Consider the following 72,089-nt stretch of genomic DNA (forward strand, 5'->3'; position numbering starts at 1 on the left):
CCACAAATGTACATGTGTTCCCCATCCTGAACCCGCCTCCCACCTGCCTCCCCATCCCATCCCTCTGGGTTGTCCCAGTGCACTGGCTTTGAGTGCCCTGTTTCATGGATCGAACTTTCACTGGTCATCTATTTCACATGTGGTAATATACATGTTCAGTTTCTTGTTCCTTGAAAATTCAGGGAACTCCGGTCTGTGTGCCTTTGTTCTGAACCTTAGAAAATTTTTGATAACCTGTTTGCTCTTGAAGAAGTGAGAGTCAGAAGTCTTGAGAGACATTTCTGCTACGTTGTGTAGAAGCTACTGAAGAATTGTCTGGCGTCTTACTTGGTTCTTGTTTATAAGCCTAAATGAGTGAATGCATGGAGCGGATTTTTCCATTTGTTTTAAGAATTGATTTATAAAGTACCGCTAACCAGTTCATTTTTTCCCCTTGCACTTGTCTGCATGGAAAGCCCTGATCTAAGTCTGCTCTTCTTATTTTCCTGAACCCATAAAACATGTCAAATAAAATGAATAAATGGCTATGATTTCATTTCCATGATGTATTACTATTGAGTTAGAGTTGAGATTTGGGGGCTTGTTTTAGAGTCCAATGTACATCATTTATCACTCTCATCTACCCTTCTTACAGACATCTCAATAGACCCTGTCTATTATACAACAGTGGACTGTGTACTTCTTGACTCAGAGAAAGTCATATATATAGATGTCACTGTGGATTGTTTGATAAAGATGTCTAAATGGCAAATACCCAGGCAGAAAAGCAAAAGAGAACCAGATAAAAAGAAAAAAAACCTCAGCAACCTAGAGAATAATAAATGATTGATGTACAGTGTTCTTAGGCAAAAGACTATATTCTAGATTTAGATTTATTTTGACCTCTTTTTTGGTCTAATTTCTGCTTATTTCGGTTTAAAAAACCTATTTTCAGACTTTCTTTTTTTTAATTTATTTTATTTTATTATTGGAGTGTAATTGCTTTACAATATTGTGTCACTTTCTTCTGTACAATGAAGTGAATCAGCTGTATGTATACATATATCCCCTCCCTCTTTTAAAATAATTTATTATTATTATTTTTTATTTTACTTCATTTAATTTACAATACTGTATTGGTTTTGCCATACATCAACATGAATCTGCCACGGGTATACACGTGTTCCCAATCCTGAACCCCCCTTCCACCTCCCTCCCCATAGCATCTCTCTGGGTCATCCCAGTGCACCAGCCCCAAGCATCCTGTATCCTGCATCGAGCCTAGACTGGCGATTCATTTCTTATATGATATTATACATGTTTCAATGCCATTCTCTCAAATCATCCCACCCTCTCCCTCTCCCACAGAGTCCAAAAGACTGTTCTATACATCTGTGTCTCTTTAAAACACCAATACAGTATACTAACACATATATTTTTAGACTTTCAAGTAAACTGGTCATTGGATTTCGCAGACCATCCTTGAATATGTGCTCCCAGAAACACCTTTATAGAGGATGGGTGTTATTAGTTGACTCTCCTTCAGTAGACTGTCAGGCAGCCAGTTCAAGATGGCCCCACAGCCAACTGCTCCCATCAGCACAGTGACCCTAAAGTTGGGTGCTTGAATCCAGGATCAGGTGACCCCCAGTAAGCTCTAGACATCAGAGAGATACCAGCATTATTCAACAGGTAGTGTCCGGGAGTTGATGATGAGCAGGTAGGAGTGGCGTGCGGCAGTCCATGGGGTCGCAGAGTCAGACACGACTGAGTGACTGAACTGAACTGAATGTAAGTTCATTTTTCATACATGAAATATATGGATATGTATTTTTATAAGTACATTCAGTCAGTTCAGTTCAGTTGCTCAGTCATGTCAGACTCTTTGTGACCCCATGAATCACAGCACGCCAGTACATTACATATACATACATATATATATATACATATATATATATATTTATTTATTTACAGGGCTTCCCTGGTGGCTCAGCTGGTACAAAATCTGCCTGCAATGCTGGAGACCTGGGTTCAATCCCTGGGTCAGGAAGATCCCCTGGAGAAAGGAATGGCTACCTATTCTAGTATTCTTGCCTGAAGAAGTCCATGGACAGAAGAGTCTGGCGGACTACAGTCATGAAGATATTTACAAGTTCTCCTCCAGACAGTAAATGTCACTCCTAGTATATCAGTATGATTTATAGCCAATGTTTTCCAGCCATGTTTCATTGAGTTTAGGGACTCTACAGAGGTGCCCCAGGTGAGCTACTTTATACCCTGAGAAGGTGGATTTTCAGGCTCTTCTACCACAGCTGATCCAGACCTTTTTTTTTTTCCTGTTTATACTGAAGCTGTGATAAGATTTGATTGGAAGAGTTAGATAGGTCAAATTTTAAAAACTACAGATTTAAAATGTAATTTTGGTGTGAGCTACTCATCTCTTCTAGCTAGGACATTGGTGAAGCCTTTCTTGTTGGAAGGGTTGGCCCTAGTGGTGATGCTGGTTCTGACTCTTTTCTGCTAATCCTCTCTGTTGTATTTCCACTTGTGATTGCACACATCCTTTATACCGCAGAAACATCTTTCACACCCGAAACAGCCCTTTGAGGAGACTGAATGTTTTGTAAAGCCACAGTTGTCCTTAGAAAGGTTTCTAATAGAAATGGATGGTCATCAAACCACCAGCCTTGGGGCCGTGACTTAATTTGGATTCTTAGTTGTGGCTTTCTGTAGCTTCTGGCACTGTAGTCTTTTGTTCGAACTGTATTTATGTTTACACATACACACATACACATATATTTCTGATTATAAAACTACTAAATGTCACTTCTGGAAAAGGTGGAAAATACATAAAAGCATAATAGGTTATCTACAGTGTTTATATTGATTTATCTCTTTGGTCCTCTTGGTTTTATCTTTGAAGAACTTTGCTCTTCACTGTGAATTTACCTCTCAAATTCTCTTTCTTGACTTTTGCCTGAACCACATTATTTTTCCTACCTAATTAGAATAACAGAGCTTCCTTATCCCTTGAAGTTTTAGATCAGACATGAGTTTCTTCTATCCTCAAGTTGATCCTTTGTTCTTTATTTTTTTTAATGTAAGTTTCAGGTACAGTGCATTATAATTCAACATCCATATACTCAGTAGAGTGATCACCACCACCAGTCTAGTTACCACCCATCACCAAATAGTTGAATCCCTTCACCCATCTTGTCCACCCTCTTTCCTCTCTGGTAACCACTAATCTGTTCTTTGTGAGTTTGTCTTAATTTTATTTTGCTTGTTCATTGGTTTTGATTTTTCAAGTTGATCTTTTATTCAGCTCTGGTTTACATTCTTTCTTTCATCCTGTATGACCAACTTCTTTAGCTCTAGTTAAGGGAATGATTTTTCTTTTTCTTCTTCACTCATACCTCATACTTCTGGGCCTCTCTAGTGTGCACTCTCTTCTAAATGTTTTGATTTGTCTCACATTCCTCACTTGATAAATTACTTCACTCACCTTCAAATCTCTTTTGAGAGGTTTTTTTTTTTTTCATTAGTTGTACTGAAAAGTTTTTTTCTTTTCTAATTTAATTTGTGGTTTTCATGTCATATACCTCACTCCCCAAATGTTCTGAGGCCCATTAAGACAAATAAACAAAACAACTACTTGTGTAAAGTTACAAAAATATTTACAAACAGAGTGAGGACTGGACCCTCACAGCCCCAGATTTCAACTTTCTGATCTCTCCTCAAATGATGGTGTCTTTCATTACTCCCCAGTGGAAAACATAGTATCTGAGGATGAAATTTTGATTGATTCAAAATAGCATACAATATTGACTCATAAGCATTCAGATAACTCATTATAACTTCAATTCAGGAGAGGATTGGAACAGGGGGCTCAAAATGAATAGAGAACTGCCTTGTTCCTGAAAGGTACTCTTCACTTGTCCAGGTATTTTCTATCTTTTGGGAAGATACAAGCAGTGAGATGTTTTCAACTTTTTTGACATTTTAGCAGTGTGGACTTCCCTGATCCCTCCATTTGAAACAGGAAGCCACTATAACCATGGCAATCCCCATCTCCCTTCACACAAAATTGTTTGCACGGCATTTTAACATTTTGATGTAATATCCATTTTGCTTGTTTCTGTGTTTACTGTTAGTTCCCTCTCCCACAGCTGGTATAAGCTCCACAGCGCAGGATATTTGTCTGTTTATTCATTGCTGAATCTCGTTTGCCCTCCACCCACCATACTGCCAAATAGTGGCCAGCATATTAGCGGGTACCCCATAAGGATTTAAGGAAGGGAAAAAACCAACAAATGAATTGGTTAAACTCAAAACAAAATCAATCAGGGTAAAGTAATATGTTATCACCATTTAACATATGGAGGAATCAAGTTACCTCAACTATTTGGCAAAGGTCTCAGGACTCAGAGTCCCCTTTTCATCTTATAAACAACTAAGCTTTGCAACTGATGAAAAGATGCAATGATATACATAATTTGTGGAAATACCATGGAGTTCATTTCACAACTCTATCAACCCAGATATTTGATGAGAGCACTGTTTAAGACTCCAGCATATGCAAATTGGTTAGATTCTTTAGCCAAATGACAACCGTGAGCAAACAGGACACATACCCTGTTCATTAGAGCAATCTGATGGCCACCCCAGACCTAATGAGTCTGCCAGCACTTACTCTGGTCTGTGCTGCAGTGATCCCAGGCAGCATTTGTCATGTAGGAATTGGCAAAAAGAGTCTCTCCGTGGGAGTAAACTGGGAGGTTAATTTGGTTTCACTCCAGCTGGTTGAAGCTCCATTACCTGCTAAGTCTGTTTAATGTGGTTGTTATTGTTTCTCTGCTCCATAGCTACAGTCTGGCTGTACTTTGTGTGTAGACTGTTACTATTAATAACCATAGTGAGTTTCTGATTTTGAGCCAAAATTGTTTTTATTTTATCACAGTAGGGATTTACTTTTCTTCTGAAACGTTAGTTTGATCTCTGTGCCAACCATCTCAGGGCTGACTTGTCTATTTAATACCAGTGAGGATGCCTGATGACCTTCTTTTTTATTCTTCTCACTTTTTTATTGGTACTGGGTGTACTCTAGTTAAATTTTATAGTTCTAGTTTAAAAGTAATACTCGGTAGATAAGAAGTATGGTAGAAGAGAAAACAGTCAACAAGTGGACTTTTTTATTACTAGTGACAAAATCTTTTTGTTTTAGATGTGTGCTGTCTATTCCATGGAAGAAAAGAAGGCTGTGACATCACTGTATATGGTAGTGTTTGTGATTACTTCCTATTGGTGGGCAAGTCTGGTAGGAGTCCCTGTATTAAACTGAGACCAGTCAACAGAAAGAGGTTATGAGGACAATCACTATTGTGCAAATTTCCAAAAGACAGGGGAATGGACAAGCTTAGTTCTGGAATAATTTGCAAAAAGTAATAAGGCCTACTAAAATTGTGCTAGGTCAAATAATGATGCATATTCCTTTTATGCTCTGGTCCTTTGCCAGCTTATGTGTACACACAGACATGTACTGGCATACTCTTCTTATGTCCGAATTGTCGCAAAATCCCCCCTGACATGTTTTCTGAATACAGTTTCAGTTGTGCTTTTTATTAAAAAAATTTTTTTTCCAGTTGTCCCTTTTAGAAGCAAATGAACACTGAAAGACTACAGCAGTTCCTGGGGGGAAATGTCCTGACAAAGTGTAGGTCTCAGCTTCTGGTCCTAGCCCTTCTGAAAACTCACTCTGTGAGCCAACAGTTCTTAGCTGTAGTGTTGCTACTACAGACAGAGTTGATAATCTTTGTTGTACCAGATGCAAAGGGGTGTATGGAATTCAAGTGAGACAGTGTGTTGTAATTGAGAATTGCACATTATTGTTCACCTAGAGACATTATGGTTGTTTTGAGTCTGCTTCACAACCGGGTCAATACAGGGTGAGAAGAAGGGGAAGCTCCACGTTTCCTCTCAGAGGTTCGGGGCAGCATTTGGGAATTCCAATCATCACCCTTCTTTTTTAGGGGGGAGATCCCTGTGGAGGGAGCACACAGTAGCGAACAATAGCCAAACAGGAAACTAAATACCACTTGTGATGGTTAATTTTATGTGTTAACTGTACTGGGCTAAGGAGATGAACATTCAGTTAGTTGGTAAAACATTATTTCTGGGTGTGTCTGTGAGGGTATCTCTGGAAGAGATTAGCATTTGGTTCAGTAGACTTAGTTAGGTTGCCCTCACCAATGCAGGCGGGCATCAGCCAATCCCTTGAAGTTCTGAGTAAAGTAAAAAGGCAGAAGAAGGATAAGTTTGCTTTCTCTGCTTGAGCTAAGACATCATCTTCTCCTGACCTTGGACACCGGCACTCCTGGTTCTAGGGCCTTCAGTCTCAGACTGGGAGCTGTACTATTAGCCTCTTGATTCTCAGGAATTTGAACTTGGACTGAGCTACACCCCTGGCTTTCCTGTTTCCAGCTTGCAGATGGCAGGTCATGGGACCTCTTGGCTTCCTTAGCCACATGAGCCAATTCCTATGAGAAATTTCCTCTTTATATGTCTATATATGTCCTATTAGATCTGCTTCTCTGGAGAACCCTGGCTACTACACCATCTTATTAATATTTGAGAAGAACACAATAATCTCATTTTATAAAAGTTGTATTGAAATAGGTGAGGCTCCAGGCCCAGGTGAGGCCTCCTGTGTGGTTGCTTTTGAATCTGACAGCCCCATAATCTTGAGTAGAGGAGGTGGAAGGGAAGGAGTGATGGGGTGGAGTGAGATGGAGAGTGAGCGAGAGTGAGCAGGAGAGCTGACTAGGTGTAGCTGTAGGGGAAGAGGTGAGCCCTGCAGCCCAGCCTCACTTGTCACCCACGCGGAGGCAGGAAAACAGTCAAGGGCTTCTGTTTTCCAGGCACTCCCTGTATCCTGGCCCAGTCTAACTCCTGGACTCAGGCGGGTTAGATGAACAATTTCCCTCCCTTGGAGTTGGAGGTGAGGGGTAACTTATGAAGAGTAGGCAGAGGGGTGCATGTGTGTGGCCAAGAAGCAGAATTCCCTCTTTAACTGTGTCTGCACACAGAAGATATATTCCACCCCAAGGAAATATGGAAGGAAGGGATACGGGGCGACACTCATGATAAGGGTCCTTCTATGGAACTCCAGAGGAGCTGTCAACGTAGGACTCCAAAGAGTTTCTTCACCAGTAATTTGGTACCTTGTCAGGATCTTAATGCTAGCCAATCTCAGAAGAAAATCTTCTAAGTAGGTGGTCGAGGGGTGTGTGTGTGTGTGTGTGTGTGTGTGTGTGAGAGAGAGAGAGAGAGAGAGAGAGAGAGAGAGAGAGTTTATTTTCCACCTGTCTCCTAAAGATGATACATGTGTGATACCTTGCTAGTAGTTACTCAGAAATTACATCTTATGTTTCCATCTTATAAGCAGAAGGACTGCATTGAAGGAAACTACTCCTGAGGCATGGCTATAACATCTCTAAGAAAGCAAAAGCTTTCTTAACACCTATGATTTAACACGGTGTAGTTTTATTTCTTGGAGAAGGAAATGGCACCCCACTCCCATACTCTTGCCTGGAAAATCCCATGGAGAGAGGAGCCTGGTAGGCTACAGTCCATGGGGTCGCAAAGAGTCAGACACGACTGAGCAACTTCACTTTCACTTTTCACTTTCATGCATTGGAGAAGGAAATGGCAACCCACTCCAGTGTTCTTCCCTGGAGAATCCCAGGGACAGAGGAGCCTGGTAGGCTGCCGTCTATGGGCTCGCACAGAGTCGGGCATGACTGAAGCGACTTAGCAGCAGCAGCAGCAGCTTTATTTCTTGTTAAGTTCTCAGAGATAAAATGAAGAAATGAGACTAAAGAAAACAAAATATGTTAAGAATTGACAGGCTGTGTATTTCAGTTTTGGTGTTCCTTCATTTATATGACACGCTTGGGGCTGACGCGCGGGGATGACCCAGAGAGATGTTGTGGGGAGGGGGGTGGGAGGGGGGTTCATGTTTGGGAACGCATGTACACCTGTGGTGGATTCATGTCAATCTATGCCAAAACCAATACAGAATTGTAAAGTAAAAATTAAAAATAAATAAATAAATTAAAAAAAAATAAAGTTGGCTAATAAAGGGTAATTGTAGTTATGTCATTCACATAGGAGGGAGAAATACAAATGACTGTCTTATATCAGTGAATTTTAAGTCTTGCTTATTTTGGACTTTAAAAAGTTAAACATTTAAAATATCTCCTGGTTAAAATTTGAATTTTTTGAAGTCAAATTTTATGGGACTCAAATAGGAAATGTTCTTTTTATAGTGAATTCTGTTAAATGAAAAAATTTGTGAAAGAGTTTCTGATGAAACAATATCTAATGATTTTACACGGTTGATTCCAAATTTCCTGTGGGGTTTCATGACTTTTCAACTAATTCTATCCCTTTACTCATTTAGTAGGTTATATATAGAAATTTAAAACCCTGGAAATGAGAGTGGGTACCACAAAGAGATTTAGACCAGCATGTTCTAAGCAAAATACATGTCTCCTAGTCCTGAAATTTCACTTCACCACTTTTAAAAAGTAACAAAAGTAACAAAGTTAACAGACAGCTGCTGCTATAAACTGAGCATAGGATTTAATTATCTTCATTTGTTTAGAATTTTGGATGAGACCCTGCACATAGCAGACACTCAGTGAAGAAAAGGAGCCTTCATCAATTTATGATACTAACTTTTACCCCCATTTCTTCATCTGATTGTATTTTATTTGAGGTATAAAATTATGTTAAAACTATTGCTACGACCTAGCCATTTTGAAAAATGGCTATCATCTTTATCAAAAAAATGGTTTATCATTTTTATTTTTTCCAACATCCCAAAGTATAAGTGAATTTAGATTATAGTAAATTAGTGGGAAGAATGATATACTGATACGTTTATGCAGTATCAATAAAGTGAATTAAAAGTTGCTTTTAATTAGCATGTGTTTGTGTGTGTGTATAGTGTTTTGATAATCTAATCACATTCGTCTCTTGAACTGCTTGATTATTTTGGTGTCATACGGACTTTGTGTGAATTTCTCAATATTATCATTAGCCACTTTAAGAATTCATAATATTCTTAATGTGTTCCTAATTATGTACCGTTATTTCTTTAAAGAATTTATCTCTCTCTTTTTTTTTTAAGCAAGAGACTGTGAAATGACTCCAGTATTTGCTTAAGTGTTGAATATTACTGGGACATAGAAAGAACTAGTCATACTTTCTGGCTGGCTCTGTATTGGCCACCTCTGCAGAGTTCAATTAGGTGAGGTGCTGTGGGCAATAGAGCAAAGCATGGGGTTTGTCTGTAATTGATGAGCCTGTATGTCCTGAATGGTTTGGGGCTTAAAGACTCATTTTCCTCTAGGCCTGCCTTATGAAGAATTTATAGTCTATTTGGAATAGATAAGGCTAATACACAGGAAAATATTTGATAAAAATTCTTAATTCATGTAATTTTATTAGTTGGGGCTCAAGTTAAGCTGTTTTATCTAATGTCTCAAAAGTGCAGTGACTCAAACAAGAGAGAAGCTTATTTCTCTCCAGGAATCAATTGTCTAGCCCTCAAGGTGAGTTGGACTTCTAGAGTCCAGGTTTCTTTTCCTTGTTGTTCTGCAGTGGGTGAAGCTGGCTTATCCCTGCCCACTCCACACTCAGCTCACAGCAAGGCCAGCGGGACAGAGCAGAGCATGAGCAATGCCTTTTTTTTTTTTTTTTTAAAGTCATTATTATCGAGGTATAATTAACAAAAAGTAAAATGTGCCTATTTTAAGCATACAGTCTAATGGATTTTGACACGTGTTTACAGCCATTTAACCATCACCCCAGTCAAGACACAGAACATTTCCATCACTCCCATAAGTTCCCCTGAGCCTTTTGTAGTAAATTCCATCTACTCTTGGCCTGAGGCAGCCAGAGATCTGCTTTCTGTCACTATGGATTAGTTTAGCCTGTCCTAGAATTTCACATAAATGGAACTATACAGTGAGTACTTTCAGGCTGGGACAAGGGGGATGCAAATGAGGTGCCTAAGATGCAAAGTTAAGCAGACACTCATTCTCAATTTCCTGCTAGTGACAACCCAGCAATGTACCTTGTACCATACTCATTTGTATCTGTTTCTTTTGCTGAGGTTCGTTAATTTTGTTGTATCAGTAGTTTGTTCATTTTTATTGCTGTGTAGTATTCTATGTTTGGAGAAGGCAATGGCACCCCACTCCAGTGCTCTTGCCTGGAAAATCCCATGGGTGGAGGAGCCTGGTGGGCTCCAGTCCATGAGGTCGCTAAGAGTCAGACACGACTGAGCAACTTCACTTTCACTTTTCTTTCATGCATTGGAGAAGGAAATGGAAACCCACTCCAGTGTTCTTGCCTGGAGAATCCCAGGGATGGCAGAGCCTGGTGGGCTGCCATCTATGGGGTCACACAGAGTCGGACACGGCTGAAGTGACTTAGCATCAGCAGTATTCTATGTTATAAATATATTATATTTATCCATCCTTCTATCAATGGACATTTGGGTTATTTCCAGGTTTGGACTTCTAAGAATATAGCTGCTATGAACAGTTGGGTACAAGTAGTTCTTTTGAGAAAATACTTTGTAGTAGAATTGCTCAATGATATGGGAAGTACATATTGAACTTCACAGGACTGCTGAACTAATTTCAGAAGTGGTTATAGTACTTGGCACTCTCACCAGCAATGTAATAATTCCAAGTACTTCACAGCCTCGTCAATACTTCTTATTATCACTCTTTATTTGACTAGCTATTCTAGTAGCTGTGTAGTGATATTCATTGCAGTTTTAATTTGCATTCCCCAATGATTAATAATACTGAATGTCATTTATGTGACAATTGACTGTTTATGTGTTTTTGTGTGTGAAATACGTGTTAAAATCTTTTGCCCATTAAAAAACTTGGGTTCTCTTCTTAATACTGAAAAACAAGAGTTCTTTTTATATTATGGATACAAGGTCCACGTCAGATATATGAACTAGGAATAGTTTCTGCAAGGTAGCTTGTCTTTTCATTTACTTAATGGGGTCTTTCAGGGAACTGAAGTTTTTAATGTTGAAGAAGTCCAATTCATTAATTTTTTTTCATGGTTCTTGCTTTATGTGGCTTAAGAAATCTTTATATAACCCAGTATCAAAAGGTTCTTTCTTATGTTTTCTTCTAAAAATACAACAATTTAGCCTTTACATTTCAGTTGATGATTCAATTTGAATTAATTTTTGTGTTTGTTGAGAGCCAAGGGTTAAAGGTAATCCCCACTGTCCCCCCACCGCCCAACAACACACGCATAGATAACCAGTTGTTCTAGCACTGTTTGTTGAAAAGACCATTCTTTCCTCATTGAATTACCCTGGCACTTTTTGAAAAGTAAACTCTCTATATTTGTGTGGTCTATTTCAATGACCTATATACCTAATCTTATACAAATACTACACTGTTTTGAATAAGAAGCTTTATACAATAATTTTTGAAATCAAACAGTGTTTTCATCCAACTTAGTGCTTCCTTTTCAAAATTGCTTTGGCTATCCTAAGTCTACTATATTCCATGTGAGTTCTGGGATTGGCTTTCAGTTTTTACAAAAGAGACGGCTAGGGTTTTCATTATGATTGTTTTAAATGTATAGGTCAGTGGTGGAGAGACCTGATATCTTAAGATCTTTAATTTCCCTCAGCAATGTTTTGTGGTTTTCAGATACACATCTTCAGCATATTTATGTCTATGTATTTCATGGTTTTGTTTTTCTAAATGTATTGTTATACAGTTTTCCAAAAAATTGCTTTCTCATATATAGTGTAGGGGAGGAAAACCTTTCATTTGCCCTCTATATTTGTGACTGGGGCCTATGAAGTAAATGGATGAATGGCAGATTAATGGGAGAAAAGGAATACACATTTATTAATATTTTTATGTTGTCAGGAGCTTATAGATTAGAAGTGAAACTCAAAGTAGCAGTTATTTTGGGGGGGCTTATGGTTCATTTCAGCAAAGGGTGATAAATTGTGGAGAGCGACTAGACAAAGGGAAAAGGGTTTGGGTTTCTAGAGGTGGTAAATGTGGGAAGTATGTTAATTATAAGGAAACTAATGAAAGATAAGGGTTAGTTAGTAATGTTTGTTTATGTAGACTCACATTGGTGTCACCTTCCTGGTACGGAAGAGGAGAAGGGGACGTTTTCTCAAAGGGATATTTATGCCCTGCTTTTAAGCAAGTAGCATGACAGCAGAAAGCTTTTCCTATGTTTGCTTTTTCTCAATTGCCTTCATCTCAAAATATCCTTGTGCCAAACTGGCGTGTTTGGGGTGGCTTATTCTCATCCCCTCCAATATGAGCCCCTGGTGGCTCAGACTGTAAATAATCTGCCTGCAATTCAGGAGACCCGGGTTTGATCCCTGGGACTGGAAGGTTCCCTGGAGAAGGGAATGGCTATCCACTCTAGTATTCTTGCCTGGAGAATAACATGGACAGAGGAGGCTGGTGGGCTACAATCTATGGGGTTACGGAAAGTTGGACATGACTAACGCTTTCACTTTCAGTATGAAGACAATACCTGTGAATTGACTTTGTGTAATGCAGACTTGCTAATTTTACTTATTAATTCTAATAGCTATTAACATAAAACTTGTAGACTTTTCCATTTAAATGGTTGTGTCTTATGTAAATAAAGATGTTTACTTCTTTTACAGTCTGTACAGATACACCTCATTTTATTGTGCTTCACTCTACTGTGCTTTGCAGATACTGTATTTTTATAAATTGAAAGTTTGTGACAATACTGCATTGTCAGATGGTGATTAACATTTTTTAGCAATCAAATATGTTTAATTAAGGTATATACATTTTAAAGACATAAAGCTATTGTACACTTAATAGACTACAGTGTAGTGTGAGTATAACTTTCATATATATATATATATATATATATATATACACACACACACACACACACTGTGTAGAAGAAAATGGCAACCCACTTCATTGCTTCATTGTGGTGGTCAGGAATTGAACCCTCAGTATCTCCAAGGTATGCAGGTATGCCTTTGCTGAATAGAAACTGGTGAAAGCAACATCCTGCTCATTCCTAATCTTAGGGAGAAAGCATTCAGTTCTTCATCCTTACGTATGATAGTAGTTGTACATCTTTTATAGATTTACTTTATAAAGTTGAGGAAGATGCCTTCAATTCTTAGTTTACTGAGAGTGTTTATCACAAACGGTTGTTCAATTTTTCAAATGCCTTTTCTGCAACTATTAAGATGATCATATGGAGTTTTTTCATTATTTTGTTAATGTATTGTATTACACTGATTGATATTCACATGTTAAACTGCCTTGTAATCCTGGAATACTCCCTGCCCCACCACCTTCCCCAGCTTAGTTAAGATATTGTACGGTGGTCCCTGACGTACTGTGGTTTGATTTGCAAAAGGAAAATGCATTCATTAGAAACTATATTTTGAATTTTGACCTTTTCCTGAGCTAGTGATGTGCAGTGCCATACTCTCTCATGATGGTAGGCAGTGCCTATAAGTCTCCACTTCCAATAAGCCACAGGATCAGGATGGTAAACAGCCATCATACTCACACACATTCTGTACCGGTACAACCATTCTGATGTTCACTTTCAGTATCGTATTTAATACATTATGTGAGATGTTCAACACCTTATTATAAAGTAGGCTTGGTTAGGTGATTTTGCTGGTTAGGTTAATGTACGTGTTCTGAACATATTTAAGGTAGGCTGTGCTTATCACTGGGCTTCCCTGATGGCTCAGACAGTAAAGAATTTGCATGCAATGCAGGTTTGAAGTTTGGTAGGTTAGATGTAATAGATGCATTTCAAGTTATGATGAGTTTATTGGGATGCAACCCCATTGTAAGTAAGGAAGATCTGTAGCAATTTTATATATTATGAGATTCAATTCACTAATATTTTGTAAAGACTTTTTGTGTCTATAATCATAAGGGGTTTTGGTCTTTTTTTTTTTTCTTCTTATGATGTCTTTTTGATATCATGATTATGCTGGTCTCATAAAGTGAATTTTGATATGTTTCTTCCTTAAATTTTTTGAGGTACTTTTGAAAGATGGCATTATTTCTTCCTTAAACATTTTATAGAATTTACTGGTGAAGATATAAGGAACTAGAGTTTTCTTTATGGAAAGTTTTTATTGTAGATTTATTTTTTAGTATAAAATAGGATTATTCAGATTTTTTTTCACTTCTTGTGTCTGTTTTAGTAATGTGTTTCTTTTGAGAAATTTGTCCATTTTATTCAAGTTGTCGGATTTCTCGTCATAAAGTTGTTAATAATATTTTCTTATGTGTCCCTTATAGTATTTTATACTCTATAGTCATATCTTTTGTGCTATTCCTAGTGTTTTAATTTATTGATATTTTCAAAGAACCAACATTTTGTTTTATTGATTTTCCCTATTGCTTGTTGTATGATACAGTTATTTCTATTCTTTATTATCTACTTCTTTTTATATAGTTTAGACTTAATCTGATATTCCTTTTCTAGTTTCTTAGGGTTATTGTTAGCTTATAGGTTTTAATCTTTTCTTCTCTAATATATGCATTTAAAACTATATATTTTCCTATAAGCACTATATCAGCTTCATCTCACAAAATATGGTACATTATGTTTTATTTTTATTCAGTTAAACATACTTTCTAATCTCTTTCTTGATTTATTCTTTGACATATGGTTATTTAGAAATGTGTCGATGCAGTTCAGTTCAATTTAGTCACTCAGTCATGTCCAACTCTTTGTGACCCCATGGACTGCGGCATGCCAGGCCTCCCTGTCCATCACCAACTCCTGAAGCTTGCTCATCTTCATGTCCATCAAGTTGGTGATGCCATCCAACCACCTCTTCCTCTGTCATCCCTTTCTTCCTCTGCCTTCAATCTTTCCCCTCATCAGGGTCTCTTCAAATGAGTGAGCTCTTCGCATTCAAAAGCATCAATTCATTAGCACTCATCTTTCTTTATAGTTCAGCTCTCACATCTATACATGACTACTGCAAAAACCATAGCTTTGACTAGATGGACATTTGTTGGCAAAGCAACGTCTCTGCTTTTTAATATGCTGTTTAAGTTGGTCATAACTTTTCTTCCAAGGAGCAAAATCTTTTAATTTCATGGCTGCAGTTACCATCTGCAGTGATTTTGGAGCCCAAGATACTAAAGTCTCTCACTGTTTCCATTGTTTCCCCATCTATCTGCCATGAAGTGATGGGACTGGATGCCATGATGTTACTTTTCTGAACGTTGAGTTTCAAGCCAACTTTTTCACTCTTCTTTTTAACTTTCATCAAGAGGTTCTTTAGTTCTTCTTCACTTTCTGCCATAACAGTGGTGTCATCTGCATACCTGAGGTTATTGATATTTCTCCCGGCAATCTTGATTCCAGCTTGTGCTTCATCCAGCCCAGCGTTTCTCATGATGTACTCTGTGTATAAGTTAAATAAGCAGGGTGACAACATACAGCCTTGACCTACTCCTTTTCCTATTTGGTACCAGTCTGTTGTTCCATGTCCAGTTCTAACTATTACTTCCTGACCTGGATACAGATTTCTTAGGAGGCAGGTCAGGTGGTCTGGTATTCCCATTTCTTTCAGAATTTTCCACAGTTTGTTGTGATCCACACAGTCAAAGGCTTTGGCATAGTCAATAAAGAAGAAATAGATGTTTTTCTGGAACTCTCTTGCTTTTTTGATGATCCAATGGATGTTGGCTATTTGATTTCTGGTTCCTCTGCCTTTTCTAATTCCAGCTTGAACATCTGGAATTTCATGGTTCACATACTGTTGAAGCCTGACTTGGATAATTTTGAGCATTAATTTGCTAGTTTGTGAGATGAGTGCAATTGTACAGTAATTTGAACTTTCTTTGGCATTGCCTTTCTTTGGGATTGGCATGAAAACTGACCTTTCCCAGTCCTGTGGCCACTGCTGAGTTTTCCAGATTGCTGGGATATTAAGTGCAGCACTTCAACAGCATCATCTTTTAGGATTTGCCATAGCTCAACTGGAATTCCATCACACCTAGCTTTGTTCACAGTGATGCTTCATAAGGCCCACCTGACCTCACATTCCAGGATGTCTGGCTCTAGGTGAGTGATCACACCATCATGGTTATCTGGGTCATGAAGATCTTTTTTGGACAGTTCTTCTGTGCATTCTTGCCACCTCTTCTTAATATCTTCCGCTTCTGTTAGGTTCATACCATTTCTGTCCTTTATCGAGCCCATCTTTGCATGAAATGTTCCCTTGGTATCTCCAATTTTCTTGAAGAGATCTCTAGTCTTTCCCATTCTGTTGTTTTCCTCTGTTTCTTTGCATTGATCCCTGATTTCTCCTTGCTATTCTTTGGAACTCTGCATTCAAATGGGTATATCTTTCCTTTTCTCCTTTGCCTGTAGCTTCTCTTCTTTTCTCAGCTATTTGTAAGGCCTCCTCAGACCTTACAAATGTGTTTATTAATTTGCAAATATTTGGAAATTTTCTGTATTAAATCTTTTTTTAAAATTTTCTTGTGGTCTGAGAACATATTACATATAATATCAATCCTTTTAACTTACTAAAACTTCTTTTTATAGCCAAGCTAATTGGTCTATCTTTGTGAATGTTTCACAAGCATTTGAACTAAATGTGTATTTGTTTGTTATTTGGTTTAGAACTTCAATAAATATCAGTTGGGTCAAACTGGTTTACAGTGTTTTAAAAGATGTTCTATATCCTTATTGATTTTCTCTGTGATAGTCCTACTAATTGCTTAACAAGAATTGAAAATTTCAAAACATTTAAGATAATATCTTTTTTTATAAGATGTACAAAAGTAGTATAATTGATTTCAGCTCACATTAAGTTGTATTTTTAGACAGAAATTAAGAAATGTAGTCCCCAGAAGGGCCTCCTATGCTTAAATAAAAAAGGATGCTATTACTTAAAAGAAAGAAGAGAATGATGAGAAACCTGGGGAAAAATTACTCTCTGCCACAGTAATTAATTGCACTCTACCTGGGACAGACTGTATATTCTGTGGGAGTTCAGAGGAAGGAGTCTTCAGTGTGAGAGGAGGTTGTTGGGTGATGGGGCTTCAGTGCTGGAGTAGGGTTAACACAGCCAGTGGATTTAAGGCAGTATTAGAAGGAGAGTGGCAGAAGTAGAAATGAGCACGTGTGTAGCCTACAACAGAGAAGTGTTTAGGAGTGAACTGGACTTCGCAGGAGGCTGTGATAAAGAATCTGCCTGCCAGTGCAGGAGATACAAGAGACATGGGTTAGATCCTTGGGTCAGGAAGATATCCTAGAGTAGGAAATGGCAACCTGCTCCAGTATTCTTGTCTGGAGAATCCCACGGACAGAGGAGCCTGGCAGGCCCTTGTCTGTGGGGTCCCAAAGTTGGACTTGACTATGCACACATATACTCACTTAGGAGTGAACCTTGCAAATTACTGGGAAATAAGATTGGGAAGGCATATTGGAGTATCAAATTAGGGGCAGCCTTAAGTACCCAGCTAATGGACTTTAGACTTGCTTCAGCAAGCAGGAACTTAGGTTTTTGAGTAGGGGGAGACTATCTGATTAAAGAAGTGGTTAGGCTTATTTATTGGGCTGCTGTATTCTAATGTAAGAGAGCCCAGCAGATGTAGTATTCCAGAGGTGAGATGTTGAGGCTTTGGGGGAATGGAGAGAATGAAACAATTATTGCTTTTATTCTTTGCTGGGTATATGGATATGTGCATCAACTCCTATGCCCACTGTGGCTACGAGGGACAAATTACATGGATGAAGGAAGCCTGTGGCACAAGCGTTGGTGGGACATTTAAGAGCCCATTATCTCATCTTCCTAACTTCTGGAAGGGACTAAGTCTCCTTTCATGGGAAACAAAGCTCTTTTGGAATCACAGTTGAACAAACACATCAGGAAGATTTTTGTGACTCAAAGTCCGGTTCATTCCCTACCATCAGACTTTTTTGGCTCCTAGAAATGCAGTAAGTCACCTCAGAACAGTGAGTAAACCATCAAGAACAAAAGCCGAGTTGTCGGCCCTGCCTTTGTGTAGTAATCAGCATCTGCTCCCGGGCGCTCGTTTTCCCAGGGAGTGTCATATTTCCTTCCATATGTGGCTGCCGCTCTGTGGGCTTACCAACCTTCTCTCCGCTGGGTTTTTCCATGTGGTAGCTGAAGATCTCCAACTCTATGCTTATTATTCTGTACTGGAGTTGCCGTGGAAAATAAGGGAAACGTGAGGCAGCTAATGACTACATCATGGATGAGCTGCAGCTATTTGTGTTCACATTTCGTTCTTTATAGAGTCTCTGAAGGTGGGTATGGTCTCAATTAGGTTAGGAATGAGGTAGGAGGGATGGAAGAAAGACATAGCCTTTCCTTGATCTATGGCTTCTGGGTGGGATTCAAACCCGCATCTCTCTATAGACCTGCACACTAAAGTCAAAACTCTCTACATGAGTCATCTGTTGGCTGCTTACTTTGTTTTCCAGAGCTTAATTCCAAGGTTGCATTCCCCCCTCACCCTTCTTTCTTCCTTCCCTTAGCTTATCAACAGATAGAAACTGCCCAGGCACATATGGGAGGAAAGAAGGGAAAAAGGGAAGGAAGGACAGAAAGAAGAAAGATAGGATATTCTATCATCAAGGAAACTGCAGAAGAGAAACATTGTGGGCAAAAGAAGAGAAGAGTAGATACAGGCACACTGTGTTCCACGTGTTTCCTCCCCTTGCCCCAAAGATTGTCCTAACCCTAAAAGGAAAGCAGACAATGTGCTCTGCTTTTCCCTGTCTCAACTCCTAGCCTGGCAAAAATTGGAGCATGAATTTTTGGGTGCAGCTCCTGCGGTTAGGGAAGGTGCCCTGAAAATCAAGAAGACTCCAGCACTCCACTTCTGACTCTGGTCTTGACGAAGAGCCACTTCTTTCATATGGATGCTATTTGGGCATCATGAGGTTTGCTAGGATATGAATTTCCCCCTAAATGACCACTAGTCTGACCAAAATTATCTTTTATGAACGAACATCAAGGGTAATGAGCTAATGAGAGCAGCACGCTTGGTTCAGCAGATTTCATTTGGTCTCAGAAATCTATTTTATAGATGGATGTAAAGGAGTTCACTAAATACCCTGTGGTTCTGATTAGCTGGCTTTTGGTTAACCCAAACATGCAGTTAAGCAAATGTGATGCAGCTTGCCCTCTAGCCCTGAGGCCAGCTTCCCCAAACTCTGGTATAAGCAGTAAATCAGCATACTCACAAGGCTTCCATAAGGTGGAGTGAATTTGTTTAAAGAGGGATTACTGCAGTGGACCTTCTCTCCCAGTAATGTGGAGCTAAAAGAGAATCCAAGTGTTGGCCAAGAATTAAACACATTAACATTTTCTCAAATCTGAGGTTTATGCATGTGAACAAAGCCATATGATTTTATTAAGCTGATGGGACAAAACATGTCTTAAAGTGATTAAGGAAAAGTGCTATATACTTGCTTTTTTTCCTGGTGATGTAGATAAAAGCGCCTGGAAAACCATACAATTGACTTTGCGATAGTTATGCTTAGGGTGGAAAGTTTGTCCTCTTTGGGGATGTTAACACCCTTCTTAAATTCTATGTTATTGTTTTCTGGTGAATGTTAGCCCTTATCACATTCAGCTGTGATGAAGGAAACTGGGCAATCCCCAACTTCTGCCTACCAATACCTTAATTTGATTTGTATGGGATTTGTACGGTGGCCACAGAGACACAACTGTATTAGTGTGAAAGTGGAATGAGCTGAGAGAGAGTTGTAGTTTGCTCTGGTGAAGTTTGGAAGCGTGAGATCTCAGAAGGGTTGGAGATAACCAATGAGGATCAACTATTAAAGTACATATGTGGACTCCATTCACCACCTCCCCCCACCCCTTTTTAACCTGGGACTTCAGTTAACTGTTCAGAAATAGGTTAATGCCTTTGTCATTTGGGAGAGCATGGTGGTGCAAGCCCTGGAAATAGGTCAGCATGGGTTCACTTCTTGCTTTTGAACTTAGTGGCTTTGGGCAAGTGCTTTAGCTCCTGAATTTTAGTTTTTTCATCTGTAAAATGGATGGAATAATAAAACTATGCTGGCAGGCTAGTGTAAAGCTGTACTGTATACAAAGGGCCCAGTGCACAGTAGGTACGTAATAAACAGTAGCTGTTATCTGAGGGACAAGCTGGAATTGCCTCTCTTTTACAGAACTAGTAACCTATTAACTAGGAAAGAAAAGTTAGGTGGTCTGTGGTGAATCTGCAGGATTGCTGAGAATGCCTTAAACATCCTCGGGAGCAGAGGGCTGTGATAAAGAGAATAAAAGAGAATGTTTGTATTAAAGAGAATAAAAGCTTTAACACAAAGTACTATTTCAGGACTACTTAATTCCTTTCAGCTGTGACAGAAATACTGTACACAGCAGAGTGCGTAGGACCTGAGAGGCGGCTGTGCCGGCTATTTCGAGGCAAAAATATCTAAGTGCACGTGAATTACAACGTTTTTTTAAAAAATATTTTATGTATATTTGGGTCTTGTGGAGGCAGCTTTAATACTGCTGATTTCGAATTTAAGAGAGAAACCATTATTCCTTTGTTTGTCCCCCACGTGCCTTGCGTGCGCAGTTGTGTCTGACTCTTTGTGACCTTGTGGACTGTAGCCCACCACGCTCCTCTTTCCGTGGGATTTTCCAAGTAAGAAAATGTGTGTGTTGCCATTTCCTCCTTCAGGGGATCTTCCCAACCCAGGGATTGAACCCACATCTCCTGGTCTCCTGCATTGGCAGGTGGATTCTTTACCACCAGAGAAGCCCATCAAGGGCCTTACTCAAAAGTTTTGTTTCTCCCTGCCCACTCCCTTTGTAATTCTTCTAGATTCTTGTATATAAAACAAGGGTTTTCTTTTGTTATCATTTTGAGCAAACTTGCAGGACACACACAAATCTTAATCAAGTCATCTTATGCAGGCCAGTCAGGCTCCTCTCAAAAAGCTCTTGAATTTCATTTGCCATTTTAAAAAATATAAATTTATTTATTTTAATTGGAGGTTAATTACTTTACACTACTGTATTGGTTTTGCTATACATCAACATGAATCCACCACGGGTATACACGTGTTCCCCATCCTGAACCCCCCTCCCACCTCCCTCCCCATCCCATCCCTCTGGGTCATCCCAGTGCACCAGCCCCAAGCATCCAGTATCCTGCATCAAACCTGGACTGGTGATTCGCTTCATATATGATATTATACATGTTTCAATGCCATTCTCCCACATCATCCCACCCTCTCCCTCTCCCACAGAGTCCAAAAGCCTGTTCTATACATCTGTGTCTCTTTTGCTGTCTTGCATACAGAGTTATCATTACCATCTTTCTAAATTCCATATATATGTGTTAGTATACTGTATTGGTGTTTTTCTTTCTGGCTTACTTCACTCTGTATAATAGGCTCCAGTTTCATCCACCTCATTAGAACGTATTCAAATGAATTCTTTTTAATGGCTGAGTAATACTCCATTGTGTATATGTACCACAGCTTTCTTATCCGTTCATCTGCTGATGGACATCTAGGTTGCTTCCATGTCCTGGCTATTATAAACAGTGCTGCGATGAACACCGGGGTACACGTGTATCTTTCAATTCTGGTTTCCTCAGTGTGTATGCCCAGCAGTGGGATTGCTGGGTCATAAGGCAGTTCTATTCCCAGTTTTTTTAAGGAATCTCCACACTGTTCTCCATAGTGGCTGTACTAGTTTGCGTTCCCACCAACAGTGGAAGAGGGTTCCCTTTTCTCCACACCCTCTCCAGCATTTATTTCTTGTAGACTTTTGGATTGCAGCCATTCTGACTGGCATGAAATGGTACCTCATTGTGGTTTTGATTTGCATTTCTCTGATGATGAGTGATGTTGAGTATCTTTTCATGTGTTTGTTAGCCATCTGTATGTCTTCTTTGGAGAAATGTCTATTTAGTTCTTTGGCTCATTTTTTGATTGGGTCATTTATTTTTCTAGAATTGAGCTGCAAGAGTTGCTTGTATATTTTTGAAATTAGTTGTTTGTCAGTTGCTTCATTTGCTATTATTTTCTCCCATTCTGAATGCTGTCTTTTCACCTTTCTTATAGTTTCCTTTGTTGTGCAGAAGCGTTTAAGTTTAATTAGGTCACATTTGTCTATTTTTGCTTTTATTTCCAATATTCTGGGAGGTGGGTCATAGAGGATCCTGCTGTGATTTATGTCGGAGAGTGTTTTGCCTATGTTCTCCTCGAGGAGTTTTATAGTTTCTGGTCTTACGTTTAGATCTTTAATCCATTTTGAGTTTATTTTTGTGTATGGTGTTAGAAAGTGTTCTAGTTTCATTTCATTTGCCATTTAAAGAGAAAAGGCTTAAAGCTGTGTGAGGTGGTATGACTTAAGTGCTTAAGAAGTCTGCCTTGGCTGACTATCTGATACTATGAACTAAGGGGAATAAAAAACTCCCTGTAACTGGAACAATACTGACCTAGAGACTTGTTGGATGAAACACGACCACTTATGCAGCGAATGTGTCGGGGATGGCAGACCCCAAAGTGCTGGGGGGGCAGTTCGCTAATGAGGGCCTTGGAGGCCCCAGTGACCCTTGAAAGTGAAAGTGTTGGTCACTCAGTTGTATTTGACTCTTTGTAACCCCATGAGCCTGCCAGGCTGCTCTGTCCATGGGATTCTCCAGTCAAGAATACTGGAGTGGGTTTCCATTTCCTTCTCTAGGGGATTTTCCGAACCCTTAGATGGAAGTAATTCTGGACAGAGGGAGCTGGTGCAGCCAGAATTCTGAGAGGGCCACTTGTGTGGTGTGGAGGAGAACTTAAAGGATAGAGTTTGAAGACATTTGAAGGTAGAATTTAGCACGCTAGTTGGTGTGGGGTGATGCCTAAGGATATTTTCTCTATTCATCCATCCTCTATTTCTCTATTCATCTGAATCCTCTCTTTGGAGAAAGGTAAGACACTTTGCCACATTATCTTAAATAAAAGGGGGAATGTTTTATGAGTGTACTTGTACTTGAGAGACTGTGGCTCTCCTGAGACATGCTTGTTTTGTCACTGACTATTCTGGAGTTCATGCACTGGACCTCAGAAAATGCTGTTTTAGGACAAGAGGGAACTTCTTAGAGAAGTTAGGTTTGGGGTGAGCTCTGAGGATACCACCTAAGCTTCTTGAGATTTGTGTGGATGATAAAAACTAATCTTACTTGTGATTGAAAAGAACTCTCCCTTCATCCCATCGCTGTGGGACTCTACAGAGGCATTAGCTGAGGAGTCTCTCCAGAATGAGGACAAACAAACCTTGGAAAATCACATATCACGTGGACACCTAGATGCTTAAATGGGCATTTTGCCCTTCATGAAGCTGAGACAAAAACTCACCCAGGCCTGTCACATTAAGCCCTTGAACTTCCCAGTCACAGGCTCTGCTTCTGAATCTACAAGGATTCTTCTACATCCAGTCTTGGCCCAGCGTCAGTCATGAACAGCTATGGTGCTAAAAGCCTAGTTTGGATCATGTTGCTGCTCAGGAATAGTCACTGTCATTCTGGTTTTTCAAAGTAAGTTTCTAATGTCTTTAATTGGTATTCGAGAGCTTCTCCTTCATGAGCCCTGTCCTCCAAGTTAATAGAACGACTCACATTGGCCCCCTATGTACCACAGTATTCTAGTTCTGTTTTCACTCATTCTCGTCTTGCTCTGGAATGCTTGCCTCCACATCCTGCTAGAGTCAAATCTCACTCATCTTTCAAGGCCTATTTTACAGGTTCCCTTCACTGGGAAGCATTTTTTGAGCTCTCTATTAGAGATAATCTCTTCCTATTCTTAATTCACATAGAATTTTGTTTCTACCTCTATTGTTTACAATAGTGATTATCATACTTTTCTGACAATGAGACTCACCTTCAGATATTTGTTAAAAATAAGCAACCTGGGCCCCATCACAGACCTATTGAATGAAAGCCTCCAAGGGAGGAACCTGGGAAGGAGTATTTTTAACAAAACACCCCAGGTGACTCCTCTCATCAGAGAAGGGAAATATCTTAGAATACTTGTCACTCAAACTGGCCCTGGGCTAGCAGTGTCTGTCTCATCTGGGTGCTTATTAGAAATGCAGAATCTTAGGGCCCAACTCAAGTCTCTGAATCAGGATCTGCCTTGTAATAAGATCCAGGTGATTCCTAAGTTTGAGAAGCACTGTCTTACCATACTGTTTATTTGCCTCTTTTGTAGCCCAGGTGGCTCTGGGCTAAAGAATCCACCTGCCAATGCAGGAGGCACACGACACGAGTTCGATCCCTGGGTCGGGAAGAAAATGGCACTCCACTTCAGGATTCTTGCCTGAAAACTTCCATGGACAGAGGAGCCTGGCAGGCTGCAGTCCATGGGGTCAAGTCAGACACGACTGAGCATACACACACACGTGCAACCAAAACCCTCTTATTATCTCATTGATTACTCAAAGCAACTATTATTTCTAATTTTTTGGATGGATTTTAGAGATCCTATTAAACTGAATTATGTGGAGTGGTGATGATTCATTTTTTTCCCCCTGCCTACAAAGGGGGCAATTTCATGTTTCAATTTAAGAGTAAGTAGTGCTAGCACTAGGATTAGAACTTGGGTAGTTTGACTCTGGAGCCCTCTAGTAAACTTTATACTATTATTATAAGTATCATACTTGCCAGTAAATGTTGGTTTTCAAAAAGAAAACCCCCTAGATTAAAATACATTATTAAATTCCAAGTTTAGTACATGGTAGGGTTCTGGAAATGGAAAAGTGCTTATATAAACAGTATGAATATGAGATGAATATGGAGGCAGGGATGAAAGAGAAAAGGAGGCAACTGAAATTACATACTTTTACCTCCAGCTCGTCCATATGGACCTGGAGACTACAGGTATTATTGCTAATTTTCTTCCAGACATAAGGGACTGAACTATCCTTTGCTCTGACTTAGAGTGTTCAGCTTGATTCCAAATTTTAAGAACTGCAATTCCAGACTGTGACTGGAATACAAAGTTGTTCTGTCTATTAATTTTCAGGCAGAGTAAGTTTACAGTAATAGGCTTGTATGGTTTTGTGTGTTCAAGAGCCAAAGTTTGTAAAATCTGTGGGAAATTGGAACAGGAAGGAAAGATTTCTTGCCAAACTCTTTGCTACATCTGATCCTTTTGAGCGACTAAATACACAGTGAAGACACAACAGAGAAGAGATTTCCATCAGGTTGCCTCCCTCCCTCCCAAACACGATATAAAAATGTTTCCTATTTGAGAGTTATAATCAACTAATTTCTAGTGTGTGTGGTTCACAGAAAGACTGAAATTTCTTACAAGGAGTGTTTGTTTCCTTGTGATTTTTGCTGACGACCCTTGGCATGCCACAGTTCTCAGTCTTAATAAAAGGGCTTTATGTGAAAAATCCTTGCTATATTTTAACACAAGAAATGAATCAAGGTGGTGATGACTGAAGCATAAGTGGAAAAACAAGGAATGCTCTAAAGATGCTTAGATTACTGGCCTGGGACTTGGCAGGAGCAACTGGAGATAAAACTTCATGGCTTGTAGTTGGAAAGGAGTCTGTGAGAATCCCACTGTGGAAGTGGGTCGAGTTGCTTTGTTAATACCGTGGGCTTATGGAGTGTGTGTGCCTGAGCCACAGAGCTGGCCCTTGGTATCGAGTGGCTAGCTTAAAATGGACCTGTGGAGAAATAATATTACGGGCTTCCATGCATTTTCTTTTCCAGCATGTTCTTTCCTCAGTAAAGTTTCTCATAAAACACCTTGCAGTTACAGAAAACTGGTGTGAAGGTTCACTCAGAAATCATTTATCCCAGTATCATACCTTCTCCTCAATATTTGCTTTGTATACACTACTCATCCACTTTCAGAAGATGATGAATCACAAAGGAAATGTCAAAGAAAATGACAATTTATTTAGTGACTGAAGCTAGTGGTTACTGGTTGCTTTTTCTTTTTATATGATTGGTTTCTTTGTTTCTCAGCATGAGACAAGTGGCTTTAAATTCAGGTTGCTTTAGGGATGTGTTCTTTAGGAACTGTGACTAAAGCAACTTTGATCAGGTTACAAATGTTTCTGCATTTCTGTTTTATTTTTCTGTAACTGAGAGCAGGAATGTGTTCTGTATGTTCTGTGAGCATGCCTTTGTATACCAATACCTATCACCTATAATCTTATTAACACAGACATTTCTCTGGGCTTCAAATTGTCTAGTCCTATATATAGCCTCTTGATGAAAGTGAAAGAGGAGAGTGAAAAAGTTGGCTTAAAGCTCAACATTCAGAAAACGAAGATCATGGCATCTGGTCCCATCACTTCGTGGCAAATAGATGGGGAAACAGTGGAAACAGTGTCAGACTTTATTTTTTGGGGCTCCAAAATCACTGCAGATGGTGACTGCAGCCATGAAGTTAAAAGACGCTTACTCCTTGGAAGAAAAGTTATGACCAACATAGATAGCATATTCAAAAGCAGAGACATTACTTTGCCAATTAAGGTCTGTCTAGTCAAGGCTATGGTTTTTCCAGTGGTTATGTATGGATGTGAGAGTTGGACTATAAAGAAAGCTGAGTGCCAAAGAATTGATGCTTTTGCACTGTGGTGTTGGAGAAGACTCTTGAGAGTCCCTTGGACTGCAAGGAGATCCAACTAGTCCATTCTAAAGGAGATCAGCCCTGGGTGTTCTTTGGAAGGACTGATGCTAAAGCTGAAGCTCCAGTACTTTGGCTACCTCATGCGAAGAGTTGACTCATTGGAAAAGACTCTGATGCTGGGAGGGATTGTGGGCAGGAGGAGAAGGGGATGACAGAGGATGAGGTGGCTGGATGGCATCACCGACTCGATGGATGTGAGTTTGAGTGAACTCTGGGAGATGGTGATGGACAGGGAGCCCTGGCGTGCTGCATTCATGGGGTCACAGAGTCAGACATGGCTGAGAGACTGAACTGAACTGAATTGATACTTATATAGAATTTAAAGAATATTGTTCTTGAAAACTATTTCTAAAAAATATTCTAAATAAATTGTCCCTCAACTAAAGAATGAATAAAAAGTAGGAACATACATTATTTAAGGACTTGATTTCTTGTTCAAATATAGTCTTAGGATGAAAAAGGATCACACAGCAGAGTGGTTCTAGTTCTGCCTTAATAATGTGATACTGGATGTTTTCCTCCATATACAGTCTGTTATCACTTCTTACTTCTGGTATATAGCCTTGGAAATGTCTTCCCTTTGTTCTGACATCACTTGATTAATAGGAATATACAACCAGATGTCATTAGTTCATCAGGATCCTTAATTTGCAAGTAATCTAAAAAGAATGCAGAGCGGAATCCTCTAGATGTCTTAGTGTCCTTTGAATTAATAAGAAAATTTCTCAAAGTCAATCTGGCTACTCCCATTGGAAAGAACATTAAAATGAGCAAAAATAGTTCATTGGGTTAAATGTGTTTTATTTGTGACATTGAAAAAAGAGAAACCCGTGAATACTCTAAAAGTGAAAGGTTGAGGCATGTGGACTGTGAACCCAGCCCACCAGAAATAAAACCATGAGGACCAGAAGGCGTTCCTTGGAGAACGGGTGCTATGGGTTAAATCCTGCTCCCTCCCCCGCCAATTCATATGTTGAAGTCCTATCCCCCCAGTTCTCTAGAAAGTGACCTTATTTGGAGACAAGGTCTTTTTAGAGGTGATATGTTAAAATGAGGTCAGGGTGGGCTCTAATCCAATACCTATTCTTTTAGAAAGGGGAAATTTGGAGACAGATATACACACACACACAGAGCATCATGTGAAGATCAAAGCAGATGGGAGCAATGCTCCAAAAGCCAAGGGACACCAAGGATTGCCAGACTGTCCCTGCCAGCTCTCAGAAGGAACCAACCTTGGCAACACCATGATTTTGAACTTCTAGCTTCAGAACTGTGAGACAGTAAGTTTCTGTTGTTTAAGATGCCCAGTTAGTGGTATTGCTGTAGCAAATTAATGCCATAGGGTAGTAGTTAGATCTTGAGATTCTATTCAGAGGGACCAGTGCTATGTCTCTGAAGACCCCATTTCCCAGACCTTGGCAAATAAAGCTCAAGAACTAATAACGTATTGAATTGTTCCAATTGATGGCCTTGTTGGGCAATGTCTTAAATAAAACCTTGCCTGATTGCTTCAGCTGCAGCAATAAAGCTAAACAAAATTGACAGGGATGATCTTTCAGTTCACATACCAAAAAATGTGCCTTCTAATGTACTAATGAAATCTAGGCTGATTGAACAAGAATTCCTTATAGAACATAGTTGCTCTCATTTTTCTAGGTCACTGGATCATAGAAAGAGGCTGACTGAGTCACACCTGAATTATGCCAATTTGCATAAACTAATGAAACTGCAACTCAACCGAGGTTGTGTGGAATTATCCAATTCATTATGCTGACAGAGGCAGGGCATGAGGGGAGGGGAAAGAATGTCAATCCCCTGGAAGGCCATCAACATTACTCTGCCGTGATCTAAAAAATATGGAGAGAATTTAAAGGTAGGAGTCATCTCAGCCACTGGTGTACCATTGGCACTAGTATAGGGAAACAGTATAAGCAGACATTAGGAACAGGGCTGGTTCTTGAAAGGATCAGCCAACAAAACATAACCCATATTAGATACTTTAATACAGGGAATTTAATGTGCTAAATTCACTATAAAGGTGTTAAAAGGGCTATATAAGCAAACAGAGGAAGGTGAGGCTACCCAGAGGTAGGGCTAAAGGGACAAAGTGAGGTGCTGGTTTTTCTACAGTCTGGACCCCTGGGGTTAATGACAGGAAATAGGAGACCGAGAAAGGGAACCAGCGATTGCTAGAGACCTTGTCCAGAGCAGGAAGAGGGGAAGATAAATACCCTGGCTTCTAGCATCTTCTCAACCTCATCTTGTTCTTCTCATTGCTGAATGGAACTAGAAGCATCACGATGGCCAGGAGGTATAGTTGGCTGGAATTAGGTCCTTGAATGAATGAAAATTGGAACAGGTGGAAGGGGGGGCGGATATCAGTTTCCCTTTGTTGCTATAGCCAAGCACCACAAACTTGGTACCTTAAAACAATGCAGATTCATTCTTTAATATTTCTGGAGTTCAGAAATCCAAAATCAAGGTGTCTGAAAAGCCGTGTTTCTTCTGAGGGAAAATCTATTTTGTTTCCTTTTCTGGCTTCTAGAGGTTACCTGCTCTTCTTGGCACGTGGTCCTTTCCTCCATCTTCAGAGCACATCACCCTAACCTCTGCTGCCTTTGTCACGTCTTTTGTTTTTTGTTTGACTTTGATCCTTTTGGTTTCCTCTTGTGGATTAAGGAGATTCTCCTGGATTATATGAATGGGCCCATCTCCAGTTTCTCAACCACATCTGCAAAGTCCCTTTTGCCGTGGAAGGCAACATGTTTATAAGTGTCAGGGGTCAGGATGTGGACAACTTTGGGAGCTATTATTCTGCCTATTACAAGAAGAAAGGTAACAAAGCTGGGGGGACAATGAACAAGTGAGTGTCACGAAAGGCTTCTTGTAACACTTAATAGGATTTTCTATAATCTCCAGATGCTCCTTTGCACATCATACTGTAGTATTTCAATTAGCCCAATTCTTAGAGAATAGTTTTTGGATTGGTTTTTGGAGGCAAAGCAAGTTTGCTTAGTTACAAGACTCTGCACTGAAGGTTAAATGAAATGTTACCTTAGTAGACCGTGCTGGAAACTTCCATTTAATAGAATTATTTTCAAACTAGACAAATGCTAAGATAGAAGCATTTCTTTCTTCTCTAGAGTTTGGGTTTTATTTTCTCTGAAAAAATATTTCTCCATTGCCTAGAGTAGATCCATTGTGTAACTGGGTCTTGCCCCCCTCTGAGGTTTACTTCAGTACAGAGGCCTCTGGACACTGACCAAGCAGATTGCTAAGTGAGAACCCTGGACCTGAGCTGAGTTGTCAAGAGAAAGGTTCTAGTGTCTTAGTGTACCTCTCATTTATTTATTTCTAAATTTTGTGTATCTTTGGTGGGAAGAAAACTATTCAATAGTAAGAGACTTCCTGCCTTTGGGCTTTAAAATATTCCCTTGGGATGGCTGGAGTAGCATGCCTCACCCACCCTCTCCCGCCCATCCCAAGTGGGCCACACACAGAGATGAGCTGTTTGCAGAGGGGGGCAAGACCCAGTTAGACAATGGATCTACTCTAGGCAATGGGAAAATATTTTTTCAGAGAAAACAAAAACAAAACTCAAGTATCATGAAATCTATAAATAATTGCTTTTCTCTTCTTCACTCTTCCGTCCTCTGAGAATTGCCTTGCACTTGAATTTACCTCCACGGGGTAAAGGTGGTAAGTGCAATGCTGCTGTTTAGTCACTAAGTCGTGTCCAACTCTTGTGCCCCCATGGACTGCAGCCCGCCAGGCTCCTCTGTCCATGGCATTCTCCAGGCAAGAATACTGCAGTGGGTTGCCATTTCCTTCTCCAGGGGATCTTCCCAACCCAGGGATCAAACCTGCCTCTCTTGCTTGGCAGGTGGATTCTTTACCACTGAGCTACCTGTGAAGCCCCCCAGATGCAGTATATTCTGCTATTAACTCTACCTAGGAATTTAGGAATAATAACTTTGAGATGAGCTCAGACCCAACTAGGCCCAATCTCTTTTTGATTCACTGAAAACGATCTCTTCATTCTTCATCTTTGTAGCTGTGGTGGCCTAACTGTGCCAAAGTGTGTTATTTTGGGCTTCCCTGGTGGCTCAGCAGGTAAAGAATCTGCCTGCAATGTGGGAGACCTGGGTTTGATCCCTGGGTTGGGAAGATCCCCTGGAGAAGGGAATGGCTACCCACTCCAGTATTCTGACCTGGAGAATTTCATGAACTGTATAGTCCATAGGGTCTCAAAGAATCGGACACAACTGAGAGACTTTCACTTTCACTTTTCATGCATGTGCTGTAAGCAGAGATACAATTTCTCTGAACAGGGTCTGTCCCCGAGTTTCAGAAACATGATCAACACTTATGCAGTCAGTCTCCCGCAGATGTCCCTGTCACCCCTCTGTCTCATACTCAGCGAGGCCTGATGGAGGGAATGGTGCTGGTCATGGATGCATTTATCCTCTATCTCGGTCTTTGGAAATGGAATTTTAAGAAGAGGAGAGAGGGTTGGGTTCATGAAAGGGGTTGACCCCCATGTGATAAGTTGTTCTAACTGGTATTTTTACGAGTCCACAACCTCCTGACTGTGGCCACTGGGCTAGGGCAGCCTCTTCTTGGTCTCACTTAGGACTGGGAAGATTCATGAGGAGCCGGCAGCGCTGTGCACTAACCGAGGAAAGAGCTCTGTTCAAGGTGTGCAAACGTCATATCTTGGGAATGAGAGTTTTAAAAAGCTAATCATGGTTCAGCCCCCTCATATCTGAGTAGGGCATTCGAATCTTGGTGAGTATAAGGAACATTTTTTATCTTGGAAGGAAAGTTATGACCAACCTAGACAGCACATTAAAAAGCAGAGACATTACTTTGGCAACAAAGGTCCGTCTAGTCAAGGCTATGGTTTTTCCAGTGGTCATCTATGGATGTGAGAGCTGGACTATAAAGAGGGCTGAGTGCAGAAGAATAGATGCTTTTGAACTGTGGTGTTGGAGAAGACTCTTGAGAATCCCTTGGACCACAAGGAGATCCAACCAGTCCATCCGAAGGGAAATTGGTCCTGGGTGTTCATTGGAAGGACTGATGTTAAAGCTGAAACTCCAGTATTTTGGCCACCTGATGCAAAGAGCTGACTCATTTGAAAAGACCCTGAGGTTGGGAAAGATTGAGGGCAGGAGGAGAAGGGGATGACAGAGGATGAGATGGTTGGATGGCATCACCGACTCGATGGACATGGGTTTTGGTGGACTCTGGGGATTGGTGATGGACAGGGAGGCCTGGCGTGCTGCAGTCCATGGGGTGGCAAAGAGTCAGACACGACTGAGCAACTGAACTGAACTGAATTTGTAATATTAGTTTCAGGTGTCCAATGATCACCACAGGGCCATTTGTTTTTTTTTTTTTAATTTTATTTTTACTTTATTTTACTTTATAATACTGTATTGGCTTTGCCGTACATTGACATGAATCCACCACAGGTGTACACAAGCTCCCAATCCTGAATCCCTCTCCCACCTCCCACCCCGTATCCTCTCTCTGGATCATCCCCATGCACCAGCCCCAGGCATCCTGTATCCTGCATTGAACATAGACTGGCACTTCATTTCTTACATGATAGTATACATGTTTCAATGCCATTCTCCCAAATCATCCCACCCTCTCCCTCTCCCTCAGAGTCCAAAAGTCCATTCTATACATCTGTGTCTTTTTTGCTGTCTTGCATAAAGGGTCAACATTACCATCTTTCTAAATTCCGTATATATGTGTCAGTATACTGTATTGGTGTTTAAAGGTGTGTGTGAGTGAGAGAAAGATGGGAGGGAGGGGAGACAGGAAGGAGCAAGAGAGAGCATGCAGTAGTCTGGGTGTCTGGCTGGCTGGGGGAGAAGGGAGGTAGGGTAGGGAAAAGGAAAGTTTGACAGTAACAAGTAGAGCCTGGAAATAACACTTTTCTGCTGAACCTTTCTCGGGTCAACTGCCCCTATAATGTCCTCCTTCTTGCCTGCCAAGTGACATTGGTAAGCAGCCAAGGAGCTAAACATATGGGGCTGGCTTGATTTTCTTAAGTGGTATGGTGCTATTTGGCAACAAAGATATATTTATGTGTAAAATATTCTTTTGGAACTGCTTCTAACTTTTTGATCCTAGGAGGCTTATTGTACCTGCTACAACAATGGACCATAATCTTAAATGAAAGGTCATTCAAGACTGTGTGTAACAATTAGTGCTCTTTTTTTTTTTTTGAGCAATTTGAAAGTATATTGACTTTATCTTCTTAGAGACAACTGTATTGTCATAAGAACTTGACTGTAGTTTGTAGCACCTGGTTTTCTACGAAGACCTCAGTGTGTGGTATGTTGTGGTGGTGGTGGTGGTGTGTGTGTGTGGTGTCGTTGTTCAGTCATTCAGTCATGTCTGACTCTTTGCGACCCCATGGACTGCAGCACATCAGGCTTCCCTGTCCATTACCATCTCCCAGAGTCAGCTCAAACTCATGTCCATTGAGTCGGTGATGCCATCCAATCATCTCATCCCCTGTTGTCCCCTTTTCCTCCTGCCTTCAATCTTTCCCAGCATCAAGGTCTTTTCCAATGAGTCAGCTCTTAGCATCAGGCGGCCATAGTATTGGCCCTTCAGCTTCAGCCTCAGTCCTTCCAGAGAATATTCAGGGTTGATTTCCTTTAGGATTGACTGGTTTGATCTCATTGATGTCCAAGGGGGACTTTCAAGAGTCTTCTCCAACACCACAGTTTGAAAGCATTAGCATCAATTCTTTGGCACTCACCCTTCTTTATAGTCCAACTCTCACATCCATACATGACTTCTGGAAAAACCATAGCTTTGACTATACTGACCTTTGTCAGCAAAGTGATATTGCTGCTTTTTTAATATGTTTTCTAGGTGGAGCAAGCTTTTCTTCCAAGGAGCAAGCATCTTTTAACTTCAAGGCTGCAGTCAGTGTCTACAGTGATTTTGGAGCCCAAGGAAATAAAGTCTGTCACTGTTTCCATTGTTTCCCCATCTATTTGCCATGAAATGATGGGACCAGATGCCATGATCTTAGTGTATTGAATGTTGAGTTTTAAGCCAGCTTTTTCACTCTTCTCTTTCACCTTCATCAAGAGGCTCTTTAGTTCTTCTTCACTTTTTGCCCTAAGGGTGGTGTCATCCGCATATCTGAGGTTATTGATATTTCTGCCAGCAATCTTGTTTCCAGCTGGTGCTTCATCCAACCTGGCACTTTGCATAATGTATTCTGCATATAAGTTAATTAAGCAGGGTGACAATATACAGCCTTGACATACTATTTTCCCAATTTTGAACCAGTCTGTTGTTCCATGTCCAGTTCTAACTGTTGCTTCTTGACCTGCATGCAGGTTTCTCAGGAGGCAGGTAAGGTGGTCTGATATTCCCATCTTTTTAAGAATGAGCCATGCTGTATAGGGTCACCCAAGATGGATGGATCATGGTGGAGAGTTCTGACAAAACGTGGTCCAATGCAGAAGGGAGTATGTGTGTGTAGAGGAGGGTTATAAGGAAGCTTGGAGATAAATTTTAGTCTGTGTATCTCTTGGTCTCCTGTTCAATTTATTGAAAAAGGATTTGACAAGAATATAATTTTCTCAAAAAATAAATTTTTCTGAAACTTTTAGCTCTTGTAGTTCTACACAGTGAGCACAGGGACTGTATTACCCTATTCCTGCTCACTTATCTCCAACATGCAGAAGGTGCTATGTTATCCTCAATAGTGAATGGAAACTCAGACAAGGGCTATTGAAAAGATAACAATAAGACAATGTCTTGGTTCAAATAAAAGAATGTATGTAAAAATGCTTTTTGAACGGGAATCAATTTTTATTTTTGGCTTAAATTTAAATATTTGATATGTTTTAAGGGTGCTCCTTAAATGTGGTTTAACATTGGGAGTTTAAAGTCAGTGTGTAGACTTTAAAAATTTAGCTGTAAATACACATAATATAAAACTTGCCATCTTAACCATTTTAAGGGGTACAGTTCAGTAGTATGAAGTATATTTGCATTGTTGTGCTATCAATCTCTAGAACTTTTTCACCTTGCAAAACTGAAACTGTGTATCCAGTAAACAGTTGCAATGATGTATCAGGTCAATGGGTAGTATTATGTAGGCTATTTAGGAACTTTCATCTGCAAGCATCTGTTGGAAAACCTGCTTTCAATTCTTTTGGGTATACACCTAGGAGTGGATTTTCTGGGTCATATGGTAACTCTTATGTTTAACTTTTTGGAGAACTGCCAAACTGCTTTCCACAAAGGTTGAATCATTTTATAAATCCCATCAGCAATGTACAAGAGTTCCAATTTCTCCAGTCCTGATTGTTTTCCTTTTTAAAAAAGTATAGCCATCCTGGTAAGTTTGAAGTATCTCATTGTGGTTTGATTTGCATTTTTTAATGACTAATGGTATTGAGCATCTTTCCATGTGCTTATTGCCCGTTTGTATCTATATCTTTGAAGAAACATTTATTTGAATCTTTTGCCCATTTAAAAACTGGACTGTGTTTGTCGTTGAGTTGTAAGAGTTTTTAATATATTTTAGACATGATTTGCAGAATTTTCTTAATTCTGAGGGTTGTTTTTTTCACTTTCTTGATAGTATTCTTTGCATGAAAGTTTTATATTTTGATGTGTGTTTGTATGCTCAGTGGTGTCCAACTGTTTGCAAACCCGTGGACTATAGCCTATAGGCTTCTCTGTCCATGGAACTTTCCTGGCAAGAATACTGGAGTAGGTTGCCATTTCTTTCTCCAGGGATCTTAAGATCCAAGGATCAAACCCGCATCTCTTGCATCTCCAGCACTGGCAGGTGGGTTGTTTACCACTACAACACCTGGGAAGCCATAATGAATTCTTGTTTATTTATCTGTTGTTCAGTCACTCACTCATGTCTGACTTCTCTGTGACCCCATGGACTGCAGCACACCAGGCTTCTCAGTCCATCACCAACTCCTGGAGCTTGCTCAAACTCATGTCCATCGAGTTGGTGATACCATCCAACCATCTCATCTTCTGTTGTGCCCTTCTTCTCTTGCCTTCAGTCTTGCCCAGCATCAAAGTCTTTTCCAGTGAGTCAGCTCTTAGCACCAGGTGGCCATAGTATTGGCACTTCAGCTTCAACATCAGTCCTTCTAATGAATATTCAGGGTTGATTTCCTTTAGGAGTGACTGGTTTTATCTCCTTGCTGTCCAAGGGACTCTCGAGGTCTTCTCTACTGCCACAGTTTGAAAGCATCAATTCTTTGGTGCTCAGCCTTCTTTATGGTCTGATTCTCACATCCATACATGACTACTGGAAAAACCATAGCTTTGACTCTACTGACCTTTGTCAGCAAAGTGATATCTCTGCTTTTTAATATGTTATCTAGGTTCGTCATAGCTTTTCTTCCAAGGAGCAAGTGCCTTTTAATTTCAAGGCTACAGTCAGTGTCTACAGTGATCTTGAAGCCCAAGACAATAAATTCTGCCACTATTTCCAGTTTTTACCCATGAATTTGCTATGAAGTGATGGGGCTGGAATTGTCATAGGGATATTAATAAAGAATTATACTTGGAAATTCTTTTTTCCCCCTCCTCTCTCAGTTTAAACTAAGCAGCAGCCAGAAGTAGAATTTTCTTCTAAGATACAACTCAGAGACTTGTCTTCAAAACAAAGTAGCCTCAATAAGGAGCACTCCCAAAATGAGTGTTGTATCCAGATAGAGAAGAAAAGGAGACTGAAGCAATGTAAAATCTCTGCAAGGAGAAAAGAAAGGAGAAGGGGTAAAGGAATGGAGCAGATGACTTCAGTAATTGCTTCTAGAATAAACTCTAACTCTTTAAGTTGGAAATTCCAGGCTGATCACGTCTTGGGTATTCGAGCCTGAGAGACAGAGCTGGATAGTAAACTGCAGACCATCTCTGAGAGGACTGAAGAATTCCTATACTTAAGGCAGTCTCCTCATATACTCCACCCAACTTCAAATATTACCTCACCTCCCCATGCAACCACAAAGGGCTAGCTATTGTAAATAGAATGTTTATTTATTGACATGAAAACAGAAATTCTCATATACTGATGCAAATGCTTAACCAGGAATCACTAAAATCTTGAAGAAAGCCCATACTGTAAAGAAAAGGTGTGAGTGTGTGTGTGCTCAGCCGGCATGTCCGACTCTTTGTGACCCACTGTGGACCAGGCTCCTCTGTCCATGGGATTTCCCAGGCAAGAATACTGGAGTGGGTTGCCATTTCCTCCTCCAGGGGATCTTCCTGACCCAGGGATTGAACCTGTGTGTCCTGTGTCTCCTGCACTGACAGGCGGATTTATTAGTATTATTTTTACTGCTGAGCCACCTCAGAAGGCAAAGGAGAGGCACCACACCGAATTTAATAAATAAAAGAATGAATGCATGAGGAGTTAGAGTTCAAAGGCAAACAGAAGAAGGCTTTCATATAAATTAAGTTAAAATTCTCAGAATTCTAGATGGTTTTACTATCATGGACCAATAATAGAAGGATATGAAAAAAAACAATCAAAATTACTGGTATTTAATACTAAGAGTCAGTTACAAAAATCAAATACCAGATGAAATATATGGTGGGATGGTCACAACTGAAGGTAAAATTCATGAGCTGGAAGACATAGTAGATGAATGTCCCAGAACTCAGTCCAAATATGCAAAAAGAAAAATATGTGATAGAAAGGTTAAGATACTTATTTGGAACTTAGAGTTTTTTATGCGGCAAAACACATATGCTTGAGAGCAAATAAAGACATTTATTAAACAGTGAAGAACTCAATATTACTGTCTACAGGCTTTCTCTGAAGACATCTTCAGAGAATGTATGCCATTAAAACAAAAACATGTATCTAAGAAGGAGGAAGATTTGGGAAAAAGAAATTCCTTGAATGTTTTCTTTTCCATTTTGCTTATTCTTTCTGAAACTTGACTGCTTCCTGAAAGGATGTTTCTTCCTCTAAAATCCCTTCACACCACAAAGCTTGAAGTTGGGGTAAATTTTCTTTTTTCTCTGGTTGCTGTTCTCAAAAAATATTCCCCTTTCCTAGAAACCCTAATTATTTTGAAGTGCCTGAACTTCCCTTGTTGCACAAATTCTGTCACTACTTGACTCTTCCTCATTCATTGAAAACCTGCTCCCTTCCTCTCTACACTTCGTTATAACTTAGAAAAATTTCATCATTCAGTTAGTTCCTTAGTTTCTCATTTCCAGTGGTCATTTTTTCCACTCCCATGGTCATCGTTTAGATCTTGTCATAAACAGCAGCTGTATCAGCTTTGAAGTCTCAATGTCAAGCTGTCTTCTGTCTCTCCAGCTCAGTATTTGACACCTTCAATCTTCCGGGGCCTTCAGTCTTTTAACCTGCCAGTTTCCCTCTGTGTTACAACCAGCTTGCTGTTGCCATCCATTCTTTCTTCAAATGGAGCTTCCATGGTTCCTACCATGATTATACACTTCTAAGCATCCCAAGACCCTTTGCAACTCTTGTTTTTTTGTCTGAAAAAAAATCTTCAACCACCAGATAAATCCAAATTACAACTTCTCTATATCTAAGTACCTGAATGTAGCTCTAGTAAAATATGACCTTGATAATTGGTCTCATTTTATATTGTTGACCAGAAATTTCATGCTGTCATTATTACTCAGAATTTCTACTATGGATCCCTAATAAGTTTGCCTTTCCATTTTCTGATCAGTATTTCATTCCCTCTTCTTCTTTAAGCCAACCCTCCAGTCTTTCCCACTCATCCATACTTAGGTGGTATGTTTGACTCTTAGTTTGTTGGAGATAAAAAAAGAAACACAAATACCCTCAAATATTTCTGTCTCCTAATCTGTCTGTATCTGTAACTATGTTCTCTGTCTTGCCTCTTGTTACGATAGACTAATCATATTCTCTACTCAGGTAAATCTCTTTACTTTCCTGCTAGACTCCATTCCCTTTCCTCCTCTATGACTTCTTCCTAAGGTTTTCCCCATTCATTTTTGTGTCACCACCTCTCTTCCCCACCAGAACATTGTCCAAAGCTTACTAAAATATAATATTGTTGGTTTTGAAAGAATCCTCCTTTAATACTGTTTTCTCCTCAGCTACCAAACTCTTATAACTTCCGATCCCTTTACAACAGACATTCTTGGAAGAGGTATCTATGCTCACTGTTTCTACTTTATTACCTCTTATTAAAATCCACTTTATGGTCAGGTTTTGAACCACATATTCCACCAAATCCACTCTCAGCTGGTCATTAATAATCAACAAGTTATCAAATCCAATGATAAATTCTTTCATCTCGTATGGATTCCCCAGCAGTATCTTATAAGGAAAACCCTTCCTTTCTTCTTTATGTCTTATCTTCTCTTGGTTTCCAGAGCACTGCACTCCTTTCTTCTACTCCCTGGCTGGCTTTCACTGTCTTCTTCACCAGTTCGTTTTCATCTTCCTCATTTCTGTATTTCAGAATGGCCTTTCCCACATACATTGTATTCCACTTAACATTCCTTTAGGAAAAAGGAACTCCTTTTATGGTAGAAGGTGAATTTAATATAAAAATAAATTATATAAAATATTACAAAAGGAAAATTGATCAAAAGTACACAAATATATAAATTTAAAAATAAGAAAGAAAATATGCATAATTATTGCAGTCTTTGTTTTATCTGGTCACAAGGCTGTAGTTGAAATCTGTTACTGTCTTCATTCATATTATTTTTGTCCTCATCCAGAATGCTAGCTAATCAGGATATGTTTTTACCTGATGAAGTAACTATATTGTCTCCTGAAAAGTCCGAGCTTTCTCCCCAACTATATTGGATTTATTTAGAGTCTGAGTTGTTAAGGGTCCTATTTATATTGTGTTATTTTAAAACCTTATTTTGGAACAGAGCTAGAATGTGCTCCAAAGATTCCCTGGATTCCATGTGTCATCTTTCTGCCTCTTCATTCAGTAACAACCCTAATTTCCTCTGCTAATACAGAATAGTCATTCCAGGGGGGAGAGTAATCCCCTTCTTTGATGGTCAGTTCAGTGGCATAAGAGGCCTTAAGTGACCAGGAGATCTGTTGCAACTTCTCATTCAATGGAACATTTGTCACGCCTCCTGTTGGGACTGCTGGGATTTAACACTTCTGTCTGGCAGATTCCAAATACACGAGGAAGGTAATGAACATATCATGAGTGGTTTATAAGTTGTATTCATAAATAAGCCACTGCTATGTCTATTCTGACCTCCTGGACTTATTGTAACTAGAGTGGAAACAACACTATCCATTGCACATTTTCTAGGACCATAGGTGACAACTTGCAGGACAGCACCTGACCCTTGCAAAGCGCTGTCTCCAGATGGTCCTGTTACTGAATTTTCAATAGGCTAGTCCATCCTTCCAAAGCACCAACTTCCTCTGGATGATGGGGTACAAAGTAAGACCAGTGGATCCTGGAGGCATAGGGCCACTTCCTCCCTTACATAATCTTACATGAGCCCTGTTGGCTGAACCCAACTGCTTGAAGAATCTGCCAGCAAAGAAGTCTAAGAAATGTGGATTTCCAGCCTCTGACATATAGTGGAGAGTGTAGAAGGGAGAGAGAATGGGTGCTGAACAGGACTAAACAATACTAGTGTGTGAAGCTTGCGCTGTTCCATGATGTGGGTCTCTGTGCAGACATACTCTTGCTAGAAAGACCTTCCCTGGCCACATTATATGAACTATCATCCTTCTTTTTTTCCCTATTTCCTCGCTTTGCCTTATTTTATGGAACAGGTATAACTAGGTAAAACGCTGATGTTTAGTTACATGCTAGTTTGTTTATTGTCCATTCCTATCACTATTTATGTCAGCTGCATGAGGAAGAATATGTGGTGTTAAAATAATTTTGAAAACAGAGAAAATATTCAGATCTTTGTTAAGTGAATGGAAGAAGCAATATGAGCAAAGGAACCATTAATACTGTTAGTTAAGCAAAATTAGGAAAAGACCCTGATGCTGGGAAAGATTGAAGGCAAGAGAAGACAAGGGCAGCAGAGATGAGATGGTTGTATGGTACCACTGCCTCAATGGACATGATCTTGAGCAAACTCTGGGAGACAGTGGAGGACAGGGAAGCCTGGCATGCTGCAGTCTGTGGGGTTGCAAAGGGTCAGACGAGACTTAGCAACTAAACAACAATAACAAGCAAAGTTATTGTGTCATAATCTGGAATTTAATTATAATTTTACCTGAGGAGACAAAGCAAGGTACAGAAGAAATTTCAAACTGTGCTAAGGATTCTTGTCTCTTTTGTCTTCTTCTTTATATGTGTATATGGGCATGTGTGTGAGAATGAGATATAGATACTCATTAACACTGGAGATTGATAGAAAAAAGTGTTTAAATATGTATATTAAAATTTAATACTAAGAAATTTCTAGTTAAAGTTGGTGAATCAAACATATTTGCTAGCCTCAACTCTCTTTTAAAACCCATTATAATTATAGGAAAATATTTTTTAAAGCTATAGTCCCACAAGGGAAAATAAACCTGGAGAGGAGACAACAGCAACAACATTTTGTGAGCTGGAAAGCAGAAAGCAGAAGGTTGCGGATCCAACAAAACAGAGAGAGCTGACTTCTAAACTGGGAGTGGGAGAGAAAAGAAACTTGATATATGCCATGATCCCTTGTTTCAGGAACTGGTAGTGCCAGGTGCCCTTGGAAGTGGGAGGCAAAGGCAGGGCTGAGTCCAGAGTGGTGGGTTGAAATCTTGTTTATTAGTAGTAGGCTCCTAGATCCCAGCTCAGTCCATGCAGTTGCAGACTGTCCCTATCTCCTCCTGGTAGTGGCTGTGGCTGTAAGTTTACTGTCTGAAGTGTATAAACAGAAGGTCTGGACTGGGGTGGTGGGCAATAGGTAGAATTGAGGGTGGTTGCATGTTGAAAATAAAGTATATAAAGTGTTGAGTGAAGGCTTACTCTCTGGCCATTAAGACCACCAGCCTTCTTCCCCTCTGTTTGATTCTTTGCCTAGGATTATGCCTTTCTAGCATGGTACATAACTGGTCCAAGAAAAGACTGATTTAACATATTTGCAAGTGCAGACCTCCCTCACGGTAAAACTCCAGGCACAGAGCTTATCACCAGCTTTGTAGCACTTCGCTCTTAAATGTGAGTGGATGGTAAGAATCACTAGATGTTTAAAGGAAATCTCTGACATGAAACCCAGAGACCAGTAAAAAAAATTGAAAAAAAAAAAAAAAACTTGGAAGAACAGATTATGCAGGAAGACAAAACTTAAAAGAAAAAGTAAAGAACAAATGTACTCTTATTAATACCCTTGGAAAAATATGGTATTCCATTTATAATATGAAAATCAGGAAACTATAAAAGCAAAACATTTAAAGGAAAAAAGTACGATTGTTTGAAAATTACAAACAGGAAAGCAAATTCAAAACAGTAGAAGATGTGGAAGACAAAGTTGAGAAAAATCTCCCAAAAACTGTATTGCAAAAAGACCAAAAGACAGACTAGAGAGAGAAGAAAATTTAAAGGACCAATTCAAAATTTCCAGATGTTTCAGAAAGTGAGAATGGAGAAAAGAGAGGGGAAGACATTTTAAAAGTAATCCAAGAAACATTTCCAAACCTGAGGGAGTGTTTCCAGATTGAAAAAGTACATAAAATGCTCAGTACAATGGATGAGAAATTTCAGAGCCACGTGGATAAAGAGAAGTGGGAGATGGGGACAGAGGGAGAGGAGGGATGTGTGTGTGTGGTGGTGGGGCGGGGGTAAAGGGGGAGGATAGAATGCTGAGGGAAAAGAAGAAAGAGGGAGGAAAAGTTTATGCTTTTTTAAGTTCTCATTTTTTATAATTATGAAGAGATATGAGGTTCAGATATTTTCCCACATAAAACCTCAGAATTTATATCCACAAAGAAAGCAACTAATGAATGGCATGCATGAAAGGAGAGGATGTTTGTCATACATGACAGAAATGAAGGCTTAATCTGTATTATATAGATAACATCTATAAGCTAATGAGATAAAGACATTTCAGTAAGAGAGTAGGAAATAGTTGAGTGGCAAGTTGAAGGAGAAATACAAATGCTCTATTAACAACTAAAAGATGCTCAAGTTAACTGGTAATCATTGAAATCCAAATTACTATGTTCCAATACCACTTTTGCCTATCCTGTTGAGACATTTTCATGATTAGTAGTATCCATTGTTGCAAGAAGGGTTGGGGAGAGGAAAGAGGACACTCTTGTGCACTAAGAAGGAGACTAAACAGCTACTTTTTTTTTAAAAAAAGATAGTATCAATTAAAATAATAGGTAAACTCTTTGACCAATCAGATCTAGTCTTTAGCATCTGTCATACAGAATACTCCCAGAGGGGCCCAGAAATATATTTACAACTTTGTTCAATGTAGCATTGTTCATAACAGTGGAAAAAGGAAGAAATGAATTTGTTTCCACTGGTAGGAAATTAATTAAAAACAGTCTTAAGTTCATGTGATGAAACAGTACCTCCTCATGAAAAACAATGAGGCTGATCTCTATACACCAAATCTCAGTTCAGGGAAAATTCAGGCAGTGCTAATAGGTATCAAGTATCCACAGTGTTTTGCTGATGAGCATAATTGCTGTGGAAATTTCAAGTAAACCGAAACTCCTTTGGGGAATGAGTTAAACAGGATTTCTTGAAGTGAGTAGGTGGGAAGTAAGTGTTGAGCTAGAAAAGACTAGGGAATCAGGCAGGATAGTGTGCAAAAGGATCAGGATAAAGGAAAAACAGATCACTTAGAGAGGATGGAACAGAGCCCTGCTCACCTAAGGTGGAAAATCTTGGTAAAGGCATGTCTGCAAGTCAGGGAACAGCCACTTGCAGAATGTTGCTGCCTTGCTTTTCTCTTTCCCTGAAGGAAACCATGAGATCTAAGTAGAAGACACTTTGTTGAATAGATGACTCATATGAAAGAAGAATATTCTTGATTGTGTCTTCAAACTATGGCAGAAATTATCTGCAAGAGTTCTGCTATTTTGGCCCCACCCCAAACATAATTTTATTTTATTTATTTATTTTTTTCAAACATAATTTTAAAATAGGATATTCAGTTGCCTCTCTCTAACATAGTTTAGATTAGGCTTTGGAAACTTATAAATATAGTTGGCTAAAGTTCTAATTTCTTATCTACTGGTACTATGAGGAGGGTAGATCACACCCTGCATCCTTACTCTGCCTTAAAGGGATGGGTAGGAAAATGAGAAGGGAATTTTTAAAAATGTATATTTATTTGTTTATTTATGGCTATGCTGAGTCTCTGTTGCTGCCTGCTGGCTTTCTCTTGTTGAGGAGCACAGGCTCTAGGGCACATGGGCTTTGGGAGTTGCAGCACGTAGATTCAGTAGTTGTGGCTCACGGGCCCTAGAGTACAGGCCCAGTAGTTGTGGCACATGGGCTTAGTTGCTCTCAGTGTGTGGGATCTTCCCAGACCAGAGATTGAACCTGTGTCCCCTGCATTGGCAGGCAGATTCTTCACCACTGAGCTACCAGGGAAGCCTGAGAAGGGAAATTTTTATGGTAAAATGGGTAAGGTTTATTGCTTGCCCATTGTTGTCCTTGAATGTAACAGAGAGGACAGTTATGGCCTGTCTTCTGTGCTGGGATCTTGTTTGTCCTTCCAAATTCAGTTTACCCCTATAAACCCTTTTTTCTGCTCTGGGAGGCTGACTTAATGTAGGCTGTTTCAAGGACCCTCTTTTTTTTTTAAATATAAATTTATTTATTTATTTAACTGGAGTCTAATTATTTTACAATATTGTATTGGTTTTGCCATACATCAACATGAATCTGCCACAGGTATACACATGTTCCCCATCCTGAACCCCCTCCCACCTCCCTCCCCGTACCATCCCTCTGGGTCGTCTCAGTGCACCAGCCCCAAGCATCCAGTATCATGCTTTGAACCTGGACTGGTGATTCGTTTCATATATGATATTATACATGTTTCAATGCCATTCTCCCACATCATCCCACCCTCTCCCTCTCCCACAGAGTCCAAAAGCCTCTGTGTCTCTTTTGCTGTCTCGCATACAGGGTTATCGTTACCATCTTTCTAAATTCCAAATATATGCATTAATATACTGTATTGGTGTTTTTCTTTCTGGCTTACTTCACTCTGTATAATAGGCTCCAGTTTCATCCACCTCATTAGAATGGATTCAAATGTATTCTTTTTAATGGCTGAGTAATACTCCATTGTGTATATGTACCACAGCTTTCTTATCCATTCATCTGCTGATGGACATCTAGGTTGTTTCCATGTCCTGGCTATTATAAACTGTGCTGCGATGAACACCGGGGTACACGTGTCTCTTTCAGTTCTGGTTTCCTTGGTGTGTATGCCCAGCAGTGGGATTGCTGGGTCATAAGGCAGTTCTATTCCCAGTTTTTTAAGGAATCTCCACACTGTTTTCCACAGTGGCTGTACTAGTTTGCATTCCCACCAACAGTGTAAGAGGGTTCCCTTTTCTCCACACCCTCTCCAGCATTTATTGCTTGTAGACTTTTGGATCGCAGCCATTCTGACTGGGGTGAAATGGTACCTCATTGTGGTCTTGATTTGCATTTCTCTGATAATGAGTGATGTTGAGTATCTTTTCATGTGTTTGTTAGCCATCTGTATGTCTTCTTTGGAGAAATGTCTATTTAGTTCTTTGGCTCATTTTTTGATTGGGTCGTTTATTTTTCTGGAATTGAGCTGCAGGAGTTGCTTGTACATTTTTGAGATTAGTTGTTTGTCAGTTGCTTCATTTGCTATTATTTTCTCCCATTCTGAATGCTGTCTTTTCACCTTTCTTATAGTTTCCTTTGTTGTGCAGAAGCTTTTAAGTTTAATTGGGTCACATTTTTTTATTTTTGCTTTTATTTCCAGTATTCTGGGAGGTGAGTCATAGAGGATCCTGCTGTGATGTATGTCGGAGAGTGTTTTGCCTATGTTCCCCTCTAGGAGTTTTATAGTTTCTGGTCTTACGTTTAGATCTTTAATCCATTTTGGGTTTATTTTTGTGAATGGTGTTAGAAAGTGTTCTAGTTTCATTCTTTTACAAGTGGTTGACCAGTTTTCCCAGCACCACTTGTTAAAGAGATTGTCTTTAATCCATTGGACTTTTGCGTGGGTTCAGATAACAGGGGCATCTGCAGGAGATCAGCAGAGGTGCTTAGAGGGAGTTCATGGTGTGATTGAACTCCCCTTCGGCTGGGCTGCCCCAGCCTGGCTGTTTCCCTCCAGCAAAGGTCCCTGATCCTCACGGGATGGCCTTTTTTTGTGTGCAAGAGCTCTTGCTTCACTGGTCAGTAATCTTCATGATCCTTTCTAAGTCTTTCATTTTATTTCTGCTATTTACTGTGTGTATGACCTCAGACAAATTTCTAAACCTTTCTGAATTTAAATTTCCTTATTTATAAAGTATTTTAAAAAAATGTTACCTGAGTCATAGAGTTCTTTTGACAGTTAAATGAGGACAAGGATTAACATAGCCGCAGCGGGGCTGGTATGTCTGATGTGTATTGCATGACCTACAGGTTGAGCTTTTCTTGTCCTCACACGTAAGGATCATGACAGCTTTCCATTCTGTCCCTGATCGTCACTGCAACAGTTTCAGCAGTGAATTCTGTCTCTTATTAGTTTGTAGTGCAAGTTACTTCTCATACGTATGACCACCTTTTGATGTTTTGGTAGTTTTTCTCGGAAGCATCTTCTAATTCCATGACTCTAAGCAGTATAATCAATGTAGATACCCCAGCTGAAAACCTGAAGGACATTGTCAGATCTGGGGGTGGTGCTGGTGGGCAATAAAGCTGTGGTACAGGTCAGAGAGGGCTGAGCGGAAAAGGGAAAAAAAAATTGATTGCTATGTAATATTGCCTAACCGCCATGTTTGGAGAAATAATATTAAACACATTTTAATATTCCAGAAGGGAAGCCTGAAGAGACCACCTCCCTAAATCCATCCTCTATTTCCTATGAAGCTGGTGCTAAAAGATAAACTGAGGCATGTTAAATATTTTAAGTGTTTATTTGAGCAAAAATTTGAATTGGGTAGTATCCAATCTAGCAGATACAAAGGCAGTCCAAGGAGTTGTACAGATGAAAAGCCTTTATAGTCAGAGGAAGCAGGAACAAAGAAGTCATGCTAGGCAAAAAGTGGGCTGGTTATTATAAGGTGACTTTCCTTCAGGGGATGGCAGTGGTCTATCAGGCAGAGTAGCTAGCTAGTGCTGATCAGACGATTTCTGATTGACTGCTTTACGATACCATTTGTGGACTAATCAAAACTGTAATTAAGTCTTTGTTTGGTGATATGAGGTTTAGCACAAGCAACTCCATTTTGGTCTGTTTTCTTTTAACACTGGCTCTTTGCTACTTGGTAAAAGGCTGCCTTTTCTGCTCCTTGTGCTAAGGTGTGGCCATGGATTAAATTTGGAGAATGAAATGTCATTCAGAAGTATGCTGGGATGTCCAAAGTGTTCTTTAAGGGAGTAAGCAAGTTCCTTCTTTACTCCTTCCTTTTCCCTGCTGTTTGGAATGTAGACCCAGTGGCTGGAACTCAAGGAACCATCTTAAACCGTGTGTTGGCAATCTGAGGATGGAGAAGGCCACAGAGTGGAAGCCTGGGCCCATAATTATGGGTTCACCAGATTAGCCCTTGACTGTCTACCCCAAGGTCCTATTATGTGTTCACACCACTGTCGTTTCTAACTTTTTTATTTATAATGCTGCCCAATCTAGTTTTAACTGATGCATCTTCTCTCTGGGTTTTGGATATTGGAGACAAGAGCCTAAGGATGTTGTCTTTCTTTCTTTTTTTTTTTTTGATTACAGTGAAGCACTTGGAGAGGTAGAAGTTGTATTCGTTTCTGGATTTTAGGACTTTTTCTTGCCAGTGATCCATGCTTCACCTCCATAATGCTCTTTCTTCCGCTTTCTCTCTCTCTCTCTTTCTCTTTATTATAAATTATAAATGCTGTGGTTCGGGGTTAAGTATTCCAAATCTGGTCCTTATTGGGGTTTGAATCATAGTGTTATTTGAACGACTCTTTAATGTGTTTCCAAATTCACTGCCTAATTGTAGAAATGAAGTGTTAAAAAACAATAGGACCCTGCTATAAGCAAGAGCCCATAAATTATTCAGCGTTTTTAAAGGATGCTTTATCATCAGATATTTATAGTTTTATGGTCTGAAGAACAGAGAAAGAACACACGAGTGCCCTTCGAGCTGTCCTCTGGACGATGGTGACATGTTGCTGCCAGCCCTGCTGCGTTGCTCCCGCTGTTTGCTGTCCTTGGGATTTAATGGAGACGGCAGTGTAATTATTACCAGAAGCCCACCCAGATAGTTAAATACTGGTCAATTGTAACTCAGTGAAGGAAGGAGTTTCAGCAGCACAGCATGGGGAACAATTAGGCCTTTTTAGACCAGAGAAGAACCAATATTATAACATAAATTCCTCAGCTCTAACACTACCACTTTCAGTAAGTGATCATAAAGTAAACTGGAATCTAAGGAAAAGGGAGAGTCTGTAATGCTGCCACACAAAAGGTCTACAGATGAGTGTGGATCAAACTAATTGTCAGTGCAGGACCGCATGGTTGAAATCAAGCAAATCAAGAAAAGAAAAACCCAAACAAAAAACAAACCCCTAAGACCAAACCAAAACCACCAAACCCCTTACTGAAACAATTGTGTGAGCGATCAGATATAGAGGTACTGAGGGTTTTGTTTTGTTTTCTGTTTGCAAGCTCAGGGGAAGTGTCTGTGTGCTGCAGCTTGAAAAACAAATGTTTTTAAGTTTTGTGGCAGCGTTACCTCTGTTTGTGGACTCACACAATCCCTGTATATCTTGACAGTTAGGAGGCAGAAAATATTGTAAATCAGTCCTCCCATGTGAGCTAGAAGGAGAGCGGATGGTGAGATGTTTCCAAGTTGGTTATTTTTGGTGTATTGAGGATGGAGAGGGAAGGAAAAGTGTTGAGGAAATTGGGAAACGTGAAATTCCCAGGCGATGCTTGATTTGTGAGTGGAAGGTCTCTGCACTGCTACCTTATTCGTCTTTTGAGGTCACTCTTCTCTCCTCAGTGTGATAGTCCACGTTTTTCAGTTCACTCTATGGCAGTATTCATTTTCCTCCATGTTTTCTTGAAATCACCTGTGATGTGCCCCAACCAGGAGGACATAGGGCATAGTGGCTGAAAGATGGATGCAGGAAATAGACTCTGAGAGGTAGAAACTTGGCTGTACTTCCTAGCAAGTGATCTTGGGCAAAGGACCTCTTTTCCTATCTGTGAAATGGAAACATGGATTACCAGGATTAAATGAGTTATTATTTATAAAGTGCTTAGAGCAGCATTTGGTATACAGTAGGTGCCATATATGTGTTTAAGATTTTAAAAAATAATTTTTATAAACTTCAGAGTTATAAATTACCTAATTCTTTGGCCACCTGATGCGAATAACTGACTCATTGGAAAAGACCCTGATGCTGGGAAAGATTTGAAGGTGGGAGGAGAAGGGGACAACAGAGGATGAGATGTTTGCATGGCATCACTGATGCAATGGACATGAGTTTGAGTAGGCTCCAGGAGCTGGTGATGGACAGGGAAACCTGGCAGGTTGCAGTCCATGGGGTCACAAAGTGTCAGACATGACTGAGTGACTGAACTGAATCAGAATGAATAAATGAATGTGGCATTACCAGCTCTCCAATCGAGGCAAAAGGAGTGTGTGTGTGTGTGTGTGTGTGTGTGTGTGTGTGTGTGTGTAGAATGGTGGGGATTTGGTAGAGTTGGGAATCACGAGGAATGAAAATGCCTGAGAATCTCTGGTTTTCATTTTTATTAGTATTTTGATCGTGGCATCGCCAGCAGTGAGGTCTTTACCAACGGCCACCTGGATTTCAGTGTCACATGTTTGATCAAGAGACCAGAGAGGGGGCGAGGTGAGGTGTGCAGTGAGCTGGTATGTAATGAATCATGTGGGCAGACATGGCTCATGCTTTGCTGAGACAGGGTGGTCAGAGCAAAAGTTAGAAACACAAAGAGAGATGGGTTCAAGAGATGTGGCCTTGCTGAGAAGGGCTGTACACAAGCTTGGTTGCCAGCCTAGTGAAACTGGCAGCACCCAGGAGTGGTGGTCAGTGAGTTGCCAGCAGACCCCAGCCAGGTCCAGCAGACGGGAGGCAGGGGGCAGATGCTGGCAAATGCTTCTGGCAGGACTAGAGGATGCTCCCCACTAGCCAGTCTTCCAGCAGCTGTTACACTGGCAGCAGCCTCTATTTTGAGGGCAGGAGGAGTGTAAGTTCCCTGCTCTTATTTCTCTCACCTTCAATTTCATCTGTAGAATAGGGATTTTAATAATTCCTACTTCATCGGTTTATTGTAAAGATAAATAAAAGTGAATGTAAAAGTAGAAATACTTTGTAGGGGCCTCCCTAGTGGTCCAGTGGTTACGAATCTGCCTTGCAATGCAGCAAACACTGGTTCACTCCCTGGTCTGGGGGGATTCCACATGCCGTGGGGCAGCTAAGCCCGTGCACTACAACTATTGAGCCTGAGAGCCCTGGAACCTGGGCTCCATGACAAAAGAAGCCACTGCAATGAGAAGCCCACTTGTCTCAACTAGAGAGAAGCCCCTGCTCACCACAACTAGAGAAAGTCCATGTGCAGCAACCAAGACCCAGCACAGCAAAAAAAGCAATTTATAAATGGAAGTATAGCTTACTATATCACTTATTTTTATTAAATATAGATGATATATATATTTTTATTAAAATATTTTATTATAAATATATATATTTTTATTAAATATACACTTTGCAGTTTGCTTATAATGCAGGACTGACAGCTTTAGGAATACAGTAGAGATATTCCTGAACAGTGTATAATGATTTGTTTTTCTCATAGATGTTAGGTCCTTTAGGAGGCAAGACCATGATGTATTAACTTCAGTGATCTTTCACCCCCTTGTGCCACAGTGCTTTTCTCTAATTAGATGTAGAGCAGAGTATCTTGCTCCACAAATAAATCCTGTGGGAAAGAACCATTTTATAAGGGAACTTAGTGCTTCATAGACATAGGAGCCCAGTGGGCTCCAGTCCACGGGGTGGCAAAGAGTCAGACATGACTGACTGAGCACATGGTGCCTCATTAGGTTTTCGTGTTTTTTTCCTAACCAAGATTCTGCTTAATATGCAATTGTGCTGTATCTGTACAACTCCTCTCACTCACCTGGCCCTCTTCCCCTGCTCTTCTCCCTCCTGCCACTCAGGACCACAGCTCTCTGGTGGGTGACAGGGCAAGTAGCTGGCTTGCCATGGCTTGCCAATTTGGGAAATTCCATTTGTGGAGACATTTAATTGAAATAATCCCATGCATTTTCTGGGAATAGTTTCTTTTTTTTTTTTTTAAATTAATTTATTTATTTTTAATTTTTACTTTACAATTCTGTATTGGTTTTGGCATAGATTGACATGCACCATACACTGTTTACTAGAGGACTCTTCTAATCAGTTATCTAATCACTCAGTCTTGATAAACTTGAGAGTCAATGAATTCAACTCCATAGAAAATTAATGATAAATTATTTTGAGCAACTGTGTACTATCTGATAATTTTTTTTAAAAAAACAACTCCCTTAACAACAAAAACAACAACAAAAAAAAACAGGGAATGAAATAAGAGCTAGGAAGCCTTATTACATTAAAGAGAAACATCTGAGATGTTTTGAACTGTTTCTTTTAAAAATATGAAAGTAGAGCAAAGCTATCATCTATGAAAGATAAAGATAAATCACTGGAAAGGACTTTAAAGGTTTATAACTTTTTGGTGAAATGATTTATGAAATCTAAAAGCTGAGAAGAACAGAATCAATCAAGTATCTACTTTGACACACGTGGTAAGCCTTGTTTAGAGTTCCTTATGTACTCATTTTTGAAATGCCGTATTTGATGAGCTATGAAGGTTGAGCTAATTTAAGTTCTTTCAATAAAGTTCATTTCGTAGGCAGATTTTTCTTCAAATGAAGTACCTGTCTTTCTTTATTTTTTAATATGTGTAGGTTTTATACCCTCTCATATAAACACAAATTGTAATCTGTATTCCATATTTTACACAGGATCTCTCTTTTTGAAATTTTTTTCCCATTAGAGAAACAAATTTAAAAATAATATATATGTGTGGGACAGATGCAAAATAAAAAAATTTGTTTCCTATACATATTTAGGTGAAACATATGAATTTACTCCTAAGTGCAAGAAATGCTATATTGCTTTTCTTTTCCCCCAAGTTAAAATAAATCTGGATCCATGATTATGTTTGCCAAAACATTGCCATATCTAATTTTAGTCATGGTTTTGGAATCTATGTCATTCCCTAGCATTTACACCAGGGAATGTGTTTGGCAGAGGAGTCATAAGCCACCCCCTCCCCCCCACCCCCAGTCGTGGAGAAGGGCCTTGGTTTGGCCTTTGGGGGTCGTTTGGTTCATTCCCTCTGAGTTTTGCACTTGAGTCTCCCTCTCCATCGTCTGTGGGCACCACTGCACCCAGTGTGCTCTCAGACACTCTCACTGATTCAGGCTAAGCCACAGCAGAGACAGGCAGTGCCCAATTCCCCCTTCTGGACAATGTGAACTGGGTGCTACGGGAAGCAAAGACTCCACCCCAGTCAGAAAGTGGCAGGAGGTGCGGTAAGGAGAGTTGTCTTTAGTTAAGTAACAGTGTGATTCCCCATCCTCAGTTCTCTCGCGATTCGGGCTAAGCCGCAGGCGCCCTCTCTGGTACCTCATGGCTTCAGAAGTGGATGGCTGGCTGTCTCTGCATCTAAAATGATGCATGAGTACCTTCTTCTCTAGAGATTTCCCCACATTCCTGTTCCCCCTTTCAATACATAGGAAATTGCGAGCTCTTCCTTCCTTCTCACCCTGTTGGGTTCTTTTCTCTTCTTCTACTTCTAACTCTAAAACCTCTGGGAGTCTAGACTTTTTAACACAAAGACCTGTAATTCTACTGTGGGATAAGAGAAGCTCGGACTTCAGGGCTTAGAGGGTTTATAGCTTCCTATAGGAGGGAGGAGGAAGGACAAATGAGTCTGTATACCACAGCCCTGAGAATAGAACATGGATGGTATCTCCCCTCCCACCCTCCAGGCACATACGTGAGACTGAGAGTAGGACTATCCAAAGGAGGCCGTGATGGCCTGGGATGCTCTCATGAACTCTCGGGCTTTAGCGGGCTCTCAGTGATGTTATCTGGCAATATTCCTTCTCATTTCAGAGATGTGGCTCTGTGGTCTTACTATGTGAGAGCTGGTCAGAGAAAATTGTGACAGTGAAGTAGAGCATGAAATTCTGACTCTCTGTGGGCTGTAATGCCATTCTCATTGCTCTGTAAGTTGTACTGTGGTTAGTGTAGCAGTTAGTGTAGCAACCCAAGAAAACTAACAACCAAATTGATCTGCTACATTCATGGAAGATTAGCTCCTCTCATGAAGGCATAATACATTTAAAAGGATGTTTGCATTGCCAAAACAAATTTTCACTTTTAATTTTGTTTTCTTTTAATGTTGTTAGTTTTCTAAATAGACTTTAATGGTGATTTTTCCCTTTCATCAGAGATGCAAACGTAAAGGTCTCAGGACTAGTTTCTCTATGCTCTTCCCACTAATGCCCATTCCATCTTCAGTTCTCTTTCATGAACATTCTTTTTTCTCTCTCCTCCAAGCCAAAGTTTCTTAAACAGTATATTGTAGCCCCAGGAAGGAGCAGTTCTCAAGCCAAGGTAGGGAGAGCAGTATCATAGCAAAATACTGGGTGTTGTACTACTAGGACAGAAATAGCGGCAGATCTCACGAATGGGCTGATGGTGGTGGGACGAGGCAGGGACAGAAGGGGTAGCACCAATTTACAGTCATCCAGAAAAGGATTCACAGTGAGACTGAAGAGTCTATAATAGACTATAATATCTATTTGGATAATAGATATTTAGTGACCCTGGGACAAAGGAATTGGGAAGCATTGGAGAAAAGGAGAGAATATGAAAACAGGCTGGTTGGAGTCTAGGCAGGAAAGGCTCCGGGTCTCAAGGAGCAGTGATGCTCAATTGTAGACTGTGGAGCAGGGACCAGCTTCTGTGGCAAGTGGAATAATGCACTCTAGTCTTCCCCGACCCCCACTCTTCCTCCACGTCCTAATCCCTGAAACCTGTGAACGTGTTACTGTCCCTGACCACATATTTGCAGATGTGATTAGGTTAAGGCTCTTGAGATGAGAGGATTAGCCTGGATTACCCTGGTAGGCCCTATGGAATCACAAGGGTCCTTATAAAAGGGAAGCAGGAGGGGTCAGTATCAGAGAAGGAGATGGAAGCAGAGCGGTTCACGGTTAATACAGCCGTGAATCAAGACACGTGGGAAGCCTCCAGAAGAGGATGAAATGGATTCTCCCTTTGAATCCAGAAGAAACCTAATACTTATGATGGTCTATTTTGAATTTTTAACCTCTGGAACTAGAAGATAATACATGTTGTGTAAGCCACTAAGTTTATGGTAACCTGTTACAGAAGCAATGGGGAACTATGACAGCTTCTTAAACTGCTTTTGCAGAGGCCAAATATTCTTATTTCCTATGAATAGAGACAGAAGACTTGAAGGTGGAAATTCAGATGAGAGGGTGAAGAAAGTGCAGATAAACTTCAGCCCAAGTACAAATGACGGCATGAGTCCTCTCCTCATTTCACCAGGAAAGAAGAGTCTTATAAGCAGAAATGTTCTGGGTCACTGAAGTTGAGAAGAGTTTGAAAAGGGAGGGCTGAAGACATTTTTGGTGGGCTTAATTAACCATTTTGTCTCACACTGGCCCTGGTACAATTTGTTTCCATGTTCGAGCAAATAGAAGCAGGGCTGGAAGCTTTTGTGTCACAGCCACCAGGACCCTTCTCTTCCATCTCCTACAACCTTTGCAGAGCAAACCACCATCTGAGACTGTCTGCACCTACCCCTTGTGCCACGGGGACCGGTCGGCACAGTTACAGATGGCTGCTAGTTGTTTTGGCTGCCTACCCATCTCTTCTTCCACTCCATTTTTAAAAAAAATTCAGTTACAATTATCTGCTTTAAGTGCTGATTCCTTATCTTTAAATATTACATTTAAATCACTATTTCCCACTGAAGGGAAGAATATTGACTTTTTAGTGGTATTGACTTTGAATTATTTATATTCATTTATTTCCTTTGCGTGAAAGAAAATACTTAGAAACTATGCATTTTGAGTTTAGAAGATGAAATTTTTTTTCTCTGTAATGAGCTACAATTAGCCCTAGTAATGATACTGGAGTTTGGTTTCATTAGTCCTTGTATTTTTCCTGGAGCTTTCCTGACAGTAATTTTGTTGTTGTTCAGTTGCTCACTTGTGTCTGATTCCTTGCAGTCCCGTGGACTGCAGCACGCCAGGCTTTCCTGTCCTTCACTATCTCCCAGAGTTTGCGCAAACTCATGTCCATTGAGTCGACAGTAATTTGAAAAGATATAAAATGAAATATATTTTAAAATCTTTCCAGATTTGGCATCTTATAGTTTTTCAATTGGGGCTTCCCTGGTGGCTCAGAGGTAAAGCATTTGCCTGCAATACAGGAGACCATGGTTCGATTCCTGGGTCAGGAAGATCCCCTGGAGAAGGAAATGGCAAGTTTTTCAATTAGGAATAGAACAAATATCTCCAATTAATAATAAAATAGAATTAGTTTTTTTTTTTTGCTCTTTTACAGAAAAAATTGTGAGGCTTTATTTGTGTTTGAAAGTCTCATAGTAAGTGCCTGTCACATTATGAACAGGGCAGAAAGTAAGTGTAATTGTCAAATTTCATTAATGTGTATAAAGATGGGGAGAAAAGCCAGTGTGAATTAAAAGAAAAGACTGACTCACAGAATAGTACAAATAAGTACAATTACTTTACTTTGAATATAGAAGGGACATAATACTGGAGTGGGTAGCCTTTCCCTTCTCCAGGGCATCTTCCCAACCCAGGGATCAAACCCAGGTCTCCCACATTACAGGCGGATTCTTTACCAGCTGAGCCACTAGGGAAGCCCATAAGGGACATGGAATAAAACTTGTACCTAATAACAGCAGTGATGATGGTTATGGTGATGATAATAATAACAATAAAGTTGTAGTTGTTCCAGTCACTCAGTTGTGTCCAACTCTTTGCGACCACATGGACAGTGCATGCCAGGCTTCCCTGTCCATCACTATCTCCAGAGTTTGCTCAAACTCATGTCCATTGAGTTGATGATGTTATCCAACCAACTCATTTTCTGTCACACCCCACCCTCCCCACTTCTCCTCCTGCTCTCAATCTTTCCCAGCATCAGGGTCTTTTCCAGTAAGTCAGCTCTTCACATCAGGTGGCCAAAATATTGAAGTTTCAGCTTCAGCATCAGTCCTTCCAATGAATATCCAGGACTGATTTCCTTTAGGATTGACTGGTTTGATCTCCTTGCTGTCCAACAGACTCTCAAGAGTCTTCTCCAGCACCATAGTTTGAAAGCATCAATTCTTTGGCATTCAGCCTTCTTTATTATCCAACTCTCACATCCGTACATGACTTCTGGAAAAACCGTAGCTTTAACTATATGGACTTTTGTCAACAAAGTGATGTCTCTGCTTTTGAATATGCTGTCTAGGTTTGTCATAGCTTTTCTTCCAAAGAGCAAACGTCTTTTAATTTCATGGCTGCGGTCACCATCTGCAATGATTTTGGAATCCAAGAAAATAAAGCCTATTACTGTTTCCATTGTTTCCACATTTATTTGCCAAGTGATGGGACTGGATGCCATGATCTTAGTTTTTTGAATGTTGACTTTTAAGCCAGCTTTTTCACTCTTTTCTTTCACCTTCATCAAGAGACTCTTTAGTTCTTCACTTTCTGCCATTAGAGTGGTATCCTCTGCATATCTGAGGTTATTGATATTTCTCCTGGCAATCTTGATTCCAGCTACAGCTTCATCCAGCCCAGCATTTCACATGATGTTCTCTGCATATACGTTAAATAAGCAGGGTGACATTATAAAGCTTTGACCTACTCCTTTCCCAATTTGGAACCATTCTGTTGTTCCATGTGCAGTTCTAACTCTTGCCTCTTGACCTGCAAGCAGATTTCTCAGGAGGCGGGGAAAGTGGTGTGGTATTCCCATTTCTTTAAGAATTTTCCACAATTTTTTGTGATCCACACAGTCAAAGGCTTTTGTGTGGTCAGTGAAGCAGAAGTAGATGTTTTTCTGGAATTCCCTTGCTTTTTCTATGATCTATAATGTTGTAGTAGCTAAGACTTAAATAGTATTTAATGTGTTTCGGCATTGTTCTGGAAGTTCTGCATTTATTAAGTCATTTGATCCTTGAAAGGAGTCCCTGAGGCAGGTACTGTTATTACCTGCATATTATAGATTAGGATAATGATGCACAGAGAGTAACTTGCAAAGAGAAGGTATTATTATTATTTTTTTCTATTTCTTTATTCATTTGGCTGTGTCAGGTCTTAGTTGCAGCACCAGATCATTGTTGTGACTCATGGGCTTCTCTCTAGTTGTGGGGTGTAGGCTCCAGAGTGCACGGGTTCAGTCGTTGCAGCGTGTAGGTTTAGTTTCCCTGAGGCAAGTGGAATCTTATTTCCCCAACCATGGATCAAACCCATATCCTCTGCATTAGAAGACAATTCTTGACAGTTGCTGGACAACCAGGGAAATCTTGAAGGGTGTTATTTAGTTATCTTACTTTTAATGAATTAATACTTATTTTAAAGGAGCATTATAAATGTTGGTGACATGAAATAAAGAGACACTCTCAAGACCAAGTCTAGCTTGAATTACATGATTACTTACATGATTCTATAAGTAAACCTTTCTCAGGTCGTGAAGCATTGCAAAAGAGTACATATTTCCCAGGGAATAAGTGTGGAAAATTTGTAATGCTGAAATTTAGAGTGATTGATAGGTTGGCATTTACCTTTCTGCATCCCATGGAGTTCAAGAATAAAGGAATGCCTGGAGCATAAACCATACAAATTATTTTTAAAATACTGGAAGAAGTATCCGTTGCAAAAAATTGATATGCAAATTTGAAATAATACTTTTTTCATGCTAAGTTTGTTCTCTTAGTCCCTTGATTTGGCAACAGAAGCCTTATTCCTAGCCTTCAACTTCACGGAAAATTATTCAGTCACTGTCACTGCATTCAAATGTCTTTTCTAGAAGCAACCAAGAAGTAGTCAAATTGTCAGTATGTCACGACTGACGTGACTTAGCAGCAGCAGCACCACATTTTCAGGGTTTGTGATTAACTATAATAAAATGGATATAAAGTGTAGAGAAGGTGCCTTGAAACATAAGATAATGTCAAGCATGTCTTTATATAATTCAAGTTTCACATGGAAAACCTAGTATATATTATGACTATGCCTTGAATTACTTGCAGCTGTTTACTTGAATACTCAGAATTTTGGTTGGAATGAGATTTGAAGGAGATTATTATACACTGCTGTAGAACTGTGAAACATGATATGAACTAAAGCTGTAACTTCCTGTACTGCTGATAGCTATTTTGTATTTTTGTACATTATTTTTTTAACTAAAGTATATGCAAGAGTTAGTGTAACTCTGAGGACTTCTGATGGTCCTGAGCAGTAAAACAGGCTGCCTCGTTGGATGGTTGTGAAGATCATCCTCATGATATTTTCTATATAGCAGGTATCACCTTTACACTATTGAACTAACTCTATCACCACCCATATGAAATAGGAATTGATATTATCCCCACATGATAAGTGAGACAGCTGAAGCCTAGAGCTCTGTGCTAAGTTGCTTCAGTCATATCTGACTCTTTGCAAGCCTATGGACTATAGCCCACCAGGCTCCTCTGTCCATGGCATTCTCTAGGCAAAAATACTGGAGAGGGTTGCCAGGGGATCTTCCCAACCCAGGGATTGAACCCATGTCTCTTATGTCTCCTGCACTGGCAGACAGGTTCTTTACCCCTAGCACCACCTGGGAAACCCAAAACCTAGAGATTAGGTAACTGCCTAAGAAATGCGTCTGGGCCTGAACACAGACGAGTTCTCGGCTCCAGAGCAATTGAAAAGCACATGGTAGGTTCTCTGTAAGTGTTACGTAGTTATGAGTAATGTAGAAGATGTTAGTGATAATAGCGAGTGGATCGACACTATTAGTGAGTGGATCGACAGTGAACAGTTTAAATTCTCTTAAACGTTTGTGGACTTCCAAGTTTTAATGATGACCAGCATAGCTCTTACTACATTTCAATAAGTAAAAGATGCTCTGCCCATCTTGGGTTCCCAGGAAATGGGTTCTGAGATGGAGAGTTGTGTGCAGAAGGCTTGTTGGAGAGTGCTATCTGGAATACACATGAAAATTAGTGAGGCAGACAGATGACAAGGAGGGACGTGGAAATTCACAAAGTGGTTGCAATTGAGGGTTCATCCAAATTTACTAGGAACTCAATGGGTTTCGGAGTTATCCCAAGTTCAGGCTGAGGGCCAGGCCCCTTGTTACCACATTAGACAGTCATTGGTTATCAGCTACCCACTGGAAAGGGGAGTACCCATGGGTAAGACAGTTTCCTGGAGTGGAGGCATGCTCCATGATAGATGTATCTGTGAGCTACCAGCAGCTACTATTGCCAGCAGCTGGGAAATGATGGCTCCAGCTCATAAGATGGGATCTGGGTGGGATACCACACCCACTAGAAAAAGTGGAAAAAGTCACAAACAGAAAATTGACTAACAGTGGAAATACAAATGGCAAAGAAAATTATGAAAAGCTTAATGCTCTTTAACAAGGAGATGTAAATTAGGACAACTATTTTCTCCTGTCATATTGGCACAGGTGAAAATACAGCTCCATTTCAACATAGTGCCCCAAGTTAGGCATACTTTTTAGTTAAATAGTCTATTTCGAAATAATTTCAGACTTATAAAAAGTTGCAGGTACAGTACAATTAAACCTCATATCTCTTCTCTCAGATTCTCTAAGTGTTAACGTTTCACCCCATTTGTGCAATCTGTGTGCATGCATATGTCTCTATAAGTTACCCCCCTAACAGAGTTTTCATCTCTTAAGATTTTAAGTGCAGAGACTTGGAATCCAGACCTGAGTCTGAGTCCCAGTCACTTAACGTTTTATGAAACCTTACGTAAGACAGTTTTTATTAGAACCTCTGTGTCTTTTTTTCTTTTTTTAAATTGAAGTACAGTTGATTTACAATGTTAATTTCTGCTGTACAGTAAAGTGACTCAGTTTTACACACATATATGAGTATATATCCTTTTTTATATTCTTTTGTTTATCTCAGGATATTGAATATAGTTCCCTGTGCTATACAATAGGACTTTGTTGTTTATCCCCTGTATATGTAAGACTTCGCATCTCCTAACCCCAACCTCTCAGTCTATCCCTCCCCCTGACCCCTCTTCCTTGGTAGCTACGCGTTCTCTGTGTCTGTGGGTCTGTGCTGTGCTTAGTCACTCAGTCGTGTCTGACTCTTGTGACCCCAGGGACTGTAGCCCGCCAGGCTGCTCTCTCCATGGGGATTCTCCAGGTGAGAATACTGGAGTGGGTTGCCGTGCCCTCCTCCAAACCCCAAACTCCCAGTCTGCCCCTCCCCCACAACTAAACTATGACACAAACGAGCCTATCTAGACTCACAGACACAGATAGGCTCATTTGTGTCATAGTTTAGATTTCTGCGGTTAAGTGATATCATATGGCATTGTCTATTGTTTTCTGACTGACTTAGTATGATAATCTCTGGTTGCAGCCATGTTGCCACGAATGGCATTATTTCATTGTTTTGTGATAGAGCCGTGTTTCATTGTATTGATGTGCCACTTCTTTGTCCATTCGTCTGCTGATGGACATTCAGGTCGTTTCCATGTCTTGGCTATTGTGAATAGTGCTGCCACGGACATGAGGGTGCAGGGATCTTTTTGAACTCTGATTTTCTCTGGATGTATGCCCAGGAGTGATATTGCTAGATCGTATGATAGCTCTATTTCCAGTTTTTTAAGGAACCTCCATACGGCTCTCCATAATAGCTATACCAATTTACATTCCTACCAACAGTGTAAGAGGATTCCCTTTTCTCCACACGCTCTCCAGCACTGGCTATTTTTAGAATTTTTAATGATGGCCATACTGACTGGTGTGAGGTGGTACCTCATTGTGGTTTTCATTTTCATTTCTCTAATAATTAGTGATGTTGAGAATCTTTTCATGTGCCTGTTGGCTATCTATATGTCTTCTTTGAAGTATTGCCTTCAAAGAAGGCAATAGAGCTTCTTCTTCTTCTTCTTTTTTTTTTTTTTTTGGTTACAAACTGGAGATAACACTCTTCTGGTTTCTTCTAGTGTTAGATTAGATTCTCCAAGCAGACCCAGCACATGGTATGGTCTCAGTAACTGTTAGCTGCGATCGTTACCTTCATCATTATCATTGCCTCCTTGAGCAGGGACTGTATCTCACCCAGTGCTTTGAACCCTGAGAGTTCAGTGCATCCTGTGATAATGGGTTGCCCAGAAATGTTTTTGGACTGATTTACGTTTGTACTCAACACATTGTGAGGTACAGGGACACGATATAGTGGATGGGGCCCCTTTCTGAGGGCTGGAGCCTTCAGTGGGGGAGGCTGGAAAGAATGAAAGCAGGACTCAGAAGCTGGAAACTTTGTTAATGACTCTGCTTTAGCCAAAATAGGAGATTCATTGCTTGACCAAATAAAAGGGTATTATTCAAGAAATTCCCCTCCTTCCCTCTTTGAACCTCCTCATGAATGTTTGGCTCGTGTCTATGATCTGCCACGTAATATTCTGGAACAGCAACAACAAAAGCTGGTGAAATGGAGAAGAGGAGAAAGTTTTGATTAGCTCAGTTTTTAGCAAAGGAAGTATTTATATAGAAAGAAATGCTCGCAGCCCACCCCCCAAACATCCCCCCTCGCCTGTCTCCTGCTGCAGACAGCTTTCCACATTCTGTGGCTTTGGGGACACTAAAAATGTGGTCTTGGCAGCACTCGCACATCATGGCCAAGAGGCTGGCCTGGAAGGGTGAGGACAGCTGCCTGCAGATGTAAAGGGATGCACACAGGAGGGGAGGCTCCCGTTCAAAGAACGCAGTGTGAGGTGACACAGGATATGACACCAGCTTTGTGTTGCTTGGTTGTATATACCCCAGCTCATTTACCAGGCATTCCTCTAATAGTGACAGGGCAGCCGATTTCAAGCAGAATAAGCCCCAGGCAGAGTTATTGGTATAGATCACAGAATTCAAGGAAGAGCTACATAAATCAGGGCAGCTCCTGGGAACTTTGAGGCCTCAGGCCTGCCCGGGTCTCACTTTCATCTCTGCTTCTCTCTGAGGCTTGATCCCATAGTGCTAGTTTCTTGTGAGCGAGGGCAGGAGACTGTGGCTTCAGGCAACCTTGTCACCTGACCGCCAGCACCCAGGAGGACGGAGAATGGTCTCCCCCAAGGTGCATCTGAAAAATCCTTGGGGAAGGCCCCTGGCATAGCAGGCTCTGGGCATTCAGGCCCAGAGGGAAGCCCTGGGGGAAGCAGTGATTCATGGAGTCCATGTTATGTCCAAGGGGACTGGTCTATTTTCCAGATGAAGCTGAGAATCCTGGAAGCCACCGCAATTTGGAGAATATTATCCATTTCTGCAGAGAAACTTGAAGGCTCAGCATAACCTCCTGATACCATTTTGGTTGCTCCGGCAGCATTTTGACCCCCTAGCTATACAAACATCGAGGCCTTCTCCTTGACTCTGAGCCCTTCCTTCCTCAGAGAGTTTGCCCTGTGTCCCAGCCTTTAAAACTGGCTCCCCTCCCATTTGTCTGGACAGGATGTGATTGAAGTGAGCCTGGGCTTTTGGAGGCCCTCATGGGAGATGTCTTTGGCCTTCTTACTTCTTTTATTTTTTATTTTCTGGATTCTTTCCAGCTAACAGATATCTGAACTTCTCTGGTGACTCAGACAGTCAAGAATCTGTCTGAAATGCAGGAGACACAGGTTTGATCCCTGGGTCAGGAAGATCCCCTGGAGAAGGAAATGGTAACCCACTCCAGTATTCTTGCCTGGAGAATTCCATGGACAGAGGATCCTTGTGGGCTACAGTCACAGAGGATCCTTGTGGGCTACAGTCCATGGGGTTGCGAAGAGTTGGACATGACTGAGCTACTAACACACACACACAACAGAAATTTACTAGATGATTTTTGTGAGTCAGAAGTCTGTGTTAGGTGTTATTAGAGATGAAAAGAAGCAAAGAGGGTTTATACCCTGGAGATGCTCAGGATCTAGTTAGAGAGATAGTAAACAAAAATATTACTGAAATGCAGTAATAGAAATGAAAGAAGGAAGCATAAGTGACGTAAGATAGCACAAGTTTTTTCTCTTACAGTTCCAGAGGTCAGGAGTCTAAAATCCAGGTCCTGGCAGAGCCACATTTCTTCTGGCAACTCTAGGGGAGGATCAGGTTGCTTCTTTTTTCTAGCTTCCATGGGTTGCCTGCATTTCTCAGCTTAGGGACCCCTTCCAGCAGCAATTGCATCCCTCTGACCTCTGCTTCCATCAACACAACCCATTTCTGACTCTCCTGCCCACCTCTTTCACTTATAAGAACCTTTGTGATTACACTAGGCCCACCCAGAGAATCTAGGATAATCTTTATCTCAAATTCCTTAACTTAAAAACATCTGCAAATTACCCCTTTCCGTGTCAAGTAACATGTTCACAGGTTCACAGGATTAGGACGTTGAGTATTTTGGTCGGGGGGTGGGGGGTGCATTATTTTGCCTGCCACAGAGGGCTAGATTGTCTTGAAGTTCTCTTCTAACTCTAAAATTCCACTGGCTGATTGGAGCCCTGTCAGCATGATTTGTTTCCTTTAATTACTAGCTCCGACTGTGTATGCTCATTGTGTTTCATTGTGCTCCGTGAAGAGACAACTTTGTGGAGTTCCAGTTCCTTCTGTATATCTTGACCTTTGGGCCACTAGAGAAGGAGTCATGTGGGGGAATTAGAATATTTAATGCCAAGGGTTTAAAAACCTAAGCTGTTTTTGTGATAAACACAACAGTAACTAAAGAACGTCTTTTGTCCCCTGCTCAATTACAAAGCAAACCCTGATCCTACAAGCTAATTCCTTCCTCTTAGATTATGGCCTATCTATATCAAATGAGGGTTGGAAAATAGTCACAAGAGAACACAGTCTCATTACTGTGGCCTGAAAAGCTTGGGGAATATGTAAAGACAAACAAATGGAACAGAAAGATGGGTTAAGCATATCTGCTAGAAATGGAGCTAGAAACTAAGGATTAGTTGATTCTTCACCATTTACAGAGGCAGAGGAGGTCCAGATAGTAGTAAACACATGTTTTTGGAAGTCCTTCATCTTCAGCTTTGAAATAGAATCTTTGTTTTTACATGCTCTTTCACAATGACCTATTGCTTTGGCCACTTAAAATTAGGTGGTTTTCCCTGAGCCAAACTAGTTGCAGGGCTGATGCAAGGCTGAGGGAAGTTGGCTCAGGAGAATAACTGGCTATTAAGTATTATTCCCCCTTTTGTGTTTTTAACTTTATTCCCATTGGATCCTTCTCTCTCTTTTTCTTTTTTTTTTCTAAAGAATTGAGATATAAGTGACATGTAACATTGAATTAATTTCAGGTGTGCAACATAATAATTTGATGTGTGTATATTGCAAGATGATCACCACAATTACTTTAGTTAACATCCATCAGCACATATAGTTAGCCAAAAATTTTTTTCTTGTGATGAGACTTTCATGATCTAATCTCTTAATAACTTTCAAATATATAGTACAATATTGTAAACTATATTCATCATACTATACATTACATCCCCAGAACTTATTTGTTATCTGCTATCTGGAAGTTTGTAACTTTGACTACCTTCACTCATTTTGCCCACTCCCTACCATCCATCTTTAGCAACCACTAATCTCTTTTCTACATCTATAAGTTCAATTTTTTTTTCTTTTGATTCTGCATAGAGCTGAGATCATAAATATTTATCTTTGACTTATTTCACTTAGCATAATGTCCTGAAGTTTCATTCATATTATTACAAATGGCAGGATTTTCTCCTTTTTTATGACTTAAATATTATCCCAGTATGTGTGTATATCTCATTTTCTTTATCCATTCATATATTGATGGTCATCTAGGCTACTTACATGTCTTGGCAATTGTGAATAATGCTGTAATGAACGTGAAGGTGCAGATACATTTTCAAGTTAAGATTTTGTTTCCTTTGGATAAATACTTAGAATGGGATTTATGGATCATATGGTAGTTCTGTGTTTAATTTTTTGAGAACACTCCATTCTGTTTTCCATAGTGTCTGTACAAATTTGCATTTCCACCAACAGAGCGCAAAGGTTCTCTTTTCTCCACATCCTTGTCAACGTATGTCATTTCTTGTATTTTTAATGATAACTGATCTAACAGACATGAAGTGATATCTAATGTGGGTCTGATTGGCATTTCCCTGATGATTAGTGATGGTGAGCACTTTTTGTGCACTTGTTGGCCATTGTATGTCTCCTTTGGATAAATGTCTATTCAGATCCTCTGCCCATTTTTCAGTCAGATTGTTGGTTCTTCAGGTTGTATTGTATGTGTTTTTCATGTTTTCTGGACATTAAACCCTTGTCAGATGGCTCCTTCTTATTTAAACAGTTGCTACAGGCACTATGGGTTGCCTACCCAGTAGAATTCCTTAATCCCTTTCTTCCTAAAAGGACCCAAATTTTGTTCAATCAACCATCTCACCCTCTCGCAAGGCAAGCTGCTCAGAGGATGCTACCCTACCCTTCAGCTCTGGAAAAGGAAACCGGATTGGTCTAAGTGTAATCCTATCGCTCTGGTCAGTGACTGGTTCAAGAATGGGCATGTGACCCAAGTCTGGCCAATGAGACAGGAGGAGAGTTTCCTGGTAGCTGTTACTGACTAAAAAAGATGCACAACTTGAGAGTTAAGTTTAATTGGGGGCAAAATGGGGACTGCAGCCTGGGAGACAGCACTTCAGATAGCTCTGAGAGACTGCTCCAAAGAGGCAGAGGGGGAAGGTAAATATGTAAGATTTTGGTGAAGGGGGAGTTAATTAAGCACTCATTTTTACAAAAGGTTTTCTGCCAGTCACAAGGAGCTGATTTTATCATGAAGGGATTTAGTGCTTTTCTTGATATGAAGAGATGCATGAATTAAGATCATGAAATCAGTTCCTAAAAATATCTAACTAGCTAAAGATCGATTCCACCAGACTGGAGCACAGAGTGCCTCACTCCACCCTGAAATCCTTCAGGGAGTGTTGAAGTTCAACAGCTGCAGCAGCACAGGCTTCAGTCTCCACAGAGGCAGATGCCCTTGTTGGTCAGTTGTTGACAGTGCTCTTGGCAAGTGTCAATTTGTAGTTGACAGACAAGTGCCAATTTGAGGTTGACACTGTGGAGAACATTCTTATTTGCTTTTAAGAAAGAGACATGGAAAGTTACTCTTTTCTCTAGGGGTGGGAGTAAATGAAACATGTAGTTTCAAATACCGCCAGTGAACTTATACCACCACGAGAAACACCCCAGACAAAACAGCATTCCGAGGATTGGAATGGTATATTGGATTGGAATGAAAACAGGGAGGGACAAAAAGAGGCAATATTTGCTCAGTTTTGAACTTTGTTGATCAACGGTTTCTGTATCTTGTTTTGTCCCTGAATTTTCTGTTATGTAAGACATTCTCCTCTTGTTTATGCTACTTTGAATTGTTTCCTTACGTGCAGCTAAAAGCATTTTAAGAGGTATACTCTTGAAGTAGTCACTGTGCCTCTAATGTCCTTTGACTTCACTAGCCTGAGGCTATGAAAAACGTCACATTAGTTCCAAGCTTTGGCCTCCTAACACAGGAAACCCAGATCCTTTTGTAATCTCCAGCTAGTATTTTTTTTTTGTTGGGGGGGAGGTTAGAGGTGCTTGAATCAACATGTACAGCCCCTCAATGCCATCCTCCTGATCTCTGAATGGTACTATCTCTAGAAGACCTCAGCTGTTGCTTAGAAAGAAAAAAAGAAAAGTGAAGTCGCTCAGTCGTGTCCAACTCTTTGCGACCCCACGGACAGCAGGCTCCTCTGTCCATGGGATTTTCTAGGCAAGAGTACTGGAGTGGGTTGCCATTTCCTTCTCCAGAGAAGGACCCGGGGATCGAACCCGGGTCTCCCGCATTGTAGACAGACGCTTTCCGTCTGAGTCACCACTTGATCTTAGCCAAAAGGCCAAGAAGCCTTTTTTAAAGTTAGGAGGAGAATGCTCCCTTTTCCTATTGCATGCTCCTGGTGGCAAGAGTGGTCCCAAGCAAGGTTGCTTAAGCTCCAACATCTTAGAGATTAATAAACGAACTTCATAAAAAAAAAAAAAACAGCTTAGATATACTATTTTCTATTGACCTTTAGTCTCTAGCTAAGTTTGGTTAGACCAGCATTGTCATTTTAAGTTTTCTAGTCTTTAAAAGGTAAAAGAATCAGATATAATTAATTTTAATAATATATTTTTAATCTAATATATCCCAAATTTTGTTATTTTAATATGTAATCAATATCAAAGGCCATCTCTAATGACCTCATTTTAATTATATCTATAAAGACTATCTCCAAATAAAGCCACATTCTGAGTTACGGGGGTTAGGACTCCAAAGTAACTTTTTTGGGGGAGACACAGTTCAACTCATAACAGCTGGGAAAGGCAGAACTTCAAGGACCCCTCTGAGAAGGTCTCAGAGTCTCCGAGATATCCTCTGACCACACTTGGAGAAACACTGCTTTCATCCACACTGTAACTTTCAGCTTAAGAGTCACTTCTCTGCAAGGCCCTTACTGACTTGATCCCATGTGAGTTGCTTCTCCTGTAGTCTCTGCAGCCTCTGGGCTTCCTCCCATTTTCATAGCATTTACCATACTGTTTCGGAATTCCTTGTTTGGGGTGTATTGGTCAGCTTTGGCTGCCACAATAAAACGTCATAGACTGGTGACTTTAGCAACAGAAGTTTACTTTCTCACTGTTTTGGCGGCTGGAAGTCCAAGATCAAGGTAGTTTCCAGTGAGACCCCCTCCGCCTGGCTAGTAGTAGCTGCCTCTTGCTGTGTCCGGAGAGCAGGAGGGTGATATCCCTGCTATCTCTTCCCTGATTTATAAGAACAGCAATCCTGTTGGATGAGGACCTTTGGACCGCATTTAATCTGAATTTCGAGGACTTCCCTGGTAGCTCAGATGGTAAAGCGTCTGCCTACAATGTGGGAGACCCAGGTTCAATCCCTGGGTCGGGAAGATCTCCTGGAGAGGGAAATGGCAACCTACTCCAGTATTCTTGCTTGGAAAATCCCATGGACAGAGGAGCCTGGTGGGCTAAAGTTCATGGGGTCACAAAGAGTTGGACACGACTGAGTGACTTCACATTCACCTTCGGCTTTGGACTTCCCTGTAGCTCAGACAATAACGAATCAGCCTGCAGTGCGGGAGACCCAGGTTTGACCCCTGGGTTGGGAAGATTCCCCGGAGAAGGAAATGGCAACTCACTCCAGCATGCTTGCCTGGGAAATCCCATGGACAGAGGAGCCTGGTGGGCTAAAGTTTATGGGGTCACAAAGAGTCTGACACGACGGAAGGACTAACACTTTCAGTTCACCTTCACCTTTGGCTTTATCACCAAATACTGTCACATTGAGGGTTAGGAGTTGAACATGTGAATTTTTGGGGGTAAAATTCAGCCCATAATAAGAGTCACTTTCTTTTACTGGACCTAACTATAAAAATCAATGATCAATTGACCAATGGTCAGAGGTCATCACTTTGAAGTTTTATGTTGAGCAATATGGCAAAATAATAACTTGCTCTTTGTGAGTTTTAAGTCTCTTATTAAAATGAATTCATTAAACTTTCTTTGAGAGAATTGTCTAAAATAATCCTCTAATAGATATTCTTTAAGGCGCATGGTTTAGATCAGTGATAATAAAGGGTAATTTAAAAGAGTAAGTTATTAATGCAGTCATTAAAATACTTAAAACCACCCTGTGGCAGATATATTTACCAGTGTTTATAAAAAAAAGTTTTTATAGTCTCATTAGAAGTTTCTAAAATATAAACTGCTTAGAGAGATACATGAGATTGTAGCTCTGAAGGGACTCTGATTTTCTACAATGTTTGGGACATCACATTACTAAAAATAGGATTATTTTTATATGCTTTTTAATGATGGGTTAATGAACAACCCATAGCAGTGCAATAGAAGAATCATGATTTATTTATTCTGGACTAAAAATGGTGGAAGAGATTCTGCCTGTACACAGATAATTCTAAACATTCTACTCCTGTTCTTCCCCTCCTTTCTTATATACGAATGTGGAAAGTAGTTACATTTCTGGGCAGCTTGGTTCATATAATTCTATGGCTACCTGCCTGCCTCCTCAACTCTGTTCTCAGGCCTGCCTTCTTTAGAGATAAAACCCCAGCGCTTCCCAAGCCAAGAATGTCAGCATCAGTGAAGATCTGTGAAAACACACTTTTATTAGAAACATATTTATTTGGAACTGAGCTTCAAGTGATTTAAACTTTATTGGCCGTATTTGGCAAGGCTGTCTCAGGGCTGCGGTTACACCTCCTTTTGCGGCCGCCTTTTGAAGTCGGGAGCAGCTCTTGTGGCTGATGTGGACGGCAGGGAGTTCTGCTTTTGAATTATTCTGACATTCAGGAGAGGAGCTGTAACGCGTGTGATTGAGACTGAATGTGGTAGGCTCTCCATCTTGTCCACTGAACTGATTTAGATTTTCTTTGCTGCCACGGCCTACAAACAAAATGGGGGAGTGTTCTGGAGGGAGTTTCATCAAATTCCAATAGCCTGAGTCACACTCCTTCTCCAGCCCAATTTGTAATACTTTCCCAACAGTAAATACTTTTTCTAGGATCACTTACCTTGGAAAATGCCTGGACTCATATGCATGTCACGTTGGCGCTTGCTATTTTAGGTACTGGGATTGGAAGTGACCTTTGGAATCTTTTTTTTTTTCCTTATTTTTTTTAATTGGTTGAACTTAAAAAAGGCCACTAGCAGGTATTGTTGTTACAAAAATAACAGTAATTCTACTTTAAGAAAATTTACTGAATTAGTGTATTTTTTTTAAACAATTGCTAACCTATTGTGTGTGAATCCTTAAAATCATTTAGATAAAGGAGCCCTACGAGTTCAAAATTGTTAAGACTTGTTAACCTATGCATCTAGGAGGTTTAATTAGTGAAAGTATAAAATTAATTAGAAGTAAAAAATAGTACCAGATAGAAAAAAGTAATTAAAATGTTTACGCAGGGTTTATGGGATATTATTGAGTAAATGATGATGTTAGTAACAAGACTGGCCCTTGATACAGTGTTCCTTCGATGCTGCTGCTGCTGCTGCTAAGTCGCTTCAGTTGTGTCCGATTCTGCGACCCCAGAGACGGCAGTCCACCAGGCTCCCCCGTCCCTGGGATTCTCCAGAGAAGAACACTGGAGTGGGTTGCCATTTCCTTCTCCAGTGCGTGAAAGTGAAGTCACTCAGTAGTGTCCGACTCTGTACGACCCCATGGACTGCAGCCCGCCAGGCTCCTCCGTCCATGGGATTGTCCAGGCAAGAGTACTGGAGTGGGGTGCCATTGCCTTCTCCCTCCTTCGACGCTATGTATAATGCTCGCAGCATCCCTGGGTATACATTCCAGCCTTCTCCCTGTTACACATCTGAGGAAGCAAAGCACAAGGCAGTTATGTGGCTTGCTCAAGGTTATACAGCTAGGAAGTTGACCAGGTTGAGTTTCAAGCCCTGGCAGCTAGGCTTCTGAGTCAGTGCCCTTAAAAGGGCAAACTATTAAGCATTCACCAGGGACACATTTGTGAGAGAGGCAGATTTTTATTCAATGCCTCATTATCTCAGATTTGCGGCTTCTTCCAGGGGATTCTGCAGGGTCCTCAGCCTGACTTCCTGTTGCCTGGGCAACCCGGCCAGGCTTCCATTGTATGTGCCGCCCTTCTCCCTTTCTTCCTTGTCAGAAAGGAACAAAGTGTGTTCCGTGTGTATTCTTCCTTCTCACTTTCCTCTCATCAAAATTTGTTGGTCTTGTTTCTCAGTCTTCAGAATTCTGACATTCTTATGTTGGCTTTGATTAGCAAAAGCAAGTCTGATAACATGTTACTGGAGATGTATAATTTCTCCGAGAGGAAACATGTGACAATTTATATTGTGAATGTATCCAAAAGGCCTCTAGCAAATAAGAATGATAATAAAGCATGATGAGGATTTCGGGTCATATCAGTAGCTACTATCAGACACTTTAGTAGGTGCGTGGACTCCTGTGCTGTGCTTAGTCACTCAGTGGTGTCCGACTCTTTGCGACCCCATGGACTGGAGCCCGCTAGGCTCCTCTGTCCATGGGGATTCTCCAGGCAAGAATACTGCAGTGGGTTGCCATGCCTCCTCCAGGGGATCTTCCCAACCCAGGGATTGAACTAAGATCTCCTGCATTGCAGGCGGATTCTTTACTATCTGAGTCACCAAGGAAGCCAAAGAATAGTGGAGTGGGTAGCCTGTCCCTTCTCCAGGGGATCCTCCTGACCCAGGAATCGAACCAGGGTCTCCTGCACTGCAGGCAGATTCTCAACCAGCTGAGCTACCAGGGAACCCTGTATGGGCTCCTCCAGTGTTTCCATTCCTTGAACCATCCAGTGAGATCCCCTTTATATGCTCAATCTATAAATAAGGAGACAGGCATGGCAGCCAGGTTCCTTGCCCATGGTTACAAAGATAGCCAGCTCAGGCTTTCTAACTCCTGGTTCTGTCCTTCTTTCACTCTGACTTAACTTCTGCCTGCTCCCACAGGACTCTTGAGACAGGGATCTTAATGTGCCAGGTCTGGGGCTCCATCTGAGGTGGTCAGTAACCTCTCGGCTGAACACAGTGTACCTCCTTTTTATTTTCCATTCCCCCCCTCCCTTGCTCCCTTTTTAGGAACCTCTCTATAAAAAGGGTTCACAGTTCAATAGTCTTCATGCTACACCCACCATCTCCTCCCATCCCACTCCTCCCCTCTTCCCATCTTCTTCACTTTATATGGAATTAACATTATAGAAGTATTGCCTTACTCATCAGTATTTAAACCATTTGCTT

Source organism: Oryx dammah, unplaced genomic scaffold (genome assembly GCF_014754425.2).
Source record: "Oryx dammah isolate SB20612 unplaced genomic scaffold, SCBI_Odam_1.1 HiC_scaffold_20, whole genome shotgun sequence".
NCBI lineage: Eukaryota > Metazoa > Chordata > Mammalia > Artiodactyla > Bovidae > Oryx > Oryx dammah.